Source organism: Gordionus sp. m RMFG-2023, chromosome 3 (genome assembly GCF_954871325.1).
Source record: "Gordionus sp. m RMFG-2023 chromosome 3, tfGorSpeb1-WG-v2, whole genome shotgun sequence".
In the NCBI taxonomy this organism is placed as follows: Eukaryota; Metazoa; Nematomorpha; class Gordioida; order Chordodea; family Parachordodidae; genus Gordionus; species Gordionus sp. m RMFG-2023.
This window is the reverse complement of record NC_088777.1, coordinates 43,203,316-43,274,930: the sequence shown is the minus strand read 5'-3', so window position 1 is coordinate 43,274,930 and position 71,615 is coordinate 43,203,316. Positions and strand designations below refer to the sequence as shown.

Here is a 71,615-nt window from a genome sequence, read left to right as displayed (position 1 = left end):
TATATTAAACTTTTTTATGTTATTTTTTTTATATGATCTTTTTAAGGAAAATAATTTAATGTGACAATTGTCATATTCGTTATTTTTAAACATTTTTGAAACTTTTTGACACAAAAGGGTAAAATAATATTTATATTATAAAGATGTTAAATTATAAATTCAATTTCCTTGGAAAATTAGAAATTATCATAATCGATATTTTTAAACATATTAGATTTTTTTTGACGCTAGATAAAAATATGTATTTTTAACATGTTTAACTAAAATTTCAATTAAGATGTAACATATAAAAGTGACAATTGTCATAATTGTTATTTTTACAGTTTTTTTTGATGTGAATGAGCTAAAATAAGTATTGCTAACATTTAAATAAAACTTCAGTGAAGATGTACCAAGTGACGATTGTCATAATCGTTATTCTTGAAGTTTATTGATTTTTTTTAATGCAAATGGGTAAAAATATTTATTGTAAACTTGTTTTAAAATTTCATGAAGATGTACTATAGATAAGTGACAATTGTCATAATGGTTATTTTTCATTAAAAAAAATTTAAAAACTTTAAAAATAACGATTATGACAATTGTCACTTTTATATGTTACATCTTAGTCAAAATTTTAATTTAACATGTTAAAAATACATATTTTTGTCCATTAGCGTCAAAAAAATCTAATATGTTTAAAAATATTGATTATGATAATTGCCAATTTTCCAATGAACATCTTCATTTAATGTATGATTTAACATCTTTACAAAATAAATATTATTTTTACCCTTTTATGTTAAAAAATGTTAAAAATAACGATTATGACAAATGTCACTTTCCTACATCTTCATGAAATTTAAATTTGACATTTTTACAATATATTTTAACCCATTTGGGTCCAAAAAATTCAAAAAGCTTTAAAAATAACGATTATAACAATTGTTACTTATATATACTGAAGTTTTATTTTAACATGTACGCAATCTATATTTTTGCCAATTTGCGTCCAAAAAATTCAAAAAACTTATAATAACGATTATGACAACATCTTCATGAAATTTTAATTTAACATGTTTACAATATATATTTTTACCCATTTGCGTTAAAAAAACTTTAAAAATAACGATTATGACAATTGTCACTTATCTATAGTACATCTTCACTGAAATTTTAATTTAACATGTTAGAACCTATATTTATACCCATTTGCGTCAAAAAAATTCTATAAACTTTAAAAATAACAATTATATGACAATTGTCACTTATCTAGGGTACATCTTCACTGAAGTTTTATATAAACATTTTAGAAATACTTATTTTAGCCTATTTACATCAAAAAAATTTTAAAAACTTTAAAAAGAACGATTATGACAATTGTCACATTAATATGTTACATCTTAATTGAAATTTTAATTTAGCATGTTAAAAATACATATTTTTGTCCATTAGCGTCAAAAAAAATCTAATATGTTTAAAAATATTTGATTATGATAATTGCCAATTTTCCAGGGACATCTTCATTTAATTTATAGTTTAACTTCTTTACAATATAAATATTATTTTACCCTTTATGTCAAAAAGTTTCAAAAATGTTATAAAATAACGAATATGACAATTATCACATTAAAAAATTTTCGTTTAAAAGATCATATAAAAGAACATAAAAAGATATAAATATTTAAAAAAATATACTAAAAAAATAGATAATTTTACAAAGATGTTTAAAAAAAACTATAAAAGATTTAGCTAAAGGATTGTTTATTAATTTATAATAAAATTCTCAAAAGAATTCCTCAAAAATTCTTTATTTACAAAGAAGATTTAAAATTCTTATCAAATCCAAATATGTTCAACAAAATATATATATATGTATAAGGTAAAATCTTTGTTGATATAGAAGATAGAAATATTAATAACAACTTAAGCGATTGAAAGAAGGTGGTTAGACCAAAAATAACATTAAAAAAGTCCGGGACGGGTACGCCCTGAGTATATAAATCACTGACTATGTCTAAATATTTTTAAAAAAATCCTTGCCAGGCCTAAATTTTTTCTTTGAAAATAGGATCCTGGACGAAATTTGTCCATTTTAAAAATTCGGGCCGTGCAAATTACCTCTGCAGCTATCAGATATAATATTTAAAAAAACCACATTTAAAAATTCATAAATAATACTTAATATTAATATAAACCACCTTTAAAAATGTTTAATAAAAAAATTTATTTAATTTATATCAAATTCTATGAAAAAATAAAGAAATAAAATGTTGAGTTAATGAAAGATTATTTATCTAAATATCTTTAGCTTAAAAGAAAAAAATGATTTATATTTTAATTTATATACCTATAAACAATGATTATCATTGCCTATAAAATAAAATAACATGTACAAATAAAATTTAAAAACATAAAAATAAAATATTATTAAAAAATATATATGAGGGGTATAATTTATTTATAAATTCTAAATTTGTGTTTTATTCCATTTATAGCATGGGTATATAAGCATAAATATTATAAAATAATTAATATAAGATTGCATTAAACAAATTCAATATAATAAATAAAAAATATAAAAAATGAATCAATCCTTTTTTTATGTTATTTATTTTTTAAAATTAATATATCATTTTTTAAAAGATATTTAAAATAGCTGATTCCGATTATTTAATATCCATAATCTTTTTTTTTAAAAAGAATATTTTTAAAGTAGGTGTTATACTCAAAATGATTAAGCAACTTGTGAATGAGTTTATAACAATTATTTTCGTTAGGAATACAATATACTTTTTGCAATTTCATAATTCGGGTAGGAAAAAAACAAGAGTCTGCCGTACCGTTGCAATATGTGTCGTAGATCTTTTTTAATTATGAGATCTTCCTTTGGCTTGAGCTTCAGTCAATTTTTGACTCAAAAACAAACTGAATGTAGGGCTAAGCCGGCTTTGCTCAGACGTTTAAAAATAAATTTCGGCTCAAAAGTCTACTTGAGCCAAGTCATGAGCAGACTCGAGTTAGCCGACTAATTTGGCTCAAATGAGTTAATTTTTGACTCAAAAACTAGATGAGTTTAGGGCTAAGCCGGCTTGGCTCTGCCGTTTAACAATACTAATCTCAAATAAATAAATTTTGGGTAAAAAGAGGGCTTGAGGCAACTCCTTAGCCGGCTTGAGTCGACTCAAACCAGCCAACTAAAATGGCTCAATAAGGGGGCTTGAACCTTAGTCAATTTTCGACTCAAAAAGCTGGCTGAGTTTAGGACTAAGCCGGCTTGGCTCAGCAGTTTAGACACTAACACTAATCTCAAATAAATAGAGCTAACGGCTTGAGCAACGACTGGGCCAGCAGGCTCAATGAGCCGGCCTGAGCCTGAGCTCAATATTTGGCTCCAAATCTGGCTGAGTTTTTGGCTAAGCCGGCTTGGCTCAGCCGTTTAACAACAATATTGTAAAGTCTAGTGAAGCCCCTGATAACAACCTTTATACTTCAAGTAACATTCTCAATCCTGATCACTTACTAGTTTGACTCACCCTGATTAAAATTTAAGAAAACAATTAAATATAATTTGTTGAATGGCTAAAAACATTTGATTCTGCTTATTGAATATTGTGTTGTAAACAAGGCACAATATATAATTTTATAAAGAAGCTAGTCATATTTTTCTATAATATTATTAATATTTATACACATATAAAAATAAAAATTATATTTACTATATGAATCTGTTTCTATTATTATTAAATACGAGAAACATTATCCAATTTAAAAATTTATAGATAGGTCATGGTTTAGCACAAACCAAATAAAAGAATATAATCTATCCTAAATAAATTTTTAGAACCCATTTTCTAACTTATCATTTTGATTAAATATGTATAACGGTATTGGGTTAGCTACCGCAAGGGGAACGGGAACTAATGGCTATGTGCAAAAAAATTTGTCTTTTATCAAACGAGTTAGAGAAAAAATTGAATACAAGTAAATTAATATTAAATGTTTATAGAACTAATATTTAATTAGGCCGCTTGCTAAAGAAAACGTAGAAAATTTATTGCTTAAAAAGGCGAATCAAGAAATATTGCTTCATGATAACAAAAGAAAACTAGAAATTAGATGTGTCGAAATGAAAGAACTCATGGAAGATCAAGGGTAATAATGTGTGTCATAAATTATATTGATACTATTATAGAATTCATTTAATTTATATGTGATAGGTTTGATGAAGAAGAAATTGAAGAAAAAGTTTCTATGTTCAGGAAAATGTTGATGCAAACGTTAGATGAAGGCAATAAAAGTGGTGTTTATGCTAGTAAAGATGAGATTGTAGATGAAGATAATATGGGAAGGCCAATGTAAACTTAATAATATTTTAATTAAAATAATTATATTTTATAGTACTAAAAATAGCCATCAATTAATTAGAGCAAATGAACAAAAGAATAAACTATTAAAGCATGCATTTGGTATAAAGGATGATTATATTATTGGATCAGCATTTAATGTATTAAATATAAAGAAGGACGAAAAAGATAAAATAGCACATCTGGAGAAAATAAAATTGTCTACTGATACTGCAATGTAAAACTATAAATTATATAATTTTATTATAAATTTACATCTTATAAATTAGGGAATCACAACCTAATAAATCACCCCCACGTGCAATATCAGAGCCAAAAATTATCGCTCATATTAAAAATAACCAGAAACACAAAAAGTGAATGCATTTTAATATCTTAATAAATATATTATTATGGATTTAAAATATCATTAATTCCTATTTTCTTATAATTTTTTATTCTCTAAAATATTTTAATTTTATTAATCATGAAAAACAGTATTAAACCAGTTCCACCCCTAAATAGCGAGCTTCATAATAGTAATGTATCAAATGAATTAAAATTGAAAGAAAACTAAAATATAATATATAAATTATTTTATAAATTATTAAAATGCAAATCATCTTATAAATGATTAAATAAATCATTTTATTAAAATACTATTATTTATAATTATAATTTTACACATATAAGTTTTATATATTAATGGGAATGACTAAAATACACGTCCCCAAAAACTACGCGTCCCCGGTCAAAACGACTTATTTTTATTATTATTAATAGGAAATTTTATTAAGCTTTATAAGATGAGTTAGAAAATGTTTTTTTTTAATTTAAAAAAAATACGGTAACTATATAAAATTTATACAAATTTATTTTTTTAAAAAATAAACTACGCGTCTCCGGTCAAAATACAGTTTTTTTTTTAAAAATAAAAGCAGATTCATATTTAACTCATTAAAAGAATACAGAATATGTAAATATTATATTTTAAAGTATTTTATAACTTAGTGATTTTTTCAAAAAACACTTTTTTTTTCAAAAACACTATGCGTCCCCGGTCAAAAAACCGTTTTTTTTAAAAAATAAAAGCAGATTCATGTTTAGCTTTTCAAGGAGATTCAGAAAATGGTATTAATAAAAAAAATTTTTTTTTGGCTAAACTACGCGTCCCCGATCAAAATACAGTTTTTTTTAAAAAATCAAAACAGATTCATATTTAGCTCATTAAAAGATTACAGAATATGTAAATATTATATATTAAAGTATTTAATAACTTAGTGATATTTTGAAAAAACAGTTTTTTTCTAAAACATTTCGCGTCCCCGGTCAAAAAACCGTTTTTTTTAAAAAATAAAAGCAGATTCATGTTTAGCTTTTCAAGGAAATTCAGAAAATGGTATTAATAAAAAAAATTTAAAAAAAAAATTTCCAAAAAATTTTTTTTTGGCACTACGCGTCCCCAGGCAAAATACAGTTTTTTTAAAAAAATACAGATTCATATTTAGCTCATTAAAAGAATACAGAATATGTAAATATTATATTTTAAACTATTTTATAACTTAGTGATTTTTTGAAAAGACACTCTTTTTTTAAAAACACTACGCGTCCCCGGTCAAAAAACCGTTTTTTTTTAAAAAATCAAAACAGATTCATATTTAGCTCATTAAAAGAATACAGAATATGTAAATATTATATTTTTGATTTTTTGAAAAAACACTTTTTTTTTCAAACACTACGCGTCCCCGGTCAAAAAACCGTTTTTTTTTAAAAATAAAAGCAGATTCATGTTTAGCTTTTCAAGTAGATTCAGAAAATGGTATTAATAAAAAAATTTAAAAAAAAATTATTTTTCGAAAAAAAAATTATTTTGGCTAAACTACGCGCCCCCGGTCAAAATACAGTTTTTTAAAAAAAATAAAAGCAGATTCATATTAAGCTCATTAAAAGTATTCAGAATATGTAAATATTGTATTTAAAAATATTTTATAACTTAGTGGGCTTTTGAAAAATAACTTTTTTTCTTCATTTTTTGACTAAACTACGCGTCCCCGGTCAAAATACAGTTTTTTTAAAAAAATAAAAACAGATTCATATTAAGCTCATTAAAAGTATTCAGAATATGTAAATATTGTATTTAAAAATATTTTATAACTTAGTGATCTTTTGAAAAAACACTTTTTTTTTGGAAAACACTACGCGTCCCCGGTCAAAATACAGTTTTTTTTTTAAAATAAAAGCAGATTCATGTTAAGCTTTTCAAGGAGATTCAGAAAATGAATTTTGAAAAAAATTTCCCCAGCCCTACCAAAGATCATGATAATTTTGGTAGTTGAGAATTCAAATAAAATATTTTAAAAAGCCAATGTCTAACCCATATTTAAAATTAAAAAATTTTCAAGGATATCTATTTTAAATTTTACCCAAGTTGATTTCTATCACAAATGTAAATTATGATATTTCTAATACCCTTACATTGCAACATTTTTACCTCTTTTTCTCCTAAATATTAATATTTTTATGAAATATATTAATAAAGCATATTTAGTATCGTATACACCTAACTAATTAGTAATTACCCATCAACCCCGTCATTCTGATTAAATTAAATTAATTTTATAAAAAAAAAAATTTTAATATAAATATACAAATATATCAAAATATAATATTGAAGGGGGGGCTCAATGGTTAGAACGTTTGCCTTCCGAACGATAGGTTGCAAGTCCGAATCCAGTGTTGCCATAAAAAATTTAAAAAAATTTTTTTTAAGCGAGATAATAATAGCTTACGATTTATTTAACATTAAGATGATAGGAAAGTTGATAGAAAAAAAAATTTTAACATTAGAAGATAGGAAAGTGAAATTAACGTTAAGAAGATAGGTAAGTTGATAGAAAAAAAATTAACATTACCAAGATACGAAAACGTTCATTTCTTGATTACGGCTATTATATATATAGATAGATAGATATATATCATATATTGATGAATTAGAAAATATTATAATTATAATTTATTTTTCATTTATGTTAGTAATAAGTTTTTTAAAATAACTTTCTAATCTTACATTAATAGTTAAAATTTATTTAAAAATTTATCATTTTACATGTTTTGTGGGAGACTGGGGTTAGGACCCCGGGGCTTGGAAAACCACTTAATCTCATTTCAAAATTAAATATACCAGAAGGTTAATATTTTATCCTAATATAGTTTTTATTAGTTTACATCTATAGACAAAAAATCTTTTGAAATATTAAATTATTAAAAATTTTATTTAAGAAATAAAATTTTGATGAAGTTTTCAAAAATTTTTACATGATAGAATTTTAATTTTTATTATAATATATAATCATTTATATGTAAATTAAATTTTATAGCTAATTTTAAACACTCTTCTATAATTTGATATTATTTCAATCATAATTAGAGCTAGCGGCGCTTGCTAAACCATACAAGTCAATTAAAGCAGTTAATAATGAAAAAAATTTCAAAATCTTGTAAAGGCAATTCATGTCTGTTTTATAATTGGTATTTAGGATTTATGCTATCATAATCTCTCCTTAAGATCTTTATTTTTTATGTCCAAAATGTTTATTAAATTAACCAAAATTAAGTTTCAATTTTTATATATAATTAGCCTCAATTTATAAGTATATGATATATACTACAATACAACAAAATTATTCTATTTGTATCATTATTAATAAATAAAAATACATTTCAATTTATAATGGCCTTAAAAAACCAATGGTTTAGGAAGCCCCTTGAAGTGGTTTGCCTCACCCCGCTATTGGGGATTGTTAGACATAATTTTGACTTTTACAAAAAATAAAATTAAAAAAAAATAAATATATTCTTAAATTTTTTTATAAGGCACCTTTATAAAGTATTGTTTTCGGTATCTAATCATATTTTATTTTTTATATTATGTAAAAAAAACAGAAACTATAGCCAATTTTTTAAAAATAGGTTAGACTAACCGCAGTCTCTCCTACTATATTCACCAAATTTATAAAACAAATAATTTTATTAATCAGATAAATATACTATAAGAAATATACAATTTATTAAATATAATAAGATTACTAAAACATATTTTTTAATAAAATACCATTTATATTACATATTATTATATACAATCGTAATAGGTAAAAAAATGTAAATATTCGTTTGTTGTAAAATAATGTGAGTGTTTCAATCACGGTAGTCTTTATAGAATGTTGTTTCCGACGTATCACTATTTAGTTTTCCAATTTCAATCATTGACCAAACTATAATATGATGTTGTTTTCATCTTCGATATCTATTTATAGTTTATATAATAATATAATATATTTATTTTTATATGCCTTTTTACCTTCAATAATTATAGTCAAAAATTTCAAATTATAGGACTTTAATAATTGGTAATATTTAAACTTAAAAATAACTATTTATATTGTTATTACAAAAAAATAATTGGATGCATTGTTCTAACTGTACAAACTTTCTCTAATATTAGCTAAACAATATTACATTATTTATACTATATTAATGATTTGTCCCGCTATTGCTTTTGATCTTATATTTAATATATTTTATAGTTATAATATTATGGTTTTAGCCATAAAAATATGAAAATTATTAATTTTCATATTTTTATGTTTCCGCTCTTAGCCACGTGGAGGCAACCAGTTGAAAGAGCTTTTAGGTCTTAGTTTAAAAAAAATACCAAGACCATGGAAATATTTTAAACCTGAAATATAACCAAAATATAATATATTAAAAAATTTACATTAATTTAAAAAAAAAAAATATTAAACAAAAAATTTATTTGTCCTAGTCTAATAACTCATCTTCTATATGATGGTCATTAGACGTGACGTTTAAATCAAGCATATTAACCTCCGACGCCAAGTCAACCTGTTAACTTGGGCTCGGTGGTGTTGCCGATACGGGAATCGGCCCGGCTGGAATGAGCGCCCATACGTGAATCGGCAAGGCGGGAATCGGCACGGCTGGAATGGGCGCCGTTAGGGAGGGGGCAGAAGTGCGCCATGTCGTTTGTCTCCAAAAAGTCACGATTAGTTGGGCCCACTCGGGTGAGGTTTGTCTCCAAAACATCACGATAGGTTCGGCGCAGCTCTGGACAGTATCTTATATATTGATTTCCCTCACATCTTCAATAGCCCGAGGCTTCCCTGGCGCCTCCCGAGAAAGACTCTCTTTCTCCGTACCTGTAGGTACCATAGCCCCTTCTTGGGCTACGCGACCTACGAGACCGTCTGTCTCGAGTAGGTCTCGCTATATTAAGCATTTGCCAATATAGCCTGAAAGCTTCTAGTCTGGCCTCCTCCAGCCTATTGTCCGACTCCAATGATCCGTCAATCATCCCAAATAATTGTCAACACGGAATGTGGATGTCATATAAAAATAATAAAATAAAGGAAATATATACAAACTATTTAAAAATTAGCATCCATATGCTTTACTTTAATTTTTTTATACTGTGTCGGTTTTTTAGACCCTTTAGGTTTGGTTAATTTTAATTGACCGCAGGTCGATATAATATCATCATCATATATAATCCGTCCTTTCATCATTGCGATGAGACGATGAGACGATGACGACGTTCTTCGACACTTATTTTATCCCAATTTTTTCCCAAAATAAATTTCTTATAACTGTCAACAACAAAAAATTGGCTCAATCCAATTACTGCCCGTTCAAGTTCTTTTTCTTGAACCCTATTCTTATTGGCTATTTTTTCAATTAAAATGTGTAAAGCCGACGTCTTTCTATCTACTAAAGATTTTAACATACTATTAAACGATTCACAATCGTTATTCGACCATAAATTTATAATTATTTTTTTCTGTAATGGCTTATAAATATAAGCAAATTAATTATCCTGTAATTTTTAATTTAAATAATTCATAAATGAATTATATATTTTTTCGATGCAATATGATTTTAATTGCAACAATCTACGATTATACATCTCATCATTTATCGAAAATACTAGTCCCTCTTTGCCAAATATATCACGTAAAATTTTTTTGCGATGATTTACATCGACTCCCTGTTTGTCTCTTAAATATCTTATGATATTTCTTCTCACGTGCACGTAACATAATAAATGGTCCGATGTTTCAAAATTATTTCTAATTGCAGCTATCATGGCGAATTCCTCATCGCTACCAAATATTAGATTATCAACATTGATATCATGTTTGGTAAAGAGGTGCCGTAAATGCGAAAAGAAATAATTAAATGTCTCGAAATTAGATTTACCATGCAAAAATATAGGGCCCATATATATAGGATGGTTTCCGCCTTGTTTTCTACAAACTGCTCTATGTTTGTATATTGTTGCCGTAACAAATAACTCTGATAAATTGTAAGTTTTATCTACACCTAATATACATGGTTTATTTCGATGACACATATATTTCATATTTTGTATCATAAATGGTGTGTATAATATAATTGAAATAACTTCCTGCGAAGTTATATTTATATTTTTCACCATCGGATATTTATTCATATCCTTAAGAATTAATAAAACTTGATCGGAAAAATTCGCTGTATATCCTTTTTGATTTTTACATTTAATATTATACTTAATATTCCGAATTTGTTTTATATCTCTAGCAGACTCATTAATGTCTTCATTAAAAATCGAATCTTTATAAATGTCTTGAACACCTTTATCCGCAATTTTCTCTTTTATAGAGTTAAGGACATTTGTCGGTGTTTTAGTATACACCTCATCATAATTTTTAACATTACCGTGACGAATATTTCCGGGATAAACCCCAAAATATTCAACTATAAATATATCCTCTAATTTAATATTTACATTTGGCGACATACCTATCAGGTAGGATATTCTTCTAGCATAATTAGTATCTCGTTTTAAACTAGTATAATATCTATATAATATAATCACATTAGCTGATGATAAATCGATATCTATACTCAATTTTTTTATAACTATTATAACTTTTATACAACTTATTTTCCATGAGGAGATACGGTCCTTTTATCGTATCTTCTATTACAAAATATCGCTTGGTAGAGGACGTTTTCTTTCCAGTCCAAGCGCCGCAATCATCGTCATATGATGTTTGCATTGTTTTTTTCTTAGTTTTCCTAACCGTAAAACATTATTTTTTATACCACGAGGTATACATTGCACTATATTTGAAAGGTTTATTAACATCTCTATTAAGGTAAGGCTGTCAAAATTTTTAAAATGTAAACCTACCAATTTTTCGTCTAATATTATATTTTCAGGAATATTAACGTCTAAATTATTTATCATCTATTCGTTTATTATTCGATATATATTCTGAGATTTTCAGCTTAATATCATCATCTCCATTAAAAACGTCGTTTATATCATTATCTGATGAAATATCTATATCTTTTTCTTCATCCTTAACTAGATTAAACTCGTTTATATCATTATCTGATGAAATATCTAATCTTTTTCTTCATCCTTAACTAGATTAAACTCGTTTATATCATTATGATGAAATATCTATATCTTTTTGCTTATCCTTAACTAGATTAAACTCGTTTATATCATTATTTGATGTAATTATATCATCTTTATTAAACAATACCGCGAAATGATATTTGTTTTTTTAGTATATTCATATGATGTCCAAAGAATAGCTATATCGTTGTCTCTAGATATCTAGATATAACAACTTTGTAAATTAATATCTTACTTATCTTTTTGCTAAAAATCCTGAGGCATTAAGCATTATTCACACAAAAAATTATAGCTTACAAGTTTTATTTTAATAGAAATATAAAGGCAATGAATTTTATTAGACAGATGAGTATTCTCTGGCCATATATTGATTGGCCTTCTATGCACACAGTCACACCATTTGTTGAAATTTCAAATTATGAATAATCTTATAATAAGGATAAAATATTAACCTTCTGGTATATTTAATTTTGAAATGAGATTAAGTGTTTTGCCAAGCCCCGGGGTCCTAACCCCAGTCTCCCATATACAAAACATAAAATGAAAATTTTTAAATAAATTTTAACTATTAATGTAAGATTAGAAAGTTATTTTAATGAAAAATAAATTATAATTATAATATTTTCTAATTCATCATGATATATATCTATCTTCGAACTCGCAACCTATCGTTCGGAAGGCAAACGTTCTAACCATTGAGCCCCCCCTTCAATATTATATTTTGATATATTTGTATATATATATTAAAAAAATTTTTTTTATAAAATTAATTTAATTTAATCAGAATGACGGGGTTGATGGGTAATTATTAATTAGTTAGGTTTATACGATTAATATATTTCATAAAAATATTAATATTTAGGAGAAAAAGAGGTAAAAATGTTGCAATGTAAGGGTATTAGAAATATTATAATTTACATTGTGATAGAAATCAACTTGGCTAAAATTTAACTTGAAAATTTTTTAATTTTAAATATGGGCTAGACATTGGCTTTTTTAAATATTTTATTTGAATTCTCAACTACCAAAATTATCATGATCTTTGGTAGGGCTGGGGAAATTTTTTTCAAAATTATTTATATTAATACCATTTTCTGAATCTCCTTGAAAAGCTTAACATGAATCTGCTTTTATTTTAAAAAAATTTTGACCGGGGACGCGTAGTGTTTTCCAAAAAAAAGTGTTTTTTCAAAAGCCCACTAAGTTATAAAATATTTTTAAATACAATATTTACATATTCTGAATACTTTTAATGAGCCTAATATGAATCTGCTTTTATTTTTTTAAAAAAACTGTATTTTGATTTGACCGGGGACGCGTAGTGTTTTTGAAAAAAAAAAGTGTTTTTTCAAAAAATCACTAAGTTATAAAATATTTTTAAATACAATATTTACATATTCTGAATACTTTTAATGAGCTTAATATGAATCTGTTTTTATTTTTATAAAAAAACTGTATTTTGACCGGGGACGCGTAGTTTAGTCAAAAAATGAAGAAAAAATGTTATTTTTCAAAAGCCCACTAAGTTATAAAATATTTTTAAATACAATATTTACATATTCTGAATAATTTTAATGAGCCTAATATGAATCTGCGACCGGGGACGCGTAGTGTTTTTGAAAAAAAAAGTGTTTTATCAAAAAATCACTAAGTTATTAAATACTTTAATATATAATATTTACATATTCTGTATATGAGCTAAATATGAATCTATTTTGATTTTTTAAAAAAAACTGTATTTTGACCAGGGACGCGTAGTTTAGCCAAAAAAAATTTTTTTAAAATTTATTTTTATTAATACCATTTTCTGAATCTCCTTGAAAAGCTAAACATGAATCTGCTTTTATTTTAAAAAAAAACGGTTTTTTGACCGGGGACGCGTAATGTTTTTGAAAAAAAAGTGTTTTTTTAAAAAATCACTAAGTTATAAAATAGTTTAAAATATAATATTTACATATTCTGTATTCTTTTAATGAGTTAAATATGAATCTGTTTTTATTTTTTAAAAAAAACTGTATTTTGACCGGGGACGCGTAGTTTATTTTTTAAAAAAACAAATTTTTATAAATTTTATTTAGTTACCGTATTTTTTTTAAATTAAAAAAAACATTTTCTAACTCATATTATAAAGCTTAATAAGATTTCCTATTAATAATAATAAAAATAAGTCGTTTTGACCGGGGACGCGTAGTTTTCGGGGACGCGTATTTTAGTCATTCCCTAGACATAATTTTTATTTGAATATTATAGTATTTTATAAATTTTAATATATAAATTGTTTAAAATTATAAATATACACATATATCTTTTATAAATTATAACTTACTGATAACAAAAATAATTAATATCTAAAATGGTTTATTACTTTTATTTCAAGTTGTATATTAGATAATTTTTAGGTTATCTGTGACAGTTGAAATTATATCAAATATATGGCAGCCATTTTTGTGAATTTTTTTCTGGACATTATTGTGAATATTCACATTTTTTGCTATATTGATACTCGCTATTTGGGTCTCTTTCCATTAAACCAGAGATGGACTGATATTACTTTTTTTGCCAATACCATTACAACTGATGCATTTTTTTTAAAAAATGGAGAAAGTAAGTAGGGCTATGCTAATATTAAAATGATATAGTTATAAATTTGTATATCTCAGAATTGCCACAATTTAGGCATTAAAATTTTAATGGATAACCTTATTGGTATGTTAATAAAACTTTAAAACAATTTATCAAACAATATTTTATGAAGAATCAGCATCGGCATATGAAATGAGCCTATACCTACAAAAATATGAATATTCGATTCGAAATGGAATTATTTGTATTCGTTTAAATCGAATAATTTATTATTCGTATTCGTATGAATAATAAAATGATTATTCAATTCATCGAATATTCGATTCGATTCTAAAATTTTATTTACCATGAATTAAAAAAGATCTATTATAAAATTTATTTTGTAAAATTTAACTTAGGATAAAGACAAACAAATTTTATTAGTGAGACAAAATAGAAGCATACATATATAATAAATTTATATACAATGTGGAAAAATCAATATAATATTCATATCTATAATGTAGAAGATAAATCTGACAACAGCCAATTTTTCAAACATAAAGTTTTTCGGATTGTTTCCTCCTTTAACGACATTCTGTATTTTGTAACATGAGCTCCAACAGAAAAGAGTCGCTCACATGGAGTTGAAGATCCCTGTATCGACAATATGTCCCTCACCATTTTAGATAACACGGGAAAACGGTCTCCATGTAGTTTACACCATTCTAGTGGGTTTTTATTTGACGTTATTCTCACTTCTTTCAAATATGTGTCAATTTCAGAAATTGGCATAACATTCTGTTTAAAAATGACATCCATATTTGATTGTATTAAAGGTTTACTTTTTGATACATCATATTTAATTTTATATACATCAAACATTTTCTCAAAATTATTAAATATAGTTGTAACGTTTATAATATAAGATATAGGTAGGCACTCAAAAAATTCCAGTTTAAGTCTTGGATCTAATATTGCAGATATAATTGTTTGGAAATCTGTTAAATTATAATATGATACTATTTTTTGTTGCGCATTAATTGCATTTATAAGCGTATTATCAAAGAGACTTAGGTGCTCAATTAATGATATATAAAAGGGGATGACCAGATTAAGTGTAGGATATGTTTATCCTGATATGGCACCAGTAAAATCATAAAATGTATTCTTTCTAAGGCGGTCCATTCATCTTATATTAAAAAATAAAAATTAGATTTAAATATAAATAAATACTTCACTAAGTTGTTTCTCTTGAATAATAGATATATCATAGATCTATAGCTTTTCTCATTTGTATTGCTCGTTCTATCATAGAATATGAGCTGTTCCATCTGATAGGTATATCTAATTTTAACTTCAAATATGTAATAGATGGAATTTGTGAATTACAAAATCGAATGCTTTTTATAGTGCCTCTTAATTTTATTAATTGCTCATCAATTTGTTTTATTATTTCTTGAACAACAAGATTTAAAACATGTGCAATACAGCGAATATGTGCAATTTTTGATCTTGGATTTTTAATTTTAAGGGTATTTATAAAGGTAGTGTTTGATGCGGCATTGTTGCATGTAATAGCCGTTGTGTTTATATGCTATAATTGTTAATGATTCTATAAAATGTCTTATATATGTTTTCCCCAGACTGGGAATTTGTAAAAGGAACAATGTCTAATAATATAGATTTTAGTACCCATTCATCATCAATGTAATGGCAGGTTAATCCCAAGAATGGGACATTTGTTGGACTTGACCAAATATCTATTGTAAAATTTATTTGTGTATTAGATTTGTTTATTATCAATTTAATTTTTTGGAATTCATTGTCAAAAGATTCATTAATGTATTGTTTTAATGTAGGAATTGAACATATTTTAATGCTAGGATTTAATGCTTTTAGATTTGATCAAAAATTTTAATAAATGGTGTTTGATATCATTATTGTTGTGCATATGATTTTTATTTATATCATTATCAAAATATGATTCAATAAATTTATTATTATAAGTTTTTTGATGGAATCGTTTGTAATGATTAATCAAAGCTGAAGTAGTTTTTTTTTACACTTAATTTCAACCTGACAAATCTTATATCTTGCAGTTTCTGTTGATGCTTGGTAAATATAATGTTTCCAAATATCTGCATTTTTTGGTCCTCCCGAGCCTGACTAGAATTTGGGGTGAATGATGAAGATTGGCTTTGTTCTCCAATGCTTTCTGATTCAGAATAATAGATTGAATATCTATTTAATAAATTAAATATTATTATAATATTTATAGCATAGCCAGCCAACCCAATATGGCAATCAATAACTTAGTCAGTAATATATATATGTCAAAATCATCAGATCCTATAATCATCATATCAGAATTTTCTTATAAAATATTTTTTACAAACTGCTCATACAATTGATAAATTATCCAAAAATGTAGATGAGATGATAGCTTATATAAAATTTATCACAAAATTATAATATATATTTTAGTGAATTTGGATATAAATGAAAAATAAAGTTTAAAAATACTATTACATGTACTTATATTAAATTTTATATAGATTTACTTATAAAATATTTTTTACAAAAATGATTTGGATTTATAGGTTTTAATTCCAAACACTGTTCATAAAATTTAATTATATTGGGAAAAGAATCAAGAATATAATTTTATAAAGATAATATAAATTTTTGTGAATTTTGATTCATAGTAGAATAATGAAAGTTTAGAATATTTGATTTGGGCAATAAGAAATTCCTACTGAGATTCAATGATGATCTTTAATCCCAAACACTACTTTGTTGTTATTAACATAAACTAAAATAATATATAAGTCAAAGTAATATTCTTTTTAATGTAGGGAAATAATAAATTGTCAAAAAGCTATGTAACTTAAATAAGTACGAAAAACTCACATTAGCAATATTTTACAAATAAAGTGGTAAAAACTTTAGGCAAAAAGTCAAATTTATGATTTCTCCATCATCAAATGAAAGAGAAATATCAGGTTTGCCCGTTATTCTTGATGTGATGGGATTAACAGTTTATTATAATTGTATATGTTATGTGTTATATAAATTACCTTCTTCGTCCATCTCTATCATAAAAGAAATTTCTAAAGTATGGTCTATTATGAGATAAATTAAAATGGAGTTTCAAAATTTGGCGCAATTTTCATTATTCCACTAAAAGATTTTATTAAATTGAAATAATTCCTAATAATAATATATTATTTATATATGATTTTTTTGCAATATATATTAATACTATAAATTATTTTAGTCGAATAATTCGATCGAATAATAGATAAAAAATTATTCGACGAATAATATATTTTCCTTATTCGATTCGAATATCGAATAACAAATAATTCGTTTTAGGTATAAATGAGCCTATGATTATAGCAATCTTTTGCTGATCCAAATTAAAGCAATTATGTATATTTCAAGATATTTATGCTTATAAAATTAATTGCCAATCTGGTGCAAATATTAGTTACACAAATTTATAACCAAGACATTTCAATATTGACAAAATTAGCACAGCTCTAATTATAACATTTTTATTCATCATTTTCACAACAATATATTTTATCAAGAAAAATGCCCTTCAATTTTAATGAGTATTTAACATAATTTTAAAAGTGAGAAGAAATAGGAAGGATTTAATACTTTATTATTATTATTGGTTTATATGTTAAGTTTAATAATGGAGCCAAATATTTTGAGTTTCATTCTTTTTAAAAATGGTCATCCGAAAATTGAGTTATTTTAGTTGATATGACATTAATTAGATAAGTTATATATTGTAAACTTATTTTGTATTTAATATAGTTATCATAATTTTTTCCTCATTTATAGTAAAGAAATCCTATCCATACCCCAAGCAATCTCCTCATCAAACTCTGAATCTAGCGATTCAAGCTTATCCACAGCATCCCTTTCCTCGAAGGAATTGAAGAAACGTAAACATAAACACAAAAAACATTCCAAACATCACAAATCAGAAATTGAGTGAGAATATTAAATTAAATAATAGATACAATTTTTTGCCATTAGGAAAAAAAGAATGAAATATATTACTTTTTTTGCTTCCAATCATGAATATTTTTTTTATATCCCATACTTTTATAATCCCAAAATCTTAAATAATAGTATGATTAGTGGGCTGTAAATTATTAGTTTATTTAATCTCAGTTTCAAATGTGCTTTTATTAGCCTTCTGAATTGAATCCTGTGCTGTCTACAAATTCCACTTTTTGTTGGATACATTTAAAATTCTTAATTTAAATATAATTATTCAAATAGTTCAGTTTTTTTAAAAAAATTTCATTAGCGAACAAACTAAATTAATAATCTTGTAATGCATATTATTATATTTATCAAAATAATGAAAATTGCTAAATTGTTAGCATTTTATATTAGTTGTTATTTTAATAAATCACAATATCCAGTATTATAAATCTTTATGTTGATAAGTTTATTATGTAATAAAAGAAGATATTTTGGACTTTATTTTAAAATCATACATATATTAGGTTATTTTTTAAATTTATCTAACTAGTTAGATTAGAATTGATAAAAATTATCTTCATCCTTAATACTTTTGCTTAGCTTTTTTATGTATTGCTATGCTATTTAAATTATAATTATTAATGCTGTCTCGATATATTTTTATATTTGACATAATTGTGATTTGTTTATTTATTATCTTGTGAATAAGTAAATATCGAAGTTAACCTAAAATAAAAGAGAGAAGCTCTAGACAAGCTCTTATTGAATTGTAATATCTTTTGGCTCTAAATCAATACCATTTGCTTTATCTGACATTGGATCTTTAATTTTATATAATTATATTTGATTAGCCCAATATTAGGTATTTAGATTTGTATTTCAATTCAATATTAAGTTTGCCCTGAATAATCATTAACACAAATCACTTGTTGTTTCCTTCCAATTCTGTTTTGACACAGTAGTATTGTTAAATCACCCAATTGCAATACAGCTTAGCTAAGTTTCATCCTAAAAAATGTCTTAATCTCAAGTTGATGCTCAACTAAAAGTCAATTTTTTTTGGCTGTTGGCCAAAGTTTGTTGATTTATCAACATTATATCAAAGCTCGAATTAATCTTAACATGTGGCTTATGAAAATAGTCCTTTTAGTTTCTAGGATCACGCTTTTCTTGACTGTTTTAAAAAGCAATTATGAAGGTTGTTTGCAGAAGGGTGGCCACTTAAAAAATCCTTAAAATAGCAGGAGTTAAGCGAAATTAAAATTTAAAACCAGAAGAAGTGGGGACTAATTAAAATAATAATTAACAGTTTTCTTTAAGATAGGTATATTCAAAAACGAATGTGAATCAAATAATTATTAATATTCCTAATCGAATATCTTACTATACTATTTCATATTCATATGAAAAATAAAATTTACTCTTATTCGATTGGTAAAATTACAAATAAACTATTCGATTTGTATTCTTTCAAGCCTGTAATACAGATGATTTATTTTTTTTTGGAGTATTAAAAGTTTAATATATTTTAAAGTCGAATTTAAATATAAATTGTTTAAAATCATATGAATACATCTCCATCTTTTTTTCATATCAAGTAACAATATTATAATAGATATTTTTAATTAAACATTTTCATTTTTTTTTCAATTTAAAAATATTAGTTTTTAAAATTGAAAAACTTAGAGAAGAATTAATTTCAGAAATCAATGAAAAGTATAAAAAATATTTATTTTAAAAGATTTTATTGTTGATAGTTTTGAACAGGTGATTTTTAAAAGGCTAATTAAGGTAAGAGGGATTAAGATATTACTAAAAAAAATTAACTTAAATTCTGCCTAATTCCTATATCCTCGTTACTCCTCACTTAGGCTATAAAAATATATAAATTTTTATTAGCATCACATTATTTAAATATTTTAAAAAGTTGTAACAGCTTATCGTTAAGCCCTCACGTCACGGGTTATTATGAAATATGTTATTTATTTTCCATTTTAGAATTAATTTTAACAATTAACTTAATTATAATTTTAAAAATATATATATCTTGCCAAAGAAGCGATAAAAGGTAGCCATAAAATATTTATAAAAAGATAACTAGAAGTCATCTTGTTATATTTTTAATATTTTTTTCTTAAAAAGGGACCAAACAAAAATAAATTCCCGTCAACTCAAACAAGTTGAAAAATCGAAGGATCAGGACAAGAAGAAACACGAAGCCCGAGCTGAAGATTTTTTCGGTGTTCCGCCTGAAACGAATACAAAAAATCGTAGAGATGAAAAATACGAGAAAAGTAATATCGAGGACACACATTATTTGGATAATAAAAAGGTAAGAAGTGAGATTAGAAAAATACCAAACGCATCGGGATTACAAGATCATGATATTTTTGGGCATAAAAATGACGCAACTGGGGATGGAGACGCGAATAGACCCAGCCTTAACACTCGTAGAAAAGACGTTAACTCTAGAGATGAAAGGATGAATGAATCAAGTAATTTGTCTGCTTAAATACATACTAGTGCTCAAAAAACATTCTAAGATCTTAAATTTAATGTTCAACTGGCGAATATAATTTTTTAAACTTCTATTTAATAATTTGTGAAATATTATTTGAATTAGAGATCTGCAAAGTTAGGCCCAGCCCGAATGGGCTTCGGGCCGGGTCGGGTCGGACCTTGGAAATTTTATTAAATATATCTAAATTTATCAATTTTATATTGAATTTTTTATGTAAAATAAAAATTTTTGATTTAATTTATTGAAACTAAACTCTATATAACATATGTCTTTTATTTTAAGTAATTATAAAAATAAATTTCTATATTTAAATAAATTCGGGCCTGGCCGGGCCGGTAAATTTATTAATAAATTTCGGGTTCGGGTCGGGCCGGCAAAACTTTTTAAAATAATTTCGAACCAAGCCGGTAAAACTTTTTAAAAAAAATTTCGGGCCGAGCTGGGATTAAAAAATTAGGCCCGATGCAGATCACTAATTTGAATATCAATTATGGTAAATTAAAATAAAGTTAAAAGGTATATTGAATTAAATGATCATATTATCGTATCGATCTAAAACTATTTGTCCGTTATTTTTAAATTCCGACCGATCAGTCACCTGCCATTATTTATATTGTGATATTGTATCATAATATTATATGCTAATGAATTTTGATAAAAATGATAGGCTCGAATTATTATAGATATGAATCGAAACCAATTTTTCTATTGATACTGGACCAATTATCATAAATATTTATTTACTCTTTATATGTAAAGTGTCCTCACATGTTTTTCTTAAATTTTTTCATCATATCCATAGAATATATTGGCAATTTTCTAAAAATTATGATATGCAAATATTGCTTATATTTAAATTTCGATGAAGGAATAAAACTTTATCTTTTTCTGCTCATATCTGACATTTTGAATTTAATTTATATAATTATTATAATGTGATTTTTTTTCAATTTAAAAATATAGAATTACCAATTAAATATAGAGATGAAAAGAAATATTGTAGCGATTCATCTAACAATGATACTAATAATAACCGACGAAATGAAAGTCGATTATTCGTCTCAAAATACGACGGAAAACAATGCGAAAAACGTCTGAATCATAGTAAAACTGTTCGAAAACACGAAAGGTCTCATTCTAATTCCAAACATCGATCAAATAGGGGTGGAAAATCGAATAACTCATCGAGTGACAGCTCTTCAGGTGATGATAATGTCAAAAACGAAAAAATGAATAGATCGAGAAACCAAATAATCAAACACGATAAAAAAGGGGATGGTAAAAAACGTACAAATAATAAGACCAAACGAAGGGAATCATCATCTGATAGTAGTTCTTAATAAAACCATCTTTAAAGTGGATGGAAACTGAACTAGACATAAAAATCAAACCGCTGCAGATTAAAAGATTAGTGAATAAAAATAATTAATTATTTATTGACTATGAATATATTTAATTATAATATTATAACTTAAATAATGTAAAGTTATTCCAAAAATGTAAATATAAATTACATTATATTTAACGAATCAAATTTATAACATGATTACTCATTTTAAGATTTATATTAGTCATAAACCAATAAAGAAAAATAAAAAGATATCTAGATGCCTCTTAAAAACTCCTTGGAACATGGTGATATTGTAATATTTTAAAAAATAATTTTACCTATTTTAAGAAACGTCGAATTATAATTAGATTTATATTATTTTTTAATTTTGTTTTTTGAGACTTTAATGTTAGATAATCTCAAAACTGTATAACATATTTTAGAAATTTTTTGAAATTACGCTTATTACCTGAAAAGTTTAACATAATTGAAAAAACACACTAAACTTATTTATATTATTTGATATTATTTATGAAAATGTATTATATTAAGTTATATAGTTTTACCTTATACTAATATAATAGTATATTGATAATCCAATTAAAATTTCCTTGGCGAAAATAATCATGGAAAAAAGGCCAAGATTCTAACGAAGCGAAGAATTTAATATGAAAAAATCATCTCAAAAATACCAATCTATATAAAATATCTCTGAAAATCTAAGTAAAGGAACAATAAATTTTCCTTTCTTCTAAAATTAAATAAATACTAGGTTCATTTTTTTCTCCATTGCAAGAATTGTAAATAAATTTACATTTTTAATAGTAAACATAACAGGAATGAATTATAAATATTTGAAGATTATACGAATTATAAAATTTGGTTAAGTGAGATGTGCCGATCTCTAATTGACATGACATCTCGGTTAACCTTGCAGTAATTAGCATATAACCTAAAATTAATGGTATAATATAAGATTTTTTCTTCTAATAAATATTATATCATATTTATCTTAGTCTTTTAACATATTAGGTTTATAAAAAAGCTTTAATTTAGATTTTTATACATTGTAGATGTGAGTACTGCAGATATTATAATTGGGATAATTAATATAAATAAAAAAATGGGGACTGGGCAAGATGAGAAGGTAATATACATTCCCAGGAAAATAGTTACAGAAAAAAAATTAACTTAAAAATAATTTCCCCTTATTTTTGATCCTATAAAATATTAAAATATTTTTAGAAAATTAACAAAATAGAAAGAAAAAAATCCCCAAATTAATATTAAAAATTTTTGAGGTTATATTTTTCCAAATAAAATTGTCAAACAAAATTATGAATAATAACTTGTGATTAATATTTAACCTAACCAAATTTTTATTAATTAACCCTAACCAATATAATGTATGATGTTATGGCCTTATCCCCCAGGTTTGGTAAAATTTAAAAAATCAATGTTTATAAAATAAACCAATTGGATACCTAGTTTCTGTGATATTAAGCAAAATATTATTAAGCTAAGTAATAATAAGGGCAGATTTTTTATTTTGGCTCGGATTTATACATTCATACCATTTTTGACCCGGATTAGCACTAATTTAATTAAATTCAAATTGCTTATAAGATTTCAGGTTTTAAATAATAAAACGAAGGTTAAATAAATCTAGTTTACTTTTACACATTTTCATCAACTTATATATTTATTGGAAATCATATTTTTATATAAATAAATATTTATTTTTATACAAATTATTAATCATTTCCATGAAGTTTTTAGAGATATATTAAAAATGAGGCTTCACACAATTGCCTTCAAAAATAGTTGGCCAATTTTTCAATTGGTATCATTTTGTTATGCAATATGTGAAGTCTTTTTCTGATAGAATATAAAATAATAATGTATTCTATGTCATAAATTTGATATTTGTCATTAATTGGCATAATAGCATGACTTTTACTAACCCTTAAATAAGGCCATTTTGTGTTTATGCTAATGATGGGCTATTAAAAGATATAATTATATATATAAATTCTGTGGCGAAATAGGAAATTTGCAATTAAACCTAGGCTCCTCTATTTGATAAAAATTATTTTATTCAAGTATTTAATGTTATTTCTTTCTAATCAACATAAAATTGCTAAATTATATTTTTTACTGCCCAATTTAAATAAATACAGCCAAAAGTAATGAAAAAAACTGACCATTTTAATCAAACTTAATTTTCATCTATTTTATAAAAATATAACAGGTTTTCTTTTTCTTTCCAAGATGTCACATATCTATACTTTTTATCTGTCGAAAATTATAAAGTTTCATAGCTATCAACCGATTTATCATTCTCATATTTTAAGATTTATATCGCTTAGAATTAAAACAGAAATAATGCTCAAAAAAATCCTCAAACATCAAGAATAACTCAACGTTCAGAAAATACTGAATATAATTTTTTAGAAATATTTTCCTTATTTTAACGGCGGTTATTTTTGATAATTTAAAATAAAATTACTCAAGGAATTTTTTTCCGGGATTTTATTTTCACCTATATTTTATTTAAAATCTAAAAATTGGGTAATTAATTTCCGGGGAAATTTTTCAAGGGAAAAATTTTCTCCGGGATTATTTTTTCCGGGTATTTATTTTCCTAGGATTTTTTTCCCGGGGAATAATTTTTCGAGGAATTATCTCACAGGGGATATTTTTTATTGGGATATTTTTCTGTGGAATTATTTTCCAGGGGATTTTTTTTCCGGTTTTATTCAGGGAATTATTTCCCGCTTACCAGATAAAAGATTCATCAGATTGTGAAAACCTGAGCATAAATATTCGCAATATTTTTTGTGGTAAACTCCAAAAAAATTGAATAGAAATTATTAATTTACAGTGTCTTGCCTTTCTACTGAAAGTATTGTCGTTTGCATTTTAAAGTAACTAAATGAGTTAAATATTAATTCAACGAATATAAGGGCCAAGAATATGATGGTGCAAACGTCATATCTGACCAAAATGTAGGAGTGCAAACCCAATTTCAGAAAAAAGTCCCTTTTATACATTGCTACAAAGTTGCATCTTGTGGTTCAAAATTGGTAAAATAATGTTATTATTTATAATTTTTTAATTTATCTAATTTATTGCATAATTTTTTTAGGAGTTTTAACGTATGCTTTAAATATATAGGTCATACTGTTAAGAGAGATTTAGACCAGAGGTGGAACGGTCTTTTAGAAACATCTCACAATGTTTACAAAATATATTTTTACCCATTTGTCTAAAGTTTAAAAATGACGATTATAAAAATTGTCACTTTCCTAAGGTACATCTTCAATGAAATTATAATTTAACATTTTTAAAAAATATATTTTCACCCATTTGCCTTAAAAAAATTCATAAAAGTTCAAAAATGACGATTATGACAATTGTCACTTTCCTATGGTACATCTTCACTGAAATTAAAATTTAACATGTTTACAAAATAAATTTTTACCCATTTGTCTAAAAAAAATTCAAAAAAGTTTAAAAATGACGATTATGACAATTGTCACTTTCCTAAGGTACAGCTTCAATGAAATTTTAATTTAACATGTTTACAAAATATATTTTTACCCATTTGCCTTAAAAAAAATTGAAAAAAGTTCGAAAATGACAATTATGACAATTGTCACTTTCCTATTGTACATCTTCAATGAAATTTTATTTTAACATGTTTGCTACCCATTTATATTTGTCTAAAAAAAATTGAAAAATGTTCAAAAATGACGATTAAGACAATTGTCACTTTCCTATGATACATCTTCACTGAAATTTTAATTTAACATGTTTACAAAATATATTTTCACACATTGGCCTTAAAAAAATAAACTTCAAGTCTAAGTCGAAAAAAATGACCCATATTTTGGGTCGAGGTCATTTTTTTCGGCTAGAACTCTGGTCGAGGTCGAAAAAAAATACAAAAAAATTGGGTCAGCTCTGTTCGAGCCGACTCGGCTAAGCCGATTAACAACACTATTCATAAACCGATAGTTTTTTTAAAAAAAACCAAGTTAGATTTAAAAAAATAGGTTAGATTACATAAACCGATAGTTTTTTTAAAAAAACCAAGTTAGTTTTAAAAAAATAGGTTAGATTACATAAACCGATAGTTTTTTTAAAAAAAAACCAAGTTAGTTTTAAAAAATAGGTTAGATTACATATACTGATAATTTTTTTTTAAATAAACCAAGTTAGTTTTAAAAAAATAGGTTAGATTACATATAACGATAGTTATTTATAAAAAACAATGTTAGAATGTACAAAAAATAAGTTAGATTACATAATTCAAAAGTTTTTAAAAAAAAACAAAGTTAAAAATAGGTTCGATTACATAAACCGAAAGTTTAAAAAAAAAACAAAGTTAAAAATAGGTTCGATTACATAAACCGAAAGTTTTTTTAAAAAAACAAAGTTAAGAATAGGTTCGATTATATAAACCGATAGTTTTTTTAAAAAAACCAAGTTAGTTTTAAAAAAATAGGTTAGATTACATATACCGATAGCGTTTTTTAAAAAAATAAAGTTATTTTTAAAAAAATAATGTTAGAATGTACAAAAAAATAGGTAAGATTACATAAACCGATAGTTTTTTTAAAAAAAACTAAGTTAGGAAAAATAGGTTAGATTTCATATACCGATTGTTTTTTAAAAAAACAAAGTTATTTTTAAAAAACAATGTTAGAATGTACAAAAAATAGGTTAGATTACATAATCCGAAAGTTTTTTTTAAAAAAACTAAGTTAGGTTCGATTACATAAACCGAAATTTTTTAAAATAAACAAAGTTAAAAATAGGTACCCCCATTTGGGGACAAGCTGCCTAATATTTTCTATTTACCCCATTTGGGAGCACCTAGCTTATAATATTCTTATTTACCCCCAAATGGGGGCACGCTAAAATTTATTTTCTATTTGCCCTTAAATGGGGGCGCGCAGCCTATGCCATTTTGATCCCGCGATATTTTAATTTTGAAATGCCAACTCCTAATACATTGTCATATTTTATTATACCTGTGTATGAAAAATACATAGGGAACCTTGAAAGGTTATTTTTCAGGAGGGTATTAACATATATATTGATTGCTTCTATTGTAATTTAGTTTCAGATGACACTATCATTAATGCAAGCTTATAAATTTTCTACTAATTTGAAGTTTGGATATATATAAAGCCATTAATTTAAATTTAGATTTGTACAAGCAAAATTAGCACTTGATGAAGATATAATTTCATTCCATTCTTCAGATTATATTGAAGTTTTGAAATCATGCTCAAAGTCAATTAGAGATTTCAAGTCAAGTGAGGAATTTCAGCTTAATGATTTATTTTTTGATGAATATGGATTATGTATGATATTTTTCTTATATCGATTTTTTAAACTTATTTTTAGCTTATGATTGTGTTTTATCACCTTCAACTTATTTATATAGTTTAAATGTTGCTGGGACAAGTTTGGCCTGTTCAAATATTGCAAATCTTTATACATATTCAAAGAAAAACCAAAATATTAATATACCATTACCCATTATTTTCAATTTTTTGGGAGGATGGCATCATGCTCAAAGGTACAAAATGATAATATTTTAAAATTAATTTTATATAAGATCATCTGCTTCTGGTTATTGTTATGTAAATGACATTGTAATTTGTATTAATGACTTGAAAAAAATTCACACTCAAATTTTATATATAGATTTAGATCTTCATCATTGTGATGGTAAGTTTTGAAATCCTTGGATTTAATACCTGACATTAAATTTTATAGTACATATATTTTTATTTAAACCAGTTTGAGATTTTTTTAAAAAAGATTTTGGTTTTTAGGTAAAATTTTATCATAAATCTTTAGTATGTGCACAGTTTGACATTAATAAACAGTATATTATTTGAAATGTGCCATAAAAATGTTTCAATTTGTACACTATTTAGAGATTATTATATCAAAAGGGTTTTATTATTTAAATGTAATGAAGTCAAATAGAGAGTGAATAATTCATTACTTTTTGAAAATGGTAGTAATTAATTTGTTTTTAGAAAAAGTAGCTTATAAACAAACATAATGATTTTTAATAATATTAATTAATGTTGAATAAAAAATTATGTTAGGAGTGGAGGAAGCATTTTCTGACTGTAACACAAATGGGACAATCTTAATAATATCCATTCATCATTTTTCTCCTGGATTCTTTCCTGGAACAGGACAATTACCACAACAAATAAACATGACAAATTCAAAAAATAAATTTAATATAAATATTCCACTTAAAGAAGGAATTTGTGATACAAATTATTTTGCATTGTTTAAAAGGTAATATTTCATGTTAAAACCTTTTATATAATTATTTTATGTGAGCCAATGGGAATTCATTAATAAGTATTATTATATACATATAAAAAAAATTAACTTAAACATAATATCTAAATGGTTAAATTCAGGGCTTCCTACCCAAATTCAAAGATATGAACCTGGTATAATTGGCATATTAACCCAAATTCCTTCAAATTTTATAAACCCAGAGATTAAAAAACAGTTTTAGTTGTAAGGCAATTTTGAAACCAGTATTTATGAAAAGGTTAAGATTATATTGCAATTCATGAATTAATAAGACCAACTTAATTTATTTTTAATTAAATAGCTTGTGATTTAAAAAAAATACATTCATTAATTTTATTCATATATATTTTATATAATGTGTGTTTTTTTTCTCAGAGTTATAGAAAGTATATATGATTTAAATGGTGATCAAAAGTCTTCAGCTAACCTTCCTGATGTTATAATTATTCAATGTGGAGCAGATGTTTTGGTAGGTGACCCTCATAAAGTTTTCAACTTAACTCCTACCAGTATCATCAATTGTGTTAATTTTATAAACACACACTTTTGCCAAAAATTAAATATTCCTTTGATAATTCTTGGAGGGGGTATATTTTTTAAAACTATAAACTTATTTTACATATATTTTGGTTTAATGTTTAGTGATATTATAATGGATAAATTATGATTTCTAACACCTTCTATTATGCCTAATAAATATTATATTCAGGTGGTTATAATTTTGCTGACACATCTAGATGTTGGGTTCAATTGGTTGCTTCTTTAAGTAATATGACCTTAGATAATGACATCCCAGAACACACTGTAATGCATATTATCATAAAATTATATATTATTTTAATCAAGTATTTCCCGTTGTATGGGCCAAGTTATGAACTATCCATTACCCCAGGATTAAAAAAGGATTCGAATGATCAAGCATATCTCAATTTTATTGTGAATAGCATAAAAGAACAAATTAAATAATAAAGATTCATTGCATTAATGATATGTGATGGAAGGAATAATATTCACATTTTTGCTATCTTTTATCAACTTAGAGGATTACTGTAAATATTTAAATAAAATCAAACCTAGGGGTGTTTAAAATCATCTGAGATGACCTAAATCACAAAGACAAACGTTATTATGGTTATTCAGCTCCCTAAGCCTATTATTTTAAAAAAATTGAGATTAAAGATAATATGAACAAATTATAAAGTGGCTTTAAATATTTTTTATAAATCATTTTGCAAATTTTAAATTTAAAAGCAAGGAGGGTTATCTCCTATTTTAACTCAGGATGCTGGTCGGAATGATGTTTAAAAGAATAATCGATATTGTTCTGTAAATCTTAAAAAAATATTCAAGGCTGCATTTTATTTAAAAAAACAGCCTTAATATTGCAAATAATTTAGAATTTATCATGCTCAATTGAAGGAAGATTTCTAAGATTCAGTTGAAAGATTTAATAAGACTCAGTGATTAATCAATAAGATATACGCCGGCCTCTTAGCCTGAAAAGTATAAATGTCATATTTCCTTTATTTATTCTACCATTTTTTTGCCTTGTTAATTATCAAAATTATGAAATATTTACAAAATAAGAAAAAAAATTTCCAAAAAAATCAGCATTTTTATATCTTATTAACGTTTTTTTTAAATTCTCATGTTCTATTTTAATATAGATTTATATGTAAATGATTAGTATATATTTTTTTAAATAAAAAATGAATTAATAAATGGATTAGAAACATTAAATTATAAAAATTATTTCGGATACAACATTTAAAATAGAGAATTAAATAAATGGCTTTTTTTAAATAAAATTCGGGTTACGAGACGGGCATAAATCTAATAAATATTTGCCACCATGCTGCAGGCGAACTCGGGTCGGAAAAAACGTTTTTGCATCTCAGGCATTAAATATTGAATCAAGTTCGCTTATAAAATCCTGATAATATCATTGTTATTTTTTTCGTAAATAGTTATTCTTGTTATATATGATAAACTATCAAAAAACGCCCTCAAAATAGTATGAAGATTTACCCCGGACGAAAATAAATTAAGTGGCCCTTAAAAAACTTAATTTATCTAAGTAAGAAAAGAAAATTCAAATTAGGGAAATAATAGGAAATAAAATCAATGCCATAATTTAACAGCCACTAAAATAGTCTAATTACTTCCTAGTTTGCCCTTGCAAACATTTTTCAATCCTTATTGATTGAAACATACCTTTATATCAATTGGGTGAGAAAGTAATGATAAAAAAGTTTAGCTTGACATATCAACATTAACCTATTGTGGGAAATAATAGAATTAAAAAAGGAGTAAAAAGTTATGTGTATATACGATACTCTTATAGCAAAGAAATGATAAAAGTCACATATATTTGTATTTTTAAGGACATGCCAAACTATTAGCTTTGCCCTTATATGACTCTCCTTTGAACTATTGATGCTTTATTTACTTTTTTTATATTTAGCCCTACTTATCTCAGCTATATGACAATATGTTTTTATTAACTGAAATATTATTTATGACTTGAATATAATATAAATTTTACGCAGTAAATGCATATAAATTTGGATAATAATAATAATTTGATGCATTGATTCGGCTAGTTGCACCTTTAATGGTAAAGATTTATAATAATAATCACATTCTTTGATGATTAATTTTTATCAATTTATTCAATAAAATATAAAATAATTGTCTATAAAAAAAGTAATTTCAATTTTTTAGCATTTATCTCAAATAAAATTTATGATATAATTTACAAATTTCAGAGGAGACAAAATACTGATGCAATATTTAAAAATAATTTACTATAATTTTTTGATGTTTTTATTAAAGACAAATACAAACTAATATTGAGAAATGCGATGTGTTAGACTCACATATTTATGCCTTTAATTATAAAGAATATATAATATTAAGACTTGCCTCCAAAAGGCAATATCGTAAAATCTATATCTTTCTTTTTAGAGCTGATGAATGTAGGTATTTCCTTGTTCAATAATTCATGCATGCTGACTCCATCACTGGCATAAACCCATTTGATACCGTTGACAAGATCATATCGTTTTGGCCCGCTAAAAATGGTTAAAAACAAATTACCAAATTAAAATACCCATTTCTTAATTTTACAAAAAAAGTAGCGCACTATTAGCTATCCACTTTAAATATTTATATTCCATATATAATTAGCCTTTCAAATTTAAACATGTAAAAATATAATTAAAAAAATGTTTACATTATTTGTTTTAGTATTCTAATAATGAAATAATCATCATTATACCTAGTGTTGTTAAACGGCTCCTTTTGAGACGATTTTTAAAAACGGATAACTCAATATTTTTGTCAGGAAAATATTGCCTAAGCTATAAGATTTCATAAACAAAATCTTCAGGCTTGCGTAATATTATTTTAGATGAAATATTGACACTAATTATATATAACAAGTGATGATGCAATCAGATTGATAAATTCGGAGTTATCAAACAAGGAAATTTGCCGAACTGTATAAATGATAAAATTAATTATGATCAGATAATTTTTGATAAACATCTGGTCGGATGTTGTACGAATCAAATTAAATGGATGTCGCCCCTTCTAGTCCACCAAAATTATCGATATATTTTTCAATAATTAGAATTTTAGGTGCGGACATTCTAAATTTAAAACATTAAATTTATGAATAATATCTTTACATCAAAACTCCTTGATTTATTTATATATTGTCCTTGGCTTATATTAAGTTAAAAATATTTTACAAATTTAAGCTAAAATTCCAGAATTCCTTTTCTTGTGTAATGTCAGTTATAGTTTGTCTTAAAATTCACTTCCACGTGTATCACTATTGGCAGCATTTTATATTTTTATTTACTTAATAAATTAGATTTATAAAGCAGGTTTCGAAATACAAATATAAAGATATAATGTTAATTTAAATTATAAATAAATTTTAGTATTTTTTATAGTACAATATATTATGTAAAATTTTTAAGTAGTGAAATAGTATACTACTTTGCTTCTCCCCAAAAAGGAGGCGTTATTATTGAGGCCTGCGAGGGATGCTCAAAGCCTGATCGGAGCCTGGGTTTGGAGTCTTTTTTTCTCGGGTTCGGGTCAGGTTGTAATAGGTGTCCAACCCGATGCCCAATAAATAAATATTAATAATATAAATCAGGGATATGGAACGGAACTTTGAGTAAATTTATATTTTGAAAGTTTCTAAATTTCTTATTTTTATAATTAAAAAAATAAAAATTTTTAATCAATCAAGTGCATATATTAAGTTATTTTATTTTCTTTTATAATAATTAGGGGTGTACCGATACCACTTTTAGGAGACCGATCCGTCCGATATTAAATAGATCCGATATCATATCTAATTTTGTATTCTGTAAAGATCAATGGTTTTAATTTAATATACTTTTTATTAATATAACATCTATAATTTAACTCTATCATAACTTATGTCATTTGAATATATTATAATAATCATCAGTTATATTTTATATTAAAATTGCAATTCTAAAAGTATATAAAATATTTTTACTGTTAATTCACTTTTATATGCATTATTCTATATAATATAAACAAATATATTATGAAGTTTAAAATAAATAATTAAAATAATATTTAACATTAATATATCGAAGATTTCTTTTTAGAAATTCCAAAATTTTCAATTTATCAGATGTCAGCCTGAGGCGATGGTAACTGTCAATATCACCAGCTTCACTAAAAAGAGATTATTTCATACTTTTTTAAACAGAATGGGCAAAAAAAATAACAATATGATAGAATGTTTATTAATTAATTTTTATTATTAAAAAAATAAACAATGGATTTCGATTTTATTTATAAAAATAAATGATTTTAAATATTTTAAAAAAATTTATAACATTTAATTTTTGTTAAAGACGCCATTTTTATCGGATCCGATATAAAAATTTTATATTATTGGCCGATAACTGATATTTTTAAATAAGTGAAATATCGACCCGATCCGATATAAAATATCGGTATTCCCTAATAATAATAAATAATTATAAATCATATTAAACTATACAATATTAGAAAAGTAATAACAATAACCATACAAGTAGTAAATTAAAAAAAATAGAGGGGAAACATTTTTATCAAATTAAAAAAATTTATTTAACTGTTTTTTTATATAAAATTAATTTTTTTTTATTAAATAAAATTTTAAATTAATAAAAAAAATTTCTAGAAGACTGGAAATCCAATAAAATCGTGTTAGTAATATCATGTATCCAGGTAAGTGTTTAAGGTTGTTTTTTGACACTCAAATCTATACTAACACCAAAAAAACCAATATAAATGATAGTCTTTTGGAAAATATATTTGTTTGATGCAATATTTGATTCATTTAATGATTAAATAAAGACTAATTAAAATGTGAAGATTTAAAAAAAATGTAATTTTATATTTTTCTAGAAACATTCCAAAAGCTGGAATGTAACAATTTTTTGGGCTGGAACAAGAAAACAAAAATGTCCTTGTTTTGGGTCCCTGATACAAATATCTTCAATAATAATTTTGCTATAAAAACGTCAATCAAAATAACTGATATTGATATGTCTTTTTAACATGTTCAATATTATATTTTTTAGAAATTTTCTCTCTATATAAATAATTATATCCTTTTTAACATCAATAATGCAATTTATTTTTATGTAATTACAATAATTTTTAAATTCCATTTTATTTTAACATTAATTTTTATATTTAAACTGAATAAAATTTATATGTATACATATAAATAAAATGAAACCTTAGAATTTTATTTATGGTAGCAATATGTGAATAAATACACATAATTTCTAACTGTTTCTTAGATATTATAATATTTAAACTTAAATTATAAAAAAATATTTAGTAAGGCAGTTGGGTTGGACCAAATGTTTGCTTGGGTTCAGACAAATTTTTTTTAAAATATGGGCTTGGGCTACTATTTATTTTTAGAAAATAGCCCAATATTAGCAATCATTATTAAAAATAGTAGTGTATTACTTTAACAAATCTGGTGCTGACTAATATTGTAACCGTTTTTTGACTTACATTGTGAAACTATGTATTTAATATCAAATATTTATTTTAAACCATTTTTATATATAAACACATATGCTGAATTCTATTATAAACTAACCAATTTTAATCTGACCTTATTGGGCAACATTTTACAAGAAAATTACTCCCCAACTTTGTTTACTATTAAATATATTAGTGCCTAAAAACATAAAATTTTGAAAACCGCATTGAAAAAGAATATTGGTTTATTGCAAAAAGAGATTTATTTAGTCAAACTTTCTAATTATTCGAATAAATAAAAACCCAATTATTTATAAATTAAAAAAGGAAGAAATGAGTTAAAATGTTAAAATTTTTGACCCAATTATTTATAGTTAAATAATTTAACAAAAAATTTATATTTATAATTTTGTCTAACCTGTAAAAGTTATTTTGAAAAATCAAAAAATATAAAGGTATTATAAACCTAATAGGAGATGATAGCCATATTTGTCTGTTTGGAGCCTGTTTATTTATTACATATATTCCTTGTTTTTGTGGTAAATTAATGGTCAAAACACCATCCTATATTTAAATGGTTTAAAAACACTTAGTTAATTTGCTTTACACTATAAGTGACATCATAATTTGAATCGCAATGTTCTTCAAAAGATTCAAAATATTCTGCTAATGCTAACAATGTCTCTTCACTAATTGATGGATAATTAAATCTATATAAAAATAGAATTTAAAAAAATATAAGTTTTAACTCTTCCTTGTTCTTTTGATTTGAATTACACTTAAATTTATAGTTTTGTAAATTCTTATGAGTTCGGTCATCACAATTTGAATTTCCATTTTTATATTCATATGAGTATTTGTGATAAATTTGAAGTGAATAAGATGGTTCCATAAACATAATATGTGACAATTGGGGCAAATTTTTAATGAAATATTGTAAATTTAAATGTTTAATGTGTTTTAACATGATAAAACCAGACATAATTACTGTTATTGATTTTGACTAAGAATTTTTATGATTTTGAATTTCTCCTGTATATAATTATTGATGATAATTAATTATTCATTACTTTTTAGAATAGGTAAAATATCTTGCTTTTGTTTTTTAACAAAAATATTCAAAAAGGGCAAGTTATAGTATATATCCTTTATTTATAATTAAATATAAGAAAATTAATATAAATACTACATTTCTATCTTCCTTCAAACTTTCGAGTTCTGATTCTAATATTTTTAATTCACTGGCCTATAAATAATTAATACTAATAAATTGCTTTTTTTATAAACCGTGTATTTCGTAAATAATTCAGAATTTTTTTGCATATGGTTTGTCGATAAAAAGCCGTAAAATATTTGTCCAGTTTTATTATTGGTCAGTCTAATATAATTGCTAAAAGCAGAAAGAATCTCATTGAACTAAAAATAGTAATACTGTAATTTAGCGATATGTTATATTATTTAAATTATATCAGCATGTGATTAGAGCTCTAAGCCCTATAGTGTTGATAAGCAGCACAGCTACGCTAGCTTTTGCTCATAACCCATAAAACTGAATATTTAATTTAGGGGAAAAAAATGAGGAACCCTTCCCACATTTGTGGGCAGGCTGCATGTACGCACGACAGTCTAAGAACTAGACGTCGATAACATAAGAGAAAAAGAGTTTGGTAAAACAACAGCCTATACCAGAGGTGTCCTAGCCTTTAAATTCGCAGGGGGCTTCAAAAATTTATTATTTTTCATTACGATTTTTATAGCTAACATTATCTAAAATTACCTTTTTGTAGCTAACATTATCCTAAACTACCCCCTTTTTTAGTGGTATAAAACAAATTCAAAATTTTGAGGAGGCTCTTCAATTTTTCAGAGGGCTCGAGCCCCTACGTTTCCTTTCTAGTGACATAACAATTCATAGTAAAAATATAATTTATAGTATTGATCTAACAATTAAAATAGCACTCATTTTATAAAATTATATATAATCTTATTAATTTTTTTGAAATAATATCAAATCTATATCTAATATACATAATAGAACTATCTGAAATTTTTATTTCGTTCAGGGGGCTATTCAAATTTTTGAAAGGGGCTTGAGCCCCTGTATGCACGCTTTTAGCGCTACTGGCCTATACCCAAGAACTTCAGTATAATTTAAATACTTAAAGGGTGGGAGAGGCGATTTTAAATTTAAATTCCTTTGTCTAAGTCTTAAATGGTTGAGAAATAAGATATTCCATTTAAATATTCTAGTTCAATTAATATGGCTGAAAAATTTTGGCTGCATAAAATTTATAAAATCTATTGATTAATATGACGAGAAAGCCAAATGAAATGGATAACAAGATATTAACTAACAAGAAAATAGCGACTTTAATTGCTAATGTTGATACACGATAACAACTTTATGTGGTGGGGGGACGGTTGATTTGAATTTCAAACGTCTATGTTTAATACATAAGTTCTATTCGTGATGTTAGTATTTTGAATAAATTTAAAGTTTTTAAGTCATGTTGATTATCTAAAATATATATGATTCAGAGTTGTTAAAAGATCGAATCAAAAGATCGACGATCCTGGATTCGATCGCAAATTTGTCAATTTTACGAGATTTATGATTCTGACTTAAATTGAGGATCGAGATCATTTTGTTTAAAATTCGATCCCGATCTTTTTAAAAATTAATTTTTTACTTAAAAGGCAATAAATAAAATAAAAATGTTGAAAATTAAATTAAAATATTATTTTTAAAAAAAATATCTATCTTCATATTTTATCAACTTCCATTCCACTATTTATTTTATAGATATATTTATTCATTTCCTAAATTTTACGAGATTTAGAGCTCTTACGTTTAATATAAAGTTATAATAATATATTAATATTTATTTTAATAGGTAAATGTAAATGTCCATTATAGATTTAGATTCTATTGCTTCTACTGTTGATGTAACAGCAGATATAAGTGAGAATGAGAATCTTTTACCATTTTTGAAATTACGTAAGTATTTTACTTTATGTGAAATGGATGAAAGCAACTCTTATAATATGATCAGCACCAAATGCCGTCTCTGTAAGAAGATAATATCATCTTCCAAAATATCATCCTCGACATTTACAAGTAATTCTTTTAAAAATTTTTTATTTGATAATCTTAATGTCAACATGTTTAAATTTAATTTATTACATTCCTGAGTTGAGCAGGTCCTACAGAAAATCTAGATACAGATTCTTTATAAAAAAAATGAATTATTAGATACAGTATAATTAATAAAATATTTGATGAAGAGTTAATCTTGGTTTTGTTATTTATGTATAATAATTAAGCATTTATTTTTTAATATTACTATTATATTAGTTTAATTTTAAAAAGAAGAGTATTTATAATAAATGGAAGTGTAATAACTAATAATTAAGCCTTTATAATGCATTTTGACTTTCTTTAATATAATTAAAACATCCAGTTCAATGTTATTTGTATTGAACTTAGCAATGTTTCACCAAAAGAAAAATAAATATCTATTCTATTATTTCTTAATTATAATATGTTAAATCTAATCAATTAGTATTATAGTTTCAGTTTGAGTTTGATTATATAATCCTCTTGACAACATTTTTAGGGCTTTTTTTAATAATATATTTTGAATTGAAAGTATTTTTTGTATCATTTGACTCAATCCATAAGTTCTTAAATGCCAAAAAGCCTCATTATATTCATAATAGGAAAATACTTTATCAAAATCTTTGGCCCATATCATCTTGGGCAACTTTTAATAATGATAGACAATATTGTAAACTTAAATTTTTAAGATAACCTACCCCCTTTTAACCACTAATAAAACATACTTTAATATGTTTAACAAAATTTGTCGAACCCTTAATCCATAGTTCTTAAATGCCAAAAAGGCTAATTATATTCATATATAGGAAAATATTTTATCAAAATCCTTAGCCCATATCATCTTGGGCAACTTTTAATAATGATAGATAGACAAAGACAAAATTGTAAATTTAAAATTTAAAATAACCTATATGAACCTTTTTTAACCATATATAAATTAAATAATATACTTTAATATGTTTAACAAAATTTGTGTTGAACCCTTTATCATTTTTTTGTTTATATAGGTTTTACATTCAGCCTGTACATTGTTTTTTTTAACTTTAAATTTCCATATAAAATTTTAAAAATGAAATTTGATTCAGGAGAAGTTATTTTCATCCAACTTTGATACATACTATTTTTTTCTTTTATAAAGAAAAAGCACAGTGAATTTAAAAATGAGATTACCAAACACCTCAACGAATTCTCTACCCAAAAAAATATATCACTGCAAAACCAAAGTGGTTCTGGTTGCAAATCCAGACAATCTAAATTAAATTTTAACAATCTAAACATTCCAGCTGTATCGCAAAAAACAGCAGACAAGGTTATCATGGATTTTATTATTGACACCTTCCAACCACTGTCTCTGGTTGATGATCCTTCATTTGAAAATATGATTAAAACTTTTTCTCCTGCGACAAAAATTATTTGTCGCCAAACACTGGGCAATAGGATATCTACTTCCTTCTCTTATATGACGACAAATCTTATAAGAGATTTGTCTAAAGTTTCTTATGTATGCACCACTGCTGATTGTTGGAGTGGTCATCGAAGGTATATTATATTTATATGAATTTTATAATGTTTATTTTATTAGGGCTTTTATTGGACTTACTACACATTGGCTGGATCCGTTAACCCTCAAGAGAAGGTCAGCCGCTTTGGCACTGAGGAGGATAATTGGGAGGCAAACATATGATGTTTTGGCCAACGAAATCATGGGTATCCACAAGTTCTATAAAATTCATAATAAGGTGGTGAAGAAGGTGACTGACAATGGAACCAACTTTGTCAAGGCATTTAAGTAATATTTATATTTAGCAAAAAATATTTAAATAAATTTATTTTTTCTAGAGTTTTTGGAGAAAATGAAGAAGATAGTAGTGAGGATAAGGAATTGATAAATTTGGATGACATGTTATCTATCCGTTGATGACCCAATTATTCCTACTATCAGCCTACCAAAACATCAACGTTGTTGTTGCCATAATCTTAACATTATTGAACAGATGCGGAGATGGCAGATAGTGATCTCAATTATAAACGAATATCTAGATCCACTTTTGCAAAATGTTTTGCTTTAGTTAATAAACAAAATATGAACGAAATTTAGCTGCCTGCGGTATTGTCAGCCCCTTGTAGATAGTGTTCTTAGAGGTATTGATAAAAGGTAATATTTTTTTATGCAATTATTTTATATTATCAGATATCTGCAATATTAAAAAATTGCAAAGATCTGGCAAATTTAGTAAAATATTTTTAACGGCCAGTTCTATAACTCTGATATCTAGTAAAATATTAATGGGCCTTTGAAGACATTAAGAACTTATTAGATTATTTGAATTTTAAGCTAATATTTTGATTAATATTCTTTGTAAATAAATTACAATGTTAATTTCTTTGTATATTAAGTATTAAGTTTACATTTAATCAATATTTATGATATGACCCAAATATAAATAAATACCATACAGATGATGTGCCAGACTTGACTGTAAAATTTAAAAGGGTTAAGTTTTGCAGATACTTGATTTGATTTATATGAATAAATTGAACACTTATTTAATAATAAATTAATTATCATTTCATAATATAGATTTCCTTCACTGTATGAAGACAGTAACATTTTGGCAGCCATGATTCACCCTAAATTTAAACTTAATTGGCCTTATATTAATCTGCCACAAAATATGATGGTAAAAGAAAGATTAATTGCCCATTTGGAAAATATGCAGGAACAACCATATGCGTACCTCATATGAATGTATGGATGACATTGATACTTTTTTGGGGAAAAATACTGTACAAAATGCTTGTTCCGTTAAAAATAATTTTTATTCAAATGATGATTCCATGAATATTTTTAATATTTATATTAATTTTAAAAAAATATTTATTGAATATAATACACCTCTGCCATCAACCTGTGGGTTTAGTAAAGCTAAACATGTTCTAAATGAAAGACGCGGATGTTTAAATGATGATAATTTAGAAAAAATTTTATTATTAAAAGCTAATTTTAATTATAAATAAATATATTATAATTGTTATATTTATTATTCAATTACAATAAATTTCTACCATATTTAATTTATTTTTATATTAGTTAATTTTGCATCGGTTATATTATATTATTATTCAATTAAAATAAATTTATAACATTTATTAGTTAATTTTGCATCGGTCAGAAATTTCCTTCAGAAATTTAAATAGAAAAAAGGTCGATCCTGGATTTCGATCCTCTTTTTTTTGAAAAGATCGTGAACGGGATTCGATCGTTTTAAAAAGATCGGTTAACAAGCCTGATATGATTAAATAAATAATTAAGAACTTTTTAATCTTAAGATTCCATTATTTGCATTTGTAGCATCAACTTGCACCAGATAGCCGAAACTTGACAGTTGTTATTTTCCTAAATGTTTTTCAGATGATTCTACTACACATATAGAGCTTTAGATTACTTTCATTTTTCTTACTAAGATCATTATCAATATTTTTCTTACATCCTTTATCAATCGGAATATTGATTTGATATTTTAATCATTTTTTAAATCTAATTTTTTTATCATTTCTTTTTTTGCTCACTCCGATTCAAATGCAAGATTGCTAATAACTCTCCCTTCTTTACTTAAATTCCCCAGATATCGCCTCCAAAAATTCCTTTCGATATTAGGCTAATCCACTTGAGAATTATTTTGGATGATTTTTCCGATGGCTTTTCCAGTAAGGAGAGTTTCTTTTTATCTTCGCCAACATGATTGAACTTAAATTAATAGTGTATGCCGGAATATTGGAACCTCTCTACTAGAGTTTAATGGACTATTCCCTACAGTAAATGTAAGTAAATCAAATAAAGAATTAGAATTTTCGCTATTTTAAGGCTATTTTAAATATATTATTTTATATGATCATTTTACTGGATTGAATAGTAACGCGATAACTTTTATTTGAAATATTTTAAAAGGTATTTTGAATTTATTACAATTTCGCGCCTTATTTTTTATTATAAATTGGATTATAAAATAATGTAAATCCACATTTATTTAAATATTGAATTTGTGACCCAAATAGTGAAAAAATTAACATTTTTTCTCTTTTTATTTTAAATAGTATTTACAAAAAAACTGAAAATATGACTAGTTAGTTATGATGTTTATAAAATTAACAGCTTGATATTATGTCAATTATAAGATTTCAGATTATCTGAAACTCAATATTTCTTACATGGTATCTATCATTATTATACTTAAGTTTCTTCAAAATATGTTATGAGTTTCTAAAAAGTATTTATAATTAATTATACTTGAAATTTTTTTATGGTTATTTAGTAGTTAAATTTAATAATACTTGACCCCTAAATCTCCGATTTTTTTGGCCCCTTGAATTAACCTCCAAAATAATATTTCCAATTCTAAAATTTAAAAAAAAAATATTAGTCATTAAATTTCCATTCACAATTAACCATACCAATTATAATATCTCATTCCACGATACTCTTATGTTATGTAAATAGGTTTGTAGTATTGTTAATGTAACTAATTCCAACCAGTTGCTTTTCTTTTAAAAAGTTTTCACAAAATTTGAATATAAATTATTAATATGGGGAAACTATATTGGGTATTATTAGAATATGAATGAAAGAATCATCAGTCTTATAATATTATATGTCATTGATAATATCTACTTTAAGTAAAATAACTCTCCTGTCCTAGATAATATATTAGATTTTATTGTTTTGTAAAAAATCAAGAAATTTATTGTTTAAATTGAACAAGTAGGAGAAACTGGGTGTGTAGGATAATCAATCGTATCACGTCAATACCGAGAAACATTTTTTGCAAAATGCTTTATAAAAAATTCATTACCGCGAATGTTAATTACCACGAAGAGATATTATAGCGAATGCATTTCCCTGATTGTTAGTTACCAAGAGAAGATATTATAGCGAATTACCGCGAATGTAATAAAGCGAAAACAATATCACGAATGCATTATAGCGAATGTAATTGTGAATGTATCATCGCGATGCGAATGCAGTGTAACAAATGCATTAAAGCGAAGACATTATCGCAAATACATTACCGCGAAAATAATAACGCGCATATATTACATCGAATGCATCATGAATACATTATAGCGAATGCTTTATCGCAAATGTATTATCGCGAATGCATTCCAGCGAATGTATTACAGTTAATGCATTATCGCGAATGTAATATCGTGAATGCATTATCGTGTAAGCAATAGTGATTTATATTTGAAATTATTTAGACTCTCTACATAGATTCTAGTTCAGACCTTTTTCGAAAAATTAGCGAACCAGCATAATTGACATTTTTTAATTTATTTTGCATAAGGTTTTTAAATCTATATAGCTCTACTTGCTATTTATGAAATTTTGTATTTTACTATAAAAATATATGGAATTTAGTATCTTCAATTTTTTTTAATAATTAGATTTATAAGATCCTCATTTATTTTTATTTATTTAAAAATGGGCTAGACTTGCTCTCATTATGTGATCTATAACCAACGTTCGCATTTTTTCAAATTTTTTCGTAATTATAAATTATAATGCAAAACACAAAGCTACATTGAGTTCCATAAAATTATTAAAATAATAAATATAATTAATGTAATCAATCTATTCTTTTTTTTCTTGTATAATACCTAACAAAAATCGCCAATTTGATTATTTCTTGCGAAATTAAAGGACCATATTTTATCAATTTTTCTTTCAAGTTTGTAAGATTCAAAAGGAGTGGCCTATTATATGATAATTTTTCGGTATATGAAACCGGTATTTTGAGGTCTCTTAAACTCGTTGAGCTGGACGAATATTCCACATTAAACTTGGGTCATTCCCAATGACATAGTCATTGGTCATTTTATGACGATTAGGCGACCCCCTTCGTATTTTAAAAATTTGGTAAGCAAAGAAAGGTTATTGTAGTTATAGCCAAAATTTTAGCCTCGTAACATTTATATTTTTGGAGATATTAGGTTTCAAAGTGGCAAAAATGACGTATTTTTACCATTATCTGCCTTCATTCAATTAAGCATATCTTAAAGACTACTACATAATTGTAATTAACAAATTTAATATCAAAATTACGTACAAAGATTCTACTGATCATTTTATTTAATATGCAAGGACTAAAAACAATTTTTTGGAAATAATACCACCTTCAATTTTTTAAAAATATTTAGTAGACATTACCAAACTCTTCTTTTATATTTATAAAAAAAATTGGTCCGGATCTTCATTTTCAAAATCGATAAAATGTTTAGAAAAGTGTATAAATATTTTCCCAAAAGGGAGCGTCTTTGTATGAAATTTTATATTAATCAGTTTTTAATGGTTTTTCTTGAACTATTTGATATAATTTAAAGGATTATTCATCTTGTAAGTGAAAATAACAATAAATGGGGCTTTCATTCAATCATAGAAATTGTATATGCATATGTTTAAATTAAATCGTCAATATGATACATTAAATCATCATAACACTGTAGTACACCATTTTCATAAAAATAATTAATATAAAAATGTAAAAATATGGCATTTTATTAATTTGAAAAAATGTTTTAGATATTTAATTAATTTTTTATATTTTATCCTAATTCTATTGAATATCATTCATATAGATTATTTATTTATAGAGATTAAAAATCATCATATGATGGTCTATTTTCCAATGTGAAAATATTTAAATTATTAATAGAGCCTTTGAAGTGATCTAATTTATAGGATTTTAAAAAGGAATAGTTTATGAATTATTTAAAATTGACAAGTTTTGACCAATTTGAACGTTACCATTTAAAAGATTTGAAATAAAATTCAAAACAAAAAAGATTGAATTAGTAAGCACTATTAGATTAGAGTTTAAGTACATGCCTTTATTTAAATTTGCGGAAAAAAAGCTAAAAAATATAAAAAAGGATTAGGCACATTTTTTTTTATCATTTAAAAATTATGATAATATTTATATATTTTTTTGAAATAAATGCATATAAAAAAGAAGCGGGAAAATGGCTAGTTGCTACGATATTTCCTACCTTGTAAAGAATTTTTTTTTCTAATTATCAAAAATCATTTAATTTATTATCAAATTTTTTTATTATTCTTCGAAAATTCCTTGCCTTGGCCAAAAAAATGATAATTAATTGGGTATAAATATAAAATAATATTTGTTTGATGTTTTCTTGCTGTAAATACGAATAGTTATTCGTATTTGTACAAATAATAATTATTTGGTTTTATTCTTAGTTTCTTATTCGTATTTGTACAAATAATAATTATTTGGTTTTAATCGTCGAATATTTGATTTGAAAATTAAATTAATCCTTCAAATATGAAAAAAAAAATTGTTAAAATTTTAAAATGAGGGAAAAAATGTATAAAAATTCCACATGGAACATGTTAAATTAAGTAAAATTTTACGAATAATTTAATATTTACAAACTTTTTCGAATAATTTGATCAAATAATAGAGAATTACTTGACAGATAATTATTTTCCTTATTCGTATTCGATTCGAATTTTATAATCGAATAATTTTTTGTTATTTGTATTTGTAAAATACTAATCGAAAAATTCGTTTGAGGTATAGGTATTAGTGATCTGCATCGGGCTTAATTTTTCAAGCCCGGCCCGGCCCGAAATTTTTTTAAAAAAGTTTTGCCGGCCCGAACCCAAAATTTATTTTAAAAAAATTTACCGGACCGACCTGTCCCGAATTTATTCAAATATAGAAATTAATTTTTATAATTACTTAAAATAAAAGACATATGTTATATGGCCTTTAGTTTCAATAAATTAAATCAAAAATTTTCAATATAAAATTGATAAATTTAGATATATTTAATAAAATTGATATATTAGATATATTTAATAAAATTTACAAGGTCCGACCCGACCCGGCCCGAACCCGATTATTTTAAATAGAAATAGGCCTGAGCCCGGCCCGAAGCCAGTTTGGGCCGGACTCAGGCCGGGTACGGGCCGGTCCTAACTTTGCAGATCTCGAATAGGTATATTATACATGGGGGGAAATGTTGTCATCAGGAAATACGTATTTTTGGCAACGATTGTTTGTACCTGTCTAATTTAAATATTAAATTTAAAAAATGAGAGTATAAGTCATTTCTAATTTTTAGACATTATTAATACCGCTTCACACATATAAATGATTGTCTTTAGAGAATATCTTTAAGGAAGTTTAGATGTAATTATTGATCTATAAATATAAAGATCAAGATCAACATTATTAAATAAAAATCGAAGTAAAATTTGATATTTTTTTTCACTAACAAATTAGCCATTTTTTTCTGTCTTTTTAAAAATGTGTGGTAGTAGATTTTTAGAAATTTAAAATAAAATATATGGTAGAAGGGGTAGTTTGGCCAATTGTAATGTGGTATTATTCTATATATATATATATATCTTCTTTTTTTTTGAGAAAAATGGGGGTTTCTTTTACCCTGCATTGGCAGCTAATCTTTGATAAACTAAAAATAAAAACAATATTTTTTTTTATTATATATTATAATCATCCAGATTGATGAATTGTTTATTTTCATTATAAATTTTAATTAATACAAAGTCAAAGGATTCATTTCATACTTTTTTTTTTTAAAAAAAGGACAATCAAATTTATATGTAAACTCACAACAAAACAAACACATGCACGACTCGAGTTAAATTTAAAAAAATATGTTTAAAAAAAAGCAAGTAACTAATAATCAAAGGAGTATAAAAATTGTAAAAAGGCATTATTTGAAAAAAAATTAACAATTAATATTATTGTAACACTACTATGATAATATATTAAATATATATGGAAAAAAATAAATAAATGTCACTAAAATCGATATTGAAATAAATTAAATATCGGAGGACGAAAATGCCAAATTGCAGAAAAATTGAAATTGACAGATAAATATTTTTGTAAAAATTAGAGTATTTCTGTCCGGCGTTTTGTTCAATGTCTTTTAGTTTATCATTATACATAAATATTTAGAATATTCAATTATTTCTTAAAAAATACTTTTCTGAAATATGACTAACTAATCACTTTATAATAAAATCTTAGACATTACAGTATGTTACTTTAAAAAAAAATATCATTGTATATAATTTTTATTTACTATTATAATTACTATATATAGAGAAGACAGGCGTCAAGGGACCTATGAATCCAATTCCATTAATTTTGAAATTGATTGAAGCGGAGGTTTTAAATTTAATACTTCTTTAGATAATTATGATATACACCCCTCGGCAAAAATAATAGTTTGAATCCCCTGTTCTAAAATTTGTTGCTTTAACTCGGGATTTTATATATTTAACCCATAATTCATAGGAAATTATATATATCGTATTTGGATAAGGAATTCATAAGGTCTCTTTTTAAATCATTTACTAGAGATGATTTCTAATTTAAAATGTGTGTGATGTATTACAGTGCATGTCTAAAATTTACAGAGCGTGTTGGGGAGACCGGGGCTAGACAAATCAATTTTTAATTAAAAAAAATCATCTATAATTTCGGTCTTTTTATATCTTGGGAACTGCTATATATTGATAAATATTAAATACTTACAACTATATTTTATTAAATTTGTGAGCATTGTCACATTTATTTATTTTTTTGTCAATTTTAATTTTCTCCAAGAATTTTTACACCCCCCCCCCCTCACCTTGGATATGGTGCTTCCAAAACCATTACATTTTCTGCCATATAACGGAAATAAAAATGCCATTTCTTAAGATTGATATATTTACAGAACAATTTTAATATCTTAGCGGTTAAATAATAATTCTACCAAAATAATAAAAATTAACGTATAATTTTGATAATTTTAGATACATTTAGAAACATATAAAATAATTGATTCTTTGGGGTGCGTCCAAAGTCAAAAAATTTTTCAAAACAAAAATAAATGATTCTCGCATTTATTCATTACCTTGAATAGGCGTCCAAATTCGATTTCGAAAATTTCAATAATGAATTTATTTATTAAAAATAAAATTTGTAATTTGGAAACCCTTTTTGCATTTTTTTATAATATCTTATGAAATTTGTAAGAAATCCACAAAATAACCAAAGATACTATAAATTTAAAAAAAATAAGAAATATTTTATAATACATTTTCGGTTTCGCAAGCCCAATTAGCACTAGCTTTAATAATCATGATCAAAATAATATATAGACACACAAATGTTCGTAAAACTTTCTCAAACTATGAAAGGAGGTTTAAACTTTGCTTTAAAGGTTAAATTATATTTTTTTAAGCTTAATATAAATTATAATCTTGTTTTGCAAAAATTTTCCAAATTTAACTTCAAAATTTTATATGGCTTAAATTTTAAAATGGGCGCAAATGGTTTGAAACGCCCAACGACTAACCCCGTTCTTCTACTCTACACATGCTGGAATAAACTTTTATTGATAAATATGTTTTAAATCTAAAATTGAGAGATTCCGAAATCCCATAATCTATATCCCAATGCAACATGTACACTTTAAATATCTCACTTAGTGTCAGACAATGTTGCTAAAAGCTACTTTAAAAGTAGCGCGCTATCGCTACCGCTAACATTTTCAAAAAGTAGCGCGCTATTATCTACCTTTTTCGTTACTTTATAATTTTTTACAAAATATTTTCTAAGCATCTCTATTTCCACAAATTAAAAATATTAAAATTTCAAATATATATACAATTTTTTTTTTTATTGTGTCTCAATAATAATAACATTTCCATACTGTCTTCCTCAAGTCTAGTCCGACAATCAGAAAGTATAAGCTATGATTAAATAACCGTTCAATTCTAGCGCGCAATGTAGTATTATTAATATACATACTTTTTATATAAGAAAAATCGTCATAAAATTCTTTTGAGTATTTTTAGATTTAAAAAATGTATCTAAAGGAGTTTCAATAGTAGTATAATTTATGGTAGGTGGCGTTTTTAATCTGGCTGATGTCAATCTAAATTATAATAGTAATAGTTAGAATAAAAATTATGTAGGCGATAAGTATATGGCCATGTTTGCCAACAAGCCAGGTCACCACACTTTTGGCTAAAATGTGAAAGGATTGAAATATGTATATTTTAGCATGTTTTGATAAAATTTGAGTGGTTAATTAAGCATGTTTAACATTAAAATAATTTATAAAATATTATCATTAAATATATGCGTCTAATGATAAAATGAATGATGAATTATTTAATGTAATTTTTAATTTTTTTTTTTTTTAGTCGATATATACTTTATTAATAAAAATATTTAATACATTGAACGTTAAAAGTAAAACATATATACGTAATTTAAAAAAATATATATATTAAAAATGTCATGTAAACTATAAAATCTATATAATAATATAATTCTTGAATAAAATCTTATGGACAATGCTTGGACTGAGCCAGAAAATCAGCTTTCACATAAACTCATATAGCTCAAAATTTATTATAGATACAGCTTTGATTCAAATTTTATTTTAAAGATTTAGGAATGGGCTACACATTGATATTAAATTTGTTTGATATATTACTTTTAAATGTTTCCTCGTTGAAGCTACTAGTCTTGCTTGATAATAAAACCTCAATTAAATTTATAATCTGTGTTAATTATTTTTATCGAGATTAAAGTATTTGCAAATTCAGGAAAAAGAAATTCAATATTCTCATCATTTTCTAGGGAAATTACTTTGTCGATATGATCTGTACTAAAATTATCTATAATATTAAGTCTCTATCGTCATTTTAAATTATTTTGAAAACTTTAACGCAGATTTTTAAATATAAATTTCAAAATTAAATAAAATATAAGAAGATTTCATTTTAGAATTATAAATGCTAATTCGCTTTCTAAATTAGTGGCGAGCTACCGCTATCGCTAATTTTTTTTAAAAAAGTAGCTCACTAAAGCTACCGCTACTGAAAAAAAATAGCGTGCTACTTTAACAACACACTGACAAAATTTTTTTTGTTAATATTTACAAATGTTATTAGATTTTTTTTTTTACAAAATCCGGTCCGCAGTTCCAAGGTCTCTCTTATTCTATTCAACTTTTTATGATATCTTTCATTTTTTTCTAAGAAAAAAAACGAATCAAGTCAAAACAAGGATTTAGAAAATTAATTATTTATTTATATCCGGGTTTTCAAGTTAGTTTTAGAAAAATTAGAGATACAAAGAGGGTGGGAGAGGGGGGGGGGATTATTTACAAAAAAAACTGCTCATAACATTATTCTAATATTCTTCGACTTTTGAAATGAAAAGTTTTAAAATGATTTAATAAATTTCAAAAAAAAATTGAAATTTAATCTCTTTAAGGACAATTTTTTACTTTACTTTTTCTATTGATATCGATCACCTTCTCAGCTAACCGCATTTAAAATATATATGTGATATATTTACCAAACTAATTTATTATTTTATTATGATACTTTTATTTACATTAAAAAAATATCTCATTTTACAAGTTTACCAATCGCGATCCCATATTTTTTAAAAAATAATTATGGTTTAAAAAAAATATCAAACAAAAGACAGTATTAAATTTTAATATTATGATAAGGACGTCTATTTTTCTTTCATAAACAAATTGCAAACTTTTAATAGTGTAAGTAAAAACTTAATCGAACAACTAAATAGCACACAAGGAATTGTTGCTATAAAAATTTTTTTTTTATTAATTATATTTAAAAAAATGTAATTATTAATTCATAAAAGTATTAATTGTCATTTTTTTTTCTTTCTTTCAAATTTTAATATTATAAAATAATAATTTGTATAAAACCATTAAAATGTATAAATTTATTTTATTGGAACTATTCCAGCTCTATTTAGCATTATTGTATTGTAAATGCGACAGTGAAACTCAACAAGTTAATTTAGATTTAGAAAAGTTGCTGGTCAAAATTATCAATCCGGCGATCGCGATTGACAATTTATTTACTATAACGAACGATTTTAAATTTAACGACAAGAATCCTAGAAATTTAACTTATTATATAAGTGAGGAATGCCGTGCTGATCTTAATTTATACCTAAATGGAATTCAACATAGTAAGATTTGGGCCCTACATATGGTTCACTCCTCGGGAAAATATCCTTCCCATTCGATATACGAAGGAAACTTTAATTCGTTAGGGTCTTTCGATAGGTGCCTACTACCTTTGCATAGTCTGATATCGCCCAGCTTAGGATATTCTACCATGTCGACATCGTATTGCGTCGCGTCCATCGACATAAGTCGGTTTATTTTTCCGGATACGAGATTGTATCCCGAAAGTGTCATAAATTCTTTAAAAACCGAAGCTCCTATTTCGGATTCTTTACCAAGTTTATACTTTCGTTTGGGACTATGCTTACCATCAACATGCCTACCCGCCGACGTGCAATTGTTAGTACAATCGACGATAAACCATTACGGGAAGTCGTTATTAAGGGGCGCTATAAATATGGAACAACATACGGGTTTAAAGGAATTGAACGTGGAACAAGTGTGGTGTACAGGGCATTCCTATTTAAACATTCCCGTTGCCTTAAACAAACAAGGACCTATCAAATTCCAAAACAACATTCCAGTGTTGATAAATGAGAGCGGAAGAGTTAAAGCAAAAATAGCTCACTTGCATAAAATAAAGAGAAACGATCTTTTCACTGGCGTCATCTATTTTTCACTTTTTGCCTTAATTCTTTTAATAGCGAAATTTAAAGATGTGGGAATAATAAATATAACGCATCCTCCAAAAATATCAAACGCTGATAAAATTTGCAGATTAAAAATTTTTCTATATAGTCACTTGATATTAATTTTAGATGCTTTTTCACTTGACAAGAACTGGGCCAAAATATCTGACGTCAGTAATAAAGAAGCATTTCTTCAAATTCATAGTAATGGTTCCTCCAATAAAAACTTTATGAGTATCAAAAAGCAGCCATTAAACCCCGGTGGGATTCTGCGAAATCCAACGCATAATGAAAAAAATAATACTGCAATGATCCCCACGAATACCATCTCACATAACGCGAATAATCGAAAATATACTGATGTTATATATGGGATACGCGGGTTAAGCATGCTGCACGTGGTATATGCTCATACTTACCTATTTTCTTCTTTCATTACTATGAACATCGGAGAAATATTGGGCCCAAGAATGCTGGAAGATCCTACGATAATATTTTTGTATTCAGGGTTTTTCGCCGTCGATACCTTTTTCTTTTTATCTGGATATTTATATGTAGTATCAACAGCGCCAAAAATTGAATATCATAAAAACACCTCATCAAAATCTATTAGAAGTAAACTTATAGACATGCTCAAATTATGCTTTAGTCGATATATGAGGTTGGTACCTGTCTACGTTAGCATTCTGGTATTTGAAATTTTTCTGGTACCCCATTTAGGTACATTTACAGCTGGGCCTCCTTCATTTAGCCTGCTCAACACTCAATCGTATGAAAATTGCCGGAAAATGTGGTGGACAAATCTTTTATTCGTCAACAATATCGTGGGATGCAGGAAAATGTGCGGTGTTTGGACCTGGTATTTGGCAAACGACATTCAGTTTCATTTGGTGGCCCCAATAATAATGGGTTTAGTTCGGAGATTATCCAGAATCAATGGAAAACTTTTTCTTTGGGGGCTATTGGTTCTTTCGGTGGTATCAACATTCTTGATAAGCTATTTCAATCGTTATAGGTAAATGATCTGAAGGATATTAATTTTTTAAATATTTTTTAAGTCATTAATAGCAGTTAATTTATGATTTGGTAATATTGATTTGCTTTTCTATTTAATTTTTTAAAAATAATTGCTTAAATTTTATATTCATCAACAATATTTTTAGACCTTTAGGTAGAGTACTGCACGGGCTGTCCGTAGCCCGACCTGACCCTCGGGCTTTACAAATTAAATAAAATGCAACTTAATATATATCTTGAATAGATTATGGCCGATAAATAAACTTTTATTTAAGGCGATGAATAAATACACATAAATTTTTTTTGGCTATTATAATATTCAAACTCAAATTGCAAAATTTTATTCGGGCTCGGGTCGGGTTGGACTAAAAAATGTGTGCTCAGGCTCGGGTTGTGAAAAAATTACTTTGCAGCCCTCTACCTTTAGGGGTCATGATTTAAAAAATTTTCTTGATCAGTTATTAAACAAAATATTTATTCCATTCATATTTTAAATGACTATTATATTAATAACTAATCTATTTAGTTTATTTGATGATTTGTAATCAAATAATTAAATTTTTTTAAAATAATTTATCTTAAAAGGCCAGGCATATTTCCAGATGATCCTCAAATACTAAACTTTTTCTACGACTTCTACATTAAACCTCACATAAGGATAACTCCGTATTTAATGGGATTTATATTGGCTTATCAATTATCATCAAGTAAATAAAATATAACTTTTTAAAACTATAATTTATTCTTCGTCAGGTATACCTGTTTAAATAGCAGCGCTCATTGATTCTAATTATATTGATATGCTTTACCGATAATAAATATGGAATCGGGGTCGGCATTTATCAATGTTAGATAAAATTTGATATGGCCGATATTATGCTATTTTATGATTATATATTTTTTTTTTATTTTATTAAATAATTTTGTAATGTTTTGAAGAAAAAAAAACGGAATTAATTTAAAAGAAAGATCATAAACGTTTCCTATATTTTAAATGAGATGCTTAACTTTTTGGGTGAAAAAAATCAAAATGCACTAGAATCGTTTTGGCCGTGAGAAACGGAAAATTTATAAGTGTTTCTTGTTTTACCTCTATAGGGTTAGTTAAAGAAAATTTTGCAAAGAAAAGATCAGTTTTTTTTATCATAGGTTCAAAGAGAGAGATAGCAAATAAATCAATATCGGATCACTTTTGTATGAATGTCGGATCCATGATATTGTGGATCGGCATAAGCCCTACCCGATTTTTAAAAATTTATTTATAGGTCCTACCTAGCCCTGCTCGAAATGTTTAATATTGAAAAATATAAATTAAAAGCATTTTTTTTAAAGTTCAATAAAAAAAAATCATTAATTGTTTTAGCCCTTCGAAATCGTTGTAAAACATTATTTCTCATTTTATCTCTGGTTTAGAAGGGTAAACAGAGACCTGCAGGCCCAGCACGACCCAAAGCCCGGGTACACGGGTCGCACCCTAATTTTTTTTAAAAGAAACCCTTCCCGAGCCTAAATTTTTTTTTAAATATCCAGGCCGGGCTGAAAATTTTAAATCGCGATTATACGTATATAAAATAAATAGATGAAATAAAATAATATTATATATTAAAAATTGTTGTATAATTGATTAATATATAATATTCATTCCTCCTCATAATTCCTATATCATTTTAAAACATTTCATTGGGAAATTTTTATACACACGGGCCAGACCGAAAATTAAAAAATCCGGGCCGGGCCTAACAAATATTTTCTTACAAATCAGGGCCGAGCTGTGCAATTGATACCTCTGCAGGTCACTGATATTAAGTCAATTTAGTTGTTAAATTTATCATTATTTAATAAATAATTATGATTATCAAAATCAAAATACACTATTTACATTTGTAAATGTATAATTAATCATAAAAAAGAACTACTTTAAAAAATTTTTTTTTAGATGAGGACGTAACCATAATCAAGCCTAAAAATGATATTTCTACTCCAACGGAACCTCGAGACTATACGAATGTAATAACTTGTCGAAAAATCAAAGAGCTCACTTATAAACACAAATGGGCCTGCCTAACCCTAACGACTGTTCTGTCCATCAAAGCTGTAACGTTCCTGATAAAAGAAATGCGGTTTTTTTTAGAGAGTGATCCTACCAGAGGCCCTGCATTAATTCACGCAATTATAAATGCCACTGGTCGCGTGATATGGTCTCTTATTATAGGAGCCATCATAATGTGTTCTTATAGGCATTTCAAAGAATCACCGAGTGAAGAAACGGACTCAAAAGAAGCTCCGACAAGTAAAAAGAATTTACTATTAAATATTCTGTGCCACCCATTTTGGGTGCCCCTGGGTAATTTGGCTTATTGCACTTACATGATTCACCCATCTTTAATGCAGTTAGTTTACAAAAACTTGAGAACGCCGATTTATATGTGCCACTTCCATTACCTCGTGTTGTATTTTGGATTTTTAGGACTCAGCTACTTATCGGCATTAGCCTTAAGCCTTACTTTTGAAATTCCTTTCAAGAATTTGACGAAAATATATCTCAAAAACTAATTTGATCCCTAGGAACACACCAATTTAGTTATTATTTTTATAGCATTATTAATCTTTATCAATAAAATTTGGTAAATTTTTTAAAAATAGTATATATGTTTATTGTATTTTTTTAAATAATAATTTTAATTTATATCATCTAACATATAATTTATATATTAATTAAATTAAATATCTATATATTAATTACTATACATATAATATAATATAAACTATGTTTTAAAATGGTTTGTTATAATTTATCGATATGTTATTTTTCATAAAAAAAATGATTGAATCACGAACTAGGAATTTCCCAATTACAAGAATGGCCTTTTTGATATAGATCTTTAAGATTTTGAGCAAATTTTTCAGCACTCAATTTTTCCGTTAATTCTAAATAGAGCTTGTACAGCTTAAGGGTGCATACCGCATCTTCAACAGAATCATGTGTTTCTTGTTGGATAATTTTACCTATAAAAAAAAGGTTTTAGTAAATTAAGAAGATTATCATTCAGTATGATAATATTTAATAGCTAAAAATAATAAGTTTCAATTATTAAAATGTAAAACTAAAGAATTTATAAAGAATATATCATAAATAATTTTTTTATAAAATGTTAATCATAAAAAAACACTACAAGAAATCAATCCTATTAATGTAACATATTACTTTAAAAGAAAAACTAAAAATAATGCTTGATCCCTCCAACCCAAATTCAAATAATATTATTTATATTTACGCATACCGAAATAATACCATACTAAAAATTTCAAGGAAATCGAACGTTTTTTGGGTAGACTAAATAAGATAGCCGTATCTATTATTTGAGTTTGTGGTACCTTAATCAGCCAAAAAATAAAATTGTTAATTTATAGATAAATAAAGCATAAATATGCGTGATTATAAATAATCTTATTAAAATAAAATAAATAAATATTTTTCTCGATTCCGACGTGCGTTATGTGAAACATTCTCAAAAAAAACTATAATATAACACTTCAGAATAGAGATGATAAATCAAACCGACTCAAAACGTTCCCATAAACTGAAGAAATTTTTCAAAATAAAGTAGTAGGCTGCATTGAGATTAACCACTTATTCATAGTTAGCGCGAATTATAATAAAATACGCTGCATTTTTGTGTATTTTTATATATTTCGCCGCGAATTCGCGCTAACTATTAGGGTAAGTTTAGAAACCAAATGAAATCTAGTTAATTTAAAGGTCTGAAAACCACTCCGCCAAGAGAATCGTATACCGTGATATTGATGATTTGAAAATCCTTTGTAACATTATGACCCAAAAACGTGTAGCCACAATCTACCAGGTACCTTAATTGAATGTAAACCGATTTAAGTCCGATGGGATTTTTAGAACTAGTATGAACTTCGAGGTCGCCGTGCCTAATTCCGCTGTATTTTGTCACGTAATCAGCCACTTGATTACCGGGAACGCAAATGTATTCGTCCAAAAAGGGAACTCCTTCGAGCTTATTTTCTTCGTTCTTGACCGCGGACTCATTATGTTGTTGAGGAGTGATATTAGTGAGTTCTTCTTGGGAGTTCCTAGAGGAAGAGTTGAAAAAACCCCTAACGCAAGTAATACGAGCCAATGCTAATCGACCGGGCTTTATAGTGGTGTGACTGCCATCGCTATGAAGGTGAGCCTCTTGCTGCAAAAAAACGTAAATTTATAACTATTCATAATTGCACAAAAATTTATTTTCGCTTGTTGGCAATATTTATTGTTTTAAGAAGAAAAAAATAACAATAATTAAGTGCTAACGAAATTAATTATTAATAAAATATTTTTTTACAAAAAGAAATCTATGATTTTCTCCATAAATCCCTCATGTCTTAAGAAAATCTGTCCCGATTCCTTATATTACTACCCAAAAATCTTCGCAAATTAAAAAGTATCATTTTTTAAATACTACATTACATAGGCGTAGCTATGGGGGAAGGTGGCATAAAGGAAATTGTCCTAGAGGTCTGCATTGGGTAGGTTTTTGGACCATAAGCACGCCCACCCAATGTTATAAAAAAAGTTGAACCCACCAGCCCATAGTTTTCAAAAAATATAGCCCATTAGTCTAAATTTTTTTACCCGTCCACCCATTATTTATAAAAAATTTTTAACCAAAGCCCGATAAAATTTAATTATGGCCATTCTTTTAATTTTTTAAGCATCCAATAAAAAAAATTTCAGCATTATACCTCTACAAAAAGTTTTTAAAAAATTATTATATTAAATAATTTATTTGATCAAATAAAATATTATGAAAATAATATAAATATAAAATTGAAATTATATGTAATTAATAATGCTAAAATAATAATGAATCGACATCTTCTGGATTCAAACACGATCTTCTTTGTCTAAAAACCCTCTAGCAAAGCTAAATCCTCGTTCAGTAGAAGCATTAGTTCCAAGAATTGCCAATATTTTTCTTGCTAATCTTGATAGCTTTGGTAAATCTCTTTCTTGTCGTTTCCACCAATAGTTTTATATACAAAGTTTATTTATTTTGAGAAAAAAGTTTTTATGATACCAAAAAAGGGACATTTTAATTTTTAATATCCAAAAAGGTTCATAGAAACAATTTTTTATTAATATTTAAAATGATTTTAAATTTTTTTAACACGCCGACCCGGCTGCCCGTAAAAATTATTTGCCCGCCTACTTAAATAAACGACCTCTAATTCGCCCCTTCAAAAATATGCCTGTTTCACGTAAATATCATATTAAGCGAATAAAAATTCTACTATACCCCCCCCCCCCCATAAATATAATATATCACCACGAACAAGAATTCGAAAGAAAATACGTAAAAGTCTAATTTTATGGTTAACGGCCTACAATATTCCACCTAAAAGTGCTTTCCCCCACCCTTTAGCAAAATTTTGGCTACGCCTATGCTAAATTTTAAAGTTTGTTTTTAAAATAAGTTAAAAGAGAAAGAAAATTGGGGAGATTTTTTTATTATTTATTATTGCTAAGGCTGTGTCCAAAACCATTTTAAAATTTTAATGAAATCGTATGTTAAATATTTATAGTTTTCTAGAATTATATTTTGGACATGTTTTTTGTTTTATATTTAAAATAGCATATTTATTTATTTTCATTAAAATTTCGAAAGTTTGTTAATTTAAATTTTTGATGTTTTGGACACCTAAAACTAAACATATTTGAGAAAATAAATGACATGGACAAAAAATACAAACATTGTTTTAAAAATACCTGATTAAGCACCACAAACTCAGCATCAAGCGATATAAAAAAATGTGCCGGGTCGAGGTTAGTCTCGACCTTAAAATCAAGCGGGACAACTCCGGGGTTTAATATCCCTTTAGCAATCGTTGGACACGTTTCTTTGTTTTTATTAAAATTAGCGTTATTAGTGTCAGCATTGTTCGTTGATTCTAGTAAATTAGGGCCCGATAAAAGGCGAGAGACTGTAGAGAAATCGATTGGATTTTTGACGCTAACTGATACATTTTCGTTCAACTGACTTTTAATGTAGTAGAGAGCGCAAGGGTGTTTCCAACATGGGGAAAAGTCTAAGGCGTTTTCCTTGAGGAGTTATTTTTATTCGTGGAAAATAAATTAAAATAATTTAATTTAATGATTTTAAATATAAAATTTAGTCACCTTATCATTTTTTTCAATTTAAATAGCGATAAATTTTAAATTAATATCTGAACTGTATTATCAAAACTATTAAGATTTGAAAAATTTTTAAATATAAGATTTAATATAATTTAAGGAATAATATATTCATGAAAAATAAAAAAACCTGGCTAACTTTGAATACGCAAAAATCGTTAAAAAGGTACCATGCTTTACTAACGGGATATACTTCAGGTTCCTCTAAGCAAATCAAATCCACTAAATGAGAACCTTATATAAGATAATATCAAATAATTTATAATGTTTTGAAATGGTCAAAGTAAGAATACCATTCCCAGCCAGCGAATCCTATGGGAGATTAAGAGAATTGATAAAAAAAATTAATAAGAGTGGAATATTAAATATTTGTGTGCATTCACAACACGTTAAATGAAATGTTTTTTAACAAAGAAAATATTGTATTGGTCTTCCTCATTATTAATCGATGATCAGATCAAAAACATTAATCATAAGGCAAATATTTGCTTCACAAATTAAAAAATGAAATATAATATAGTTTAATTAGACCTGTGGGCCGTATCAGCGCATTGCCTGATAATATTTTAAATAAAATACCTGCCGATTAAGGTAATTTTAAGTTATTATATAACCTTTTTCGGGCTCTGAAACATCAGCGATTATAGCTAGCAATTCGTACATGTAAGGTTCATTAAATTCGTTAGACTTAAGTTCCAATTTAGGCAATATCCAAGAATTACAATTAGAGTCATGAGAATTACAAATTTGTTCGCTTTTTGAAGCCCAAAAACCTAATTTCTCAGGAGTGTTCGCTTGGCAATTGAGAATTAGAACGTTAGCTAAACGGTCTATCTTTTTGACCTGAGTCTATCAAAAGTTGTGCAGAAAAAAAAGAACAGTGTCTATAAAAGATATTATCTAGGGTCTTGGATATTTGGTTCGGGACCTATATTTTATCTAGCATCGATAGAGAAGATAAGAATAAAATTGGAAAACAAAGATCCTCCCCAACAAAATTAAAATATATTGGTTGCTATACAAAGTGCCTTTTTGTTTTTTTCTTCTCCGAAAAATGTAATTTGTTTAAGGCAATAGGAAAAATCAACATTATGGTGATAGGAAACATTTAATATAGCCATAGGAAAAAAATAAATAGAATTAAGGATATTATATTGCTTCCCGACTCTACAATAATAAAACGAAAAATGTAAGTATATTAAAAAAATGTGAATGCTGAACTTCGAATATAAAATTTTGTTATTCATTTGGAGGATAGTAAGGGAGAGGTCTTATAAATTTATTATAAAAGACAAAAGTTGAATATCCTCCTCCGAAGCTAATCAAATCGAAATAAAATCTATTTTTACCACTGGTTGAAACTTTTTACAGGATTCGCAATAACAACGGACGTTTTGTTCGTAAAGAATGGCCTTTTCAACGAAATCCTCAAATGTTCTATCATTAGTTTCTGCTTAATATTTATTTAATTTTTTCGTTATGTTATTAAGTATTCAAAGCAGTTAGGAAATATTCACTCACTATTATATTAGGAATTTTTAAAAAAGATATGTAATGACATGAAGCATTCCAAAGAAATTGAAAATTAAAGAGCAAATCAAAATTAAATTTTTTTTTTTAAATATAATTTTAGCATTAATATTTTTTTAAAAATCTATTTACAAAAAATATATATGACCAATAAAATTAAAGCCAAAATCGTATTTCCTTTTATATATTTTTTTGTGTATAATAATAATAAAACCATCTATGCTACTATTCCTATAAGGCGGATATTTGAAAGTAAAACAATAAGGGCGAGATGTGATGGTAAATGAAACATTGCATTCGCAACAAGTCAGGACATTTTCCATTTCCGACATAAATAATTGTTGAATGGGAGATTTCGATTGGATCGATGAATGATCGGGTTTATTCTTTGGCGAATCGCGAAAGTCCGGGGATCTATGATTGAATATGATATAATAAGAATTATTTATAAATAACAAAATAAAAAAGAGCAATAAATAGTTTAAACAGTAAAATAAATGACTAAGTAATTGCGCAAAATTACACGTTGTTAGTTATTACGTTGTGCGGAGAAAAGCAACGATATTAATACTATTAAACGGATAATTCATTTATTAAAAGTGTAAATGCATTGAGGTCAACTATAGTCAATGTTATTTATTGGATATAGTAAACGCCATTGAAAGATATTTCATCTAAATGCCTTTTACATTATGTCTTAACATTTCAGTGGCCGATTTAAATGTATGTACTTTTTTAAGAACAAATCGTCATTTTAGGTTTAGTATTAATGTCATCGGAGAAAGGGAATCAATATACATTTTTATATAAATCATAAGTTGAGCTTAGAAAAATGATTAGAAAAATAAGTTGAATTTATTTATTTTATATTATTAAACATGGATAAGAAATAACAAAATAAGTAAAACATAACAATATACTATTTATTTTTTAAATAGAATTAAGAACGATGTGATAAAATGTATAATATTCAATTTCATATTGTGCGCAGCGTATAAATTTGGGATTGGAAAATTTTCTGGCTACAGAAAATTTCGCTTAGTTGGAATTACTAGCACATTTACAATTTACAAAGTTTCAACCTAATTCACCTTTAAATCTTTCCGATAATTTAAAAAGTTAACATCTTTTCCTAATCCTTATATATTATCAAATGCCCAAGTTATTGATTTAACGCTTCTACTAGTTACTACTTCTCCAAAATTACTTTATTTATCATTACTCGTGACTTAGAACTTTTTTCAAAATAATTAACTAAGATTAAAGTACCTTCGAACGTGTAGTCATTATATTCTTAATCTTAATGAATTCTTCTTTTTTAAGTAAATGCCAAACTTTCGCGAGTTGTTTTATTGCCTCCTTTTTTGGCAATACGTTTTTAAGAGACATTATGCCCTTGGATATAAACTTGCTGCATAAAATACCTTATTTGTTTCAATTTTATATTAGAAATGGAAAAAGGGCTTATATAGGTTTTAAATTAGAAGTGACAAAGGAGTATTCGTTGCTCGTTTGCATTGAACATTTGATCTCAGGCTACATAAAAATCCCTCGGTCATTTTTTTTACTGGGCAAATATATCGTCAATAATAAAAATATAGAAAGGATATAAAGCTTTTTAGTATATCTTCAATCGTCCACCATTTGTTTTCTTATAAATTTTTCCCGATCATTACCCTGAAATAATTCCAAGCAAAATTTTCTAAACTCTATAAACCATTCCGACATTGAATAGGCAGGATCCATTCCATTTAGTAAAACTAATTTTTAAAAAAAATTTCAACGTAAGCAATATAGCTATCGTTTGTTTGATTATAAATTTATTTCAACTTTGATAAGTGAAATGCAATGCGAAGCACATTAACTGTCAACTAATAAAGATTTCATATTAGAAATATTAATTATATATATTATTTTTAAAAAAATATATAAATATTCTTAATGCATGAGAGAAAAGATAATTACATCCTTTGCTAAATTTCTAGTTCCATCTAAAAAGCCAGGTTTTTTAAAAAAATAATGAGGTATTTTGTATAATAATATAGATCCAAGAGCATGTTTTTTAAAAAATTTAAGAGAAGGAGATGCAAAAAACATATAGGATAAACTTGTAATTTAATTTAAGTTGAAATAAAAAGTTTTAAACAAAAACAAAAAAATCTCATAAGAGAGCTACTGCTATTTTTAAACAACATTTAAAAAGACATAAAAATATTTAAAATTTAAAAAATATATATTACAAGATAAAAAGGAAAAAGGTAATAAAAACTTTTCATTTTGAGTTATCGCCACCGTCTCTGAATGCATCTGGGGTAGGATAAAACGATTAAAATTTTGGATGAGAGTTGAAACGTGATCCGTTTTCATTAATTTCCCGACTCTGTGTTGTTCTTTCTCTTCTAGAATTAAGCCTAAAGCCGAAGTTTCTGGAAGATTTTTAAAGGCGCGTACTAAGTTAAGTGGCTTTTCCCGATGTAATTTGGGATTAGAATTAAAAAAAAATATAATAACAATGCTTTTTTTAATAAGAAATTTAAATATTTACCTGAGAAGGTTCATTATTGGATGCCATGTTCATCATGTGAAATAGAAATGCTAGTTCGCAACTCATGCAATACTCCTTGGTGCATAGATGGTTGAGGATATGAGATCGGAACGGGACTATGAAATATAGGATCTTAAATGAATCAATTTTTTAAAAAAAAGTAATTAAAATACTATTAACTTTCCAACTTCCCCATAGGTATTTTTATTTATCATCTAAACAATTTTTTCTTTCGTTATATCTATCTATCTTTCTAAAAATTACAATTTGCATATCATTTCTTCTTCCAAAGATGTTCAAAAGTTCGTGACAAATATAATATTCATTATATTTGCTAATGAGATAGTTCTTATTTGACTCACATCACAAACTATTTATGCGAAACCAACAAAGAGATAATTTCTAACAATTTTTAAACACTCGCAATAAACTATAAGTCTGGATTTCTTTAATTTCACTTTTTTAAAGGGTGTTAGAAGTGTTAAATAAATGAAATGGATACTACAAAGCGTTATTTTATGAAGAACACAAGGTTAAAGAATTTTTCTCGATATGTAAAAACTATCAGCCCGAATATCGTAATATAACAGGAACAGGGTATCGAACTAAAAATTACTTTCGTTTTCAACTTTAAGCAGAGACCTCCATTAATATTACACCTTTTTAGTCACAGCCCAGATTTATTGTAAATGGTTTCTAAAATAAATTTTAAGTGAATGAATGTTTAAATGATCCATTATGACTTTTTAACTGTTTAAAAAAATGCCATGTTCGGAGGGGGGGGGGTGTTAAATACAATTTATTTTTTCCTCCCTTTTTAAAGATAAAAATATAACATTAAAACTATCATTTCAAAAAAGATAATAGGAATAATTTTTTAAAAAATGAACGAAAAGAGAACATGATTAAAAATTAAAAGCCAAATGAGCCATAAATGCTCGAACGTAGCAGGTATGGCATTTTATGTTTGTTCCAACTTGTATTAAATCTAGATTTTTGCATTTTAAAATTTTATTTCCTTGTATTGATAACCTAGAAACATATCTGCACTGGCCATATACTGGCTACATGAAAATACTCGTTTATACTGGTAACTGGCCGTAAATAAAACTCCTCTCTGTATTCTAGGAGTGAATATCGCCGGTATATCTTCCTTGGGGGGAAATAAACTCCTTAATGGCTGATGGTCTGTTTATAACGTGAATTTTTTTCTCATATATATGAATTGTTTGAATTTGGTCCCCAAATATGATGGGTTAGGATTTCTTTTTCTCTCTAACTATAATTCTTCTGTGCAAGCATTTAACGTTCTTTCTTGGCGCAAATAAAATTGACCCCCCCCCTTCTTTACACGAGATTATCGTTCTGATTCCTAAGGTCGAAGAATTATTGCTAATATAATTGGTGAATTTGGGTCATATGTTGCAGTATTGAATATTTATTTATTTATTCTTAGGTTTGGCCAGGGTTAAGAGAGTAAGATTATTTACAAAGTTTTTAAGCATAATACTAAGAATATTAGATGATATGATAGAATAAAATCCCCTAGTGGCATATTAGAAACCCATTTACATATATACAACTGCTAAAGTTCTTCAATCCCTTAAAACTAAATCTCGATTGCTTTTCCACTCAATGAGATATTCAAGGCTAGTTTTGTAGTAACTAATGTCTACTTTATTAAGTGAAAAGTTGGTTTTCTTTCAACTATATTATTGCTCACAAAAAGTTAAAAAAATACTGAATGGAATTTCTTTAAATAAATATATAGATGTTAACTTGTATAAGTGCGTTGATATAAGTGTTATGCGAACTAAATTGGAGTGTCGGAAATGGGGTTGGATTGTAATTGCGAAAATTAATCTTTTCGCTATGGGGCGGTTTCCATGCGGTGCGTATTTTTTGCTTAAAATTAATTTGAAAAACTATCAATTCTAATTTGACCTTTGAATGAAAGGTTAATTACTAATTAAGTGAATATTATTCATTTTTATAAATAAAATGGAGCTTAGAAATAAGAGATGTTTAATATAAATAGTGTTAAAATTTGCCATGGATGGTTCATTTAAAATGGTATATACGTAGAGAGAATGGTTAAGGTAAAAGGGGCGATTACTAAATCCTTTTAACATTTTAAACCCGTTAAAGTTTGCGGATTACATAAAGCGTCAAATAATATTAAATATTTATAAGCAATAATTTAAAAAATTACTTTTCCGTAAATCTGGGGCACTAAGATTAAAGATTTTGAATCTTGAGCAAGTGAATGCAAATTTTTAGAATCCAGAGAATTCGAGTCTTTGTTTCCCAACCTAGATGTAACTTCAGGTTTACTTAATTGAAATTTTGAACATAAATTAGTTGTTTTATACAAATTCAGGGGCGTAGCGCAAAAATTTTTGAAAAAATATAAAGGGCTCCATGAATTGTGAAATGCAAAGTATTTTATTTCAAATAGGTTATATTCTAATTTAAATTTTAGCAAAAAGTTTAATTAATTTTTATATTTTTTTTCCTTGTATATTAATAATTTTTTTTCCACGAAAATTTGAAGCATATTTTCTAACATTTTATTTTAAACCTAAAACACTAATGGATATAGGAAGATTTTATCAACCAAAAATTTAAAAAATAATATAATTTAATATAAAATATATATAACCCAATAATCGTTTAAGAAATTGTAACTACTGATTATTCTTCGCACTACAATCTGATGTACATGATTGCAAATAAAATTATTGAGCAAAATGAAGAATCTAAAAAGATAGATAATGAAGAAATAAGGTCTTCAGGAGATTAGTAATCATTAGACAACATTTTCTGAATAGAATTATTTAAAAAAAAGAAAAAAAATGCAAAAAGAATGTTCGACACGATGGAGTCTTCCACATCAAGCTGTTATAGCATTTTTGGATCTAGAAGAAGTACCAAAATGGTCTAAACCAGATATTTCATCTGAAGCGGATACATTATTAGATTCAATAGGGCAGCCGATTTTCTCTTCTCATTGGAATGTATTAATAAATTGTTCAATTAAATAACAATTTTATGCAATATTTTTCAAAAAAAATGATTTGGATTTGCCTATAACATTTAGGTCGATTTTTAAAAACGGCACAATTAAGATTTTAGCCAAAATATTATTATATAAGCCTGGAGATTTTGCACTTAAATGGCAGAAAGGTTAGGACCTTTATTTGCCAAATCTCGAATCTTACATAATATTATTTTGGTTAAAACTTTAATCAGGCCGTTTTTTAAAATAGACCCAACAACACTACACGAATATGATTGTACTACAACTCAGAAAACTAAGAGATAATATCGAACAATAATTTCACAAGATTTATATTAATGTTGAACGAAGCGAGATTATATGATTTTGAGATTCGACTTGTACCTAAACAAGCAAAAATTTCAATATTAAAGTGGGCTCAATTGAGAATTACTATAAAAATAATCGTTTTAATTCCACCTTTGGATAATTTTTTACTCAAATTAAAGAACGATTTGTAATATATCTAATGGCTCTGTCTAGTTTATAAATATTATTACCTAGAAATCCGACTTGAAAATATTGCTCTTGATATTGCAGTTATATTTGGCACAATTGTATTCATAGAATATAAATGTATCTGAAAGCCATAGACTAATTAACACTAGAATTTAAATCTTGGTAAGAAAGATTAATTTTAATAAATAATCCTCCAAGAAACGCCATGGAAGAGCATTTAATTAAAATATATTTTGTAATTTTTGGTAAGCGGAAAATAATTCCCCGGAAAAAAAAATCCACAATAATAATTCTTAAAAAATAATTCTCCGGAATTGATTTACTCAAAATTTTTAAATATATTATTTGAGGATTTTAATTCCATGTATAAATTTATAGGGAACTTTTTCTCCTATTTTATTAATTTTGTAATTTTTAATATTTTATAAAAAGGGGAATTTTTTTTCGGGGAATTATTTTCTTAGATTCGTAATTTTTCCCAAATCAATTAAAATTACTGTATATTTTGGCAATAAACAAGTATGAATGAGAGGGCACCTTCCCTTCATTACTGAGAATAAAAATTTATCTTAGAAGTATAAGAAAATCTGAATAGACTAGTTTTACTTAATATAGATAGAGATTTATTTCTCAATTACAAAAACAAATTATTAAAATATTGACGAAATCGCAGAGAAGATAAAATTTCGATTTATAAACGATATTTTGATTATCTTTTTAAATCATCATATAGATTTTTAATTCTATATTTTATTGTGATTTACATATCGGTTTATAGTGGTATAATATTTTTTTTAGCAATATTAAATTTGCCGATCCAACTGTATTTCTAAACATATATCTTTAAGTCCTACCGATTTAATTTGTATAATTATTGTTTTTACTATCTTATAGATAGTACATATTTTACAGATGGTATATATTTTATATGTATTGGTAATGTTAAACAGCTCGATTTTTAAATACGGCTAACTCAATATTTTAGCCAAAAAATATTATGCAAGATAGAGCCTTTTACTCATATATGACAGAAATTTTAGACATCTATTAACTAAATCTCAAGGCTTGTGTAATAATATTTTGGCCAAAATCTTAATTAAAAATAGGCCAAACCGAGCCGTTTAACAACACTAAATATGTTTATTATAAGCTTATATTTATTTGATCATAGAAATGTGTATTATACAAATAAAAAAAATTATCTTTTTATATACAATAATGAATTAATATGTAAATCTAGAAAATTATAAATATCTGAAAACCTAAAAATTAAAAAAAATATGTTTACCTCGTTTCCTTAAGCCTGTTTACCCCAACAAATTCGTCGTAATATATAGGAGCTGAAGGAAAGATTTTTTGATATAGAGGATCGTAGTAGGCATAATTTTCTGCTTCTCTATTTATTATTATTGTTATGTTTACAAAAGGTCAATTCAAACTAAACTCCTCACAAAAAAAAGGTAATAAATTCGTTAAAAGTATACTTATGAACTTATAGTAGTTCATCTAATAAATAACTCGCGGAAAAGTAAAACAATGGTAGAGTGAATAGGTGGGGATCGTTTATGCATAACTCATCTTAATTAATTTGTCTTATTTTTGTACGGTTCATAAGGAAAAAAGAGGTTATATTTGTTCAAAAATCGTAGTTTTGTATTATTCAATTTAACTAATTCTTAACAAATAAACAAACTCTGTAAATGCGCATACTAGATTCAAAAATAAAAAACGAATCTTTATTATATAACCCAATTAGTGTTGTTAAATGTCTAGATTCGACCAGATTTTTATAAAAGGGCTAATTCAATATTTTAGCCAGAAGAATATTGCTTACACATCGCGAATAGACTAATACATATCCAAACCTTGGTTGCCATCTGTGATCAAAATATTCCTCGCATAATATTTTTTCGGATAGCGCATTGAGTTAGCCGTTTTTAAAAATCGAGTCGTATAACAACACTAAGAGCCCAATAAATATATATATTTTAAATAAACAAAATTTGGTAATATAATAAATTACATAATTATAACTAAGGTCTGAGAAGGCTTTTAGATCCAAAATAAAGTAAAAAATTTCTATTATAGAAAAAAACAATCCTAATGTAACTTGTAAGAATATTACATTTTTTATAAAAAAAAAGGCCAATTCTGTAGCTAATATATTCAAAAAATAGACTAAAAAAATAGGTAATTTTAAAAGAGTGTGGTCATAAATAAAATAAAAGTTACACAGTAAAATCATCTTGTCGCAAAAAGAAGTGAACAAAATATATAATTTTATAAAAAAAATTAAAAAAAAATAAAACTTTTCTTGCAGAGATAAAATGGCTTTATCATAAGGGACAAGATTTGTGATTCTACCTGGAGGATTGGGAACATATCCTACAAATTGGGATACCTTCATGTTTTTTAATAATTCTTCGTCAATGGACAAGCTTTTACTACAATTTTTATAATGATTAAATCAAAAAAAATGAAAATAAATAGTTCGTTGGAAAATAAAGGGCTAAATAATCTTCTCTTCATTCTTAATTAATTTTCCCCCTTTTAATTTTTACACCTATCTCTATCTTATTTCTTATTTACTAATTTTTTTTTAAAAAATCGAATATTTTATAAACCGATCGTATTTCCTCACAAACCGGGCTGGCCAATCGGAAGCCAAGGGCGCGCCAGATAAAATAAATTCCGGGGGGAGCAGGTAGTCTTGAGGAACAAGACCAGAATGAGATTGTCGGGGCTGCGGGTCAGGAAATAGGGCTGGGCGGGAAAAAGAGTTGAAGGTAAGGGGAGTGGAGATTGTTTTATTATGATCCGTGTCGTGGGTTCGAACCGTTCCTGTTTTGGGAGGAAGTTAATAAAAGTATAAGAGAATGACCCTTTTTTCAAATATCACTCCAAATTTTAACAAATACTCTTAAATGTCAATATTTTTATGATCCAATGCCACTGAATATCTTAAAATTAATTCAACTAAGAATTTTTAGAAGAGTCTAGACTCGAATTATTTTACTATTAGCAAAAAATTATAGTTTTCGGGTTCGTTCTAACTATAACAGAATTTTAACTTTTTTGATCAAATGAGGCTCGTTTAAAAAAAGGAGTATTAATTCGATACAGGGTCTATGCAGGGGGCTATAATAAAGCATTTACAAATACTTTTAAAGATATCTTAAAAGAATATTTATAAACCGTTTATATCCCCTAGGGCTAAAACTCGATTGTTAGAGGAAAGAGCAATGGAAGTTAAAAGAGAACCTCGAGTGTCAAAATTGTATATAATAGATGGCGCATTTGAACCAGCTTTTGGATCTATCAATTGATAGTTACCATTCTATAATTATATTAAAATTTTTCAAAATAAATAAAATAGTAGTGAAATGTGATATATTACAAATTGAAAACACTATAAACATCATCCAATACATTAAAAGAATTAAAAATATATTGAGTTTATTAAAAATATTAATAAAATGTGAGCCTTTATATATATATATAATGGCATGATGTATAATATAATTATATAATGTCAATAAATCAGACAAATTTTTTCATATTTTTTCCAAGACAAAAAAGTTTATTATTTTTTGCAATTATCCAATTATCCTTGGGTTAGTTTAATCAAAATTATTTATAGATACTATAATTAAACAAGATCATAAAATCTGAAATCAATTAAATATTAATGTTTGATGAATAATTGAAATTGATTTTTTTTTTAAATATTACTATAAATTATATAAATTAATTATAACTTGAGCTAAAACCAACAATCTTTCAGTGTAGGTGTGCAGAAATTTGAGAGTAAATGGATCAATATTTATTTGAATAGGAGGTAAAGTTTTATAAGTTCTTATGTCAAATACTTTTATAAATCTCTCATAATTTATCATTCCATTTCTTAATTTAATATATACAAACAAACATGTAATTAAACAATTAAGGTTGATAATGGATAAAAACAAAATTATTGTTGAAATGATTAAAATTGAATATAAATAAACCTTTCATAAAATCCACAGGCAACAATGGTATTGCCAGAAACATCAAAATCTAAAATGGCACTTTGATGAGTTGAAAATTCATGTTGAACTTTGAAATCAGAAGCATCTCTCACACATATCTTTTAATTGTATAAAGAACCTCATTACTATAAGTATATGTGGTAAATTAATAAATAAACTTACAAAATTTAAAAAAAATATTAACAAAATCGAAGTTACAAGTTATAAAATTTGGAACTTTTATAAACTTTTTTATAAATTTTAAATATTTAATTCAACCTTCCCATTTGGGTGTGAAGTAAAAATACTTTTATCATTCATTTTCATAAGATCACATGAATTATATGATTCTTCAAGCTCATACTAAAATAAAATATTAATAAGTAATAACTATTTCATGTATCTACTTCTGATTTTAAGTTAAGGTTTATTATATCAATAACAAGTATTTTATTATTATGACCACCTATTAAGATATATGGATAATTTAATTGGGCAATATCAACCATGCATTTAGCATCAAAAATTGTATCATTACTTAACCTGCAATAAACAAAAAGAATAGTAATTCAAATGTCAGTTATAAATAGAGTAACTTTAAGGTCATTTGAGGAATTCCTTGTCTTGTTATTAATTTCAAATTATTTGAAGTTAAAGCAAAAAGTCCAAAATCATTAGTCAATAGGACCTTTATATCTTCTGAATGGTATACTTGAAATGATGTATATTTTAGTAGATGGTCACTAAAATATGATGTTACATGACCCTTAGTAAAAACCATGAAATATTATAATATTAAGATATAATCGATTTACCTCTTGATTCCCAACCCATAATAACTCCTCATACAAATCAAAATGTAATGCACTTATTCCATATCCAGAACCTTCATCATTCTGTACTGTATATAAATATTGATACTCGGGGAATTTATTTTCAATATACATTGAGTAAAGAGCACTCATTTATGTTCTCATTTCTCAAATCTTTCAAATCATCTGTTCGTTAATTCTTTTAGAAAATAATGAAAGACATTTTGCTGACTTTGAATATTTTATATAACTATTTAAGCACATTTAATTATTAGTTTTTTTCATATATGACTTTTTTATTTTAATTAATGATTACAATTTATAGTTAAATAAAATAAAATATATTTAAAAAATATTCATATAAATAATTATTTTCCTTATGTGGGTGGCATAAAAATTAATATGGAATAATAATATAAATTATTAAGCATCAATTTTAATTTAAATAATTACCAATTTAAACAACTCAAAATTAATTACCTTTGATCTACTTATATTTTACTATTCATTTATTTTATATTTTATTTTATTTTATT

The 71,615-nt window shown here is 25.8% G+C and overlaps 5 protein-coding genes across 8 annotated transcripts; 3 read left to right on the top strand and 2 right to left on the bottom strand.

Annotated features, from left to right (window-relative positions):
- The first annotated feature begins 3,773 nt into the window (after positions 1-3,773).
- On the top strand, positions 3,774-22,577 carry LOC135925875 (SRRM2 protein homolog rsr-2-like). The gene is made up of 8 exons (XM_065461430.1): positions 3,774-3,963; positions 4,006-4,134; positions 4,200-4,337; positions 4,381-4,563; positions 4,616-4,702; positions 18,229-18,381; positions 20,524-20,876; positions 21,866-22,577. The coding sequence occupies exons 1-8, from the start codon at positions 3,857-3,859 to the stop codon at positions 22,240-22,242; spliced, it is 1,527 nt and encodes a 508-aa protein (XP_065317502.1). The 5' UTR covers positions 3,774-3,856; the 3' UTR covers positions 22,243-22,577.
- A 4,950-nt stretch (positions 22,578-27,527) lies between these two features.
- Positions 27,528-29,623, top strand: LOC135927002 (histone deacetylase 8-like). The gene is made up of 8 exons (XM_065462935.1): positions 27,528-27,536; positions 27,574-27,607; positions 27,651-27,825; positions 27,865-27,977; positions 28,367-28,568; positions 28,971-29,182; positions 29,305-29,399; positions 29,442-29,623. Exons 1-8 carry the CDS (start codon positions 27,528-27,530, stop codon positions 29,559-29,561), a joined length of 960 nt encoding a protein of 319 aa, XP_065319007.1. The 3' UTR covers positions 29,562-29,623.
- Positions 29,624-31,373: 1,750 nt separating this feature from the next.
- Positions 31,374-35,981, bottom strand: LOC135926353 (frataxin, mitochondrial-like). The gene is made up of 7 exons (XM_065462196.1): positions 35,925-35,981; positions 35,827-35,883; positions 35,708-35,783; positions 35,387-35,669; positions 35,245-35,347; positions 35,104-35,201; positions 31,374-31,669 (listed from the first exon to the last, which is right to left on the bottom strand). Exons 4-7 carry the CDS (start codon positions 35,617-35,619, stop codon positions 31,510-31,512), a joined length of 594 nt encoding a protein of 197 aa, XP_065318268.1. The 5' UTR covers positions 35,620-35,669; positions 35,708-35,783; positions 35,827-35,883; positions 35,925-35,981; the 3' UTR covers positions 31,374-31,509.
- Positions 35,982-50,535: 14,554 nt separating this feature from the next.
- LOC135927598 (uncharacterized) lies at positions 50,536-55,059 on the top strand. 3 transcript variants are annotated; one of them, XM_065463693.1, is made up of 4 exons: positions 50,536-52,464; positions 53,052-53,173; positions 54,403-54,756; positions 54,934-55,055. In XM_065463693.1, the coding sequence occupies exons 1-4, from the start codon at positions 50,561-50,563 to the stop codon at positions 55,017-55,019; spliced, it is 2,466 nt and encodes an 821-aa protein (XP_065319765.1). In that variant the 5' UTR covers positions 50,536-50,560; the 3' UTR covers positions 55,020-55,055. The 3 variants fall into 3 exon arrangements, with proteins under 3 accessions (XP_065319765.1, XP_065319764.1, XP_065319766.1); XM_065463692.1 differs by having other exon boundaries at positions 54,403-55,059; XM_065463694.1 differs by lacking the exons at positions 54,403-54,756; positions 54,934-55,055 and adding an exon at positions 53,220-53,325.
- Positions 55,060-55,251: 192 nt separating this feature from the next.
- LOC135925725 (PAN2-PAN3 deadenylation complex catalytic subunit PAN2-like) lies at positions 55,252-71,259 on the bottom strand. Of its 2 annotated transcripts, none has more exons than XM_065461184.1 (22): positions 71,083-71,259; positions 70,864-71,033; positions 70,675-70,810; positions 70,547-70,630; positions 70,268-70,386; positions 70,019-70,163; positions 69,456-69,597; positions 68,885-69,101; positions 68,570-68,704; positions 67,549-67,656; positions 64,956-65,076; positions 64,523-64,648; positions 62,744-62,875; positions 62,468-62,661; positions 60,413-60,612; positions 60,018-60,121; positions 59,283-59,517; positions 58,799-58,902; positions 58,243-58,575; positions 56,261-56,674; positions 55,748-55,841; positions 55,252-55,472 (listed from the first exon to the last, which is right to left on the bottom strand). In XM_065461184.1, exons 1-22 carry the CDS (start codon positions 71,230-71,232, stop codon positions 55,297-55,299), a joined length of 3,639 nt encoding a protein of 1,212 aa, XP_065317256.1. In that variant the 5' UTR covers positions 71,233-71,259; the 3' UTR covers positions 55,252-55,296. The 2 variants fall into 2 exon arrangements, with proteins under 2 accessions (XP_065317256.1, XP_065317257.1); XM_065461185.1 differs by having other exon boundaries at positions 60,018-60,118.
- Positions 71,260-71,615: the final 356 nt, after the last annotated feature.

What these genes read in the sequence shown, in the direction of transcription:
- LOC135927598 (XM_065463692.1), top strand. Translation starts at nt 50,561, where the DNA reads ATGTATAAATTTATTTTATTGGAACTATTCCAGCTCTATTTAGCATTA. An exon ending in AGCTATTTCAATCGTTATAG is followed by an intron (nt 52,465 to 53,051) that starts GTAAATGATCTG and finishes TTATCTTAAAAG; the next exon opens with GCCAGGCATATTTCCAGATG. An exon ending in GGCTTATCAATTATCATCAA is followed by an intron (nt 53,174 to 54,402) that starts GTAAATAAAATA and finishes ATTTTTTTTTAG; the next exon opens with ATGAGGACGTAACCATAATC.
- LOC135925875 (XM_065461430.1), top strand. Translation starts at nt 3,857, where the DNA reads ATGTATAACGGTATTGGGTTAGCTACCGCAAGGGGAACGGGAACTAAT. An exon ending in TTGTCTACTGATACTGCAAT is followed by an intron (nt 4,564 to 4,615) that starts GTAAAACTATAA and finishes CTTATAAATTAG; the next exon opens with GGAATCACAACCTAATAAAT. An exon ending in TGAAAGGATGAATGAATCAA is followed by an intron (nt 20,877 to 21,865) that starts GTAATTTGTCTG and finishes TTAAAAATATAG; the next exon opens with AATTACCAATTAAATATAGA.
- LOC135926353 (XM_065462196.1), bottom strand. Translation starts at nt 35,619, where the DNA reads ATGTCTGGTTTTATCATGTTAAAACACATTAAACATTTAAATTTACAA. An exon ending in AATCAAAAGAACAAGGAAGA is followed by an intron (nt 35,348 to 35,386) that starts GTTAAAACTTAT and finishes ATTTTTATATAG; the next exon opens with ATTTAATTATCCATCAATTA. An exon ending in TGGCTATCATCTCCTATTAG is followed by an intron (nt 31,670 to 35,103) that starts GTTTATAATACC and finishes AACCATTTTTAG; the next exon opens with CGGGCCAAAACGATATGATC.
- LOC135927002 (XM_065462935.1), top strand. An exon ending in AGATCTTCATCATTGTGATG is followed by an intron (nt 27,978 to 28,366) that starts GTAAGTTTTGAA and finishes AAATTATGTTAG; the next exon opens with GAGTGGAGGAAGCATTTTCT. An exon ending in ATGACATCCCAGAACACACT is followed by an intron (nt 29,400 to 29,441) that starts GTAATGCATATT and finishes ATTTTAATCAAG; the next exon opens with TATTTCCCGTTGTATGGGCC.
- LOC135925725 (XM_065461184.1), bottom strand. Translation starts at nt 71,232, where the DNA reads ATGAGTGCTCTTTACTCAATGTATATTGAAAATAAATTCCCCGAGTAT. An exon ending in TTTGTGAGGAAATACGATCG is followed by an intron (nt 68,705 to 68,884) that starts GTTTATAAAATA and finishes TAAAAATTGTAG; the next exon opens with TAAAAGCTTGTCCATTGACG. An exon ending in TGTTTCAGAGCCCGAAAAAG is followed by an intron (nt 58,903 to 59,282) that starts GTTATATAATAA and finishes ATCTTATATAAG; the next exon opens with GTTCTCATTTAGTGGATTTG.